Source organism: Durio zibethinus, chromosome 28, assembly GCF_047325235.1.
Source record: "Durio zibethinus cultivar Kanyao isolate XHJ-2024 chromosome 28, ASM4732523v1, whole genome shotgun sequence".
NCBI lineage: Eukaryota > Viridiplantae > Streptophyta > Magnoliopsida > Malvales > Malvaceae > Durio > Durio zibethinus.
This window is the reverse complement of record NC_143189.1, coordinates 13,673,634-13,745,722: the sequence shown is the minus strand read 5'-3', so window position 1 is coordinate 13,745,722 and position 72,089 is coordinate 13,673,634. Positions and strand designations below refer to the sequence as shown.

The window sequence follows — 72,089 nt, the reverse complement described above, 5'->3', positions numbered from 1 at the left end:
GTACAGTTAGGTTGTATTGGGTTTTGCTATCTTTTTTTCATTTGATATGTTTATAGTCATCTGGATTTGATATTTTAATTTTTTTTATGCATGCTTTTGCTGAAGGATCTTTCCATATCTAGTTTCCTTTTACAATAAGATAAGTTGAAACTAGTACTGCAATAGAATCACATGCACCATTGATTGAAATAAAAATTTTAGCTTTTTAATTCTTAATTTTAGTGTAATTTGACTATTATTTTAGTTTGTTCTTTAGCATTTCTTAGCAAAAATACTCCTAAAATTACTATTGTCTTATATGTAGGGGTAATTGAAGAAGATGAAGAATTTTGAACATAAAATGGAGGATTTTGGTGCTAATGGCCTTCATTAGTGTTAATTGGTCACATTGATAATTAAGGAGTTTTTTTTTTAACCTTTCTTGCTTGAATTTTTTTAGCTTTATTTTATTAGATTTTTTTAAGTAAAACTTGTGATAGAAATACTCATTAAGTGTTTAAATTTTTTTATAGAAAAAAACTATAATAAAAAGAATGTGGATATGCATGAAAGATCAAGCTAGTACAAGGTTGATTAAGTTGGGTTGGAGTGTGCCAAATTGGAAGGTCGATATGGCATTTTTAAATGAGATGATTAGCTAAATGAAGTGACCTAATTGAAGCTTATACACATGAAAGAATGAAAATGTAAAGCTGATTAAAAAATCTAAGCACTAGTGTCATGCCCTAAGCGGGCACACCAGTAACCAAGGTGTCATGAGCCAACCTTGTATAGGGCCATGACCGGGGCTTAGGTTGTCATGAGCCACCTATGTATAGGGCCATGGCCGAGTATATCTCTTGTGCTAGAAAAAGTGTCCCTATTTCAAACATTGTAATGGTTAGTGGTAGCATAGCTCTAAAATCTCTAAGGCTCTTTAGGGGGGGTGAGCCGATAGCGTATTGTTGGGCTGTCTCACCGATTGCTATGCGGGCTTAGGCCATCCAGCAAGGGTTGCCCCCTGGCCCTGGTGATGGTGGGAAGTTTTGATGTATGATTCTCGATTATAATAAAATCCACCTCGATTAAATGTCTCGAATGTTGCCTCGATGTGTTTTTCTTTTTCTCGATATGGATGTGCCTTCTTGTGTGTGTGCTTAAGATTGATCTTGATATATTGTGCCTTATTGTGAATGCTTGGGACTAACTATGGTTTATGGTTATTTGTTCAGATATATGAAGGCTGACTTGGATGGAAGCATCCATTCAAGTGCCGCACGATCTATTGCTTGTTGAGAGAAAGCTTAGTCTGTGACACGTGGTATCAGAGCACGATTGAAAAGTGCTAGAAATGGAAAAGATGGCCACAAGTGGTGGACCCAATTACCAATAGAGAATTGAGGAACTTGAGGCCACGGTGGCCACAATGAAAACTCACATTGTGACTAAAGATCGAGTGAGGAAGATCGAGACAGCCCAACGGGAGTTGTCCGATACACTCTACAACGTAAGTGAGGAGGTTAGAGTTGCCTTAAATATTCTCCAAAAAGAGTTTGAAGAGCTCAGAGCACAGGTGAGCATCTTACAAATGGTTGTGGCCAGATCAAGTTCGAGCTCAACGAAAAAGGGAAAAAGGCCCAAGGTGCCGGAGCCTCGATGCTACGAGGGGGCAAGGGATGCTAAGGAGCTTGAAAATTTCTTATTTGACATGGAGCAGTACTTTCAAGCTGTACACACGGATTCAAAAGAAAATAAGGTAGCAATGGCGTCGATGTACCTCACAGGGGATGCCAAGCTATGGTGGCGCTCCAAGTTTATCAATGACGAGTGTCCGATTAAGACTTGGATTGACCTGAAACGAGAACTGAAAAACCAGTTTTTCCTTGAGAATGTGGAGTATATGGCTCGAAGGAGACTTCGAGAATTGGTGCAAACAAGAACAGTGCGAGAGTTTGTAAGGAGCTTTTCTACCTTGATGTTGGATATTCGAGACATGTTTGAAAATGACAAGATGTTTTATTTTCTTGAGGGCCTCAAGCCTTGGGCCAGGACAGAACTACAAAGATAAAAAGTGCAAGACGTGGCCACGGCCATGGCTGCAGTTGAACGTCTCTACGATTATAATGATGGCTCCTCAAAATGGAAAAATCATCCATCAGCTGGCAGTAGCTTCAACTTTGGGAGTGAGGGAAAGATAACTAGGTTAGACCGGCCCTTCAGTGAGGGATCAGACAGGAGGTCTTTTGGTCAAGATAGCACCCAACCCAAGACAAGCAACACAGTAATTTTCAAGCCTAGGCAACTGCTAGCTTGCTTTCTTTGCAAGGGGCCGCATCGGGTGGCCGAATGCCCCCACAGAGGAGCCCTTAATGCCTTAAGGGCCTCGTCTCAAGAGTCCGTAAAAGTGCTAGAGAGCGTTGGAGAAGATGAAGAGGAGCCAGCTAGGATGGGTTCAATAAAGTTCCTCAATGCCTTCCACACCCAACTGAACATAATAAAGAAAGAGCAGGGTAGAGGCCTAATGTATGTGAACTTAATGATCAATGAGAAGGCCATCAAGACCATGGTAGATACGGGTGCAACCAATACCTTCATCACACCCGAAGAAGTAAAAAGGGGTGGTCTTCAGGTTAGCAAGGACTATGGACGAATGAAGGCGGTCAATTCACCAGCCTTTGCTATCAATGGAAGTTCTAAGAGTGTGGCAACCAAAATGAGGCCATGGGAAGGGAAGGTAGACTTTACAGTTTCCCCCATGGATGACTTTGATGTCGTCCTCGGACTGGACTTCATGATGTTGGCTCAGGTGATCCCTATCCCCGCTACTAGCTGCTTGTTATTCTTAGGGGAACACCCATGCGTGGTGCTAGCCAATATCTTACCAAAGAGTGGGAAGAAAATGATTTCAATTTTACAGTTCAAGAAAGGGGTCAAGAGAGGGGAACCCTATTTTATGGCCATACCGATCTACAAAGAAGGTTCAGGAATGGAACCGATACCTGATAGCGTGAAAAAATGTTGGAAGAATTCGAAAAGGTGATGCCAGAGATGTTGCCTAAGGTTCTACCCCCTCAACGAGCAGTAGACCATGAAATTGAGCACCTCCTAGGAGTGAAACCCCCTGCTAGAGCTCCTTACCGCATGGCCTCGCCAGAGTTGGTCGAACTAAGGAAACAACTAGATGAGCTTCTATAAACCGGGTTGATTAGACCATTAAAGGCTTCTTTCGAAGCGTCAGTGCTATTTTAGAAGAAGCATGATGGGAGTTTACGATTATGTGTTGACTACAGGGCCCTGAACAAAGTCACCATGAGAAACAAATATCTCATCCCTCTTATAGCAAATTTGTTTGATCAATTGAGCTGGGCCAAGTACTTTTCCAAATTGGACTTGAGATCTGGCTACCATCAGGTCAGAATCGTCGAGGGAGATGAGCCAAAGACCACTTGTGTAACACTGTATGGTGCATTTGAATTTCTTGTTATGCCCTTTGGACTGACCAATGCTCTTGCCATATTTTGTACATTGATGAATTAGGTGTTCCATGACTACCTAGACAAATTTGTAGTCATCTATTTAGACGACATAGTGGTATACAATGCCACTCTGGAAGAACATTAAGAACACCTGCACCAAGTGCTTCGAAGGTTACAGGACCACCAACTATACGTGAAAAGGGAGAAGTGTGCATTTGCTCAGACCCAAATCCATTTTCTCGGTCACATTGTCGAACGTGGCCACATTCGAATGGACATGGAAAAGGTTACGGCCATCAAGGCGTGGACAACACCGAAGAATGTTAGTGAACTCCGTTCATTTTTGGGACTAGCTAACTATTATAGAAGGTTTGTGAAAGGGTACTCTCGCAAGACCACGGCCCTCACGGAGCTATTGAAGAAGGAGCATAAATGGTGTTGGACGAGTGAGTGCCAAAAGGCCTTTAAGGGATTGAAGAATGCTATTACGAAGGATCCCATCTTAGCTCTCCCTGATATTGAAAGCCTTTTGAAGTTTAGACGGATGCATCTGATTTTGCTATTGGAGGAGTGCTTTTACAACAACATCACCCGATAGCATTTGAAAGTAGGAAGCTAAGCGAAGCTGAGAGGAAATATATGGCTAAAAAAAAAGAGCTCCTAGCAGTAGTTCACTGTTTGAGGGCTTGGCGACATTATTTGTTGGGTTCACACTTTGTCATGAAGACAGAGAATGCGATCGTTAGCCACTTCCTCACTTAACTAAGGCTTACAACAAAACAAGCTAGATGGCAAGAATTTTTAGCGGAGTTCGACTTTTGTTTTGAACACACCGTTGGAAAGACCAATCAAGTGGCCGATGCATTGAGCAGGCGAACAGAGTTAGCGACCCTTAAAACAATTGCCCCAATGGTGACTAGCAGAGCCATGACAGACATTCGTAAGTTGATTGGAGATCATTTAGGAAATGACCCACAAGCCAGTGCCATCCTAAAGCTAGTGGAAGAGGGGAAGTCCAAGTGTTTCTGGTAAGAAAATGGGGTCTTGTGGACCAAGGGGTCTCGATTATTTATGCCAAGAGCAAGAAGTCTGAGACAGATTCTGATGAGGGAATGTCATGACACACCATAGGCTGGACATCCAGGCTAGCAACGCACTTTGGCGTTATTGAAACAGGGATACTATTGGCCTCACATGCGACAAGGTGACAGACTATACAAAGACTTGCCTCATTTGCCAACAAGATAAAGTTAAAAAGAAGAAACCTGCAGGCATGCTTGAACCACTACCGGTACCCGTCAGACCGTGGGAAAGCATCTCTCTTGATTTCATTTCAAGCTTACCCAAGGTTGGTGATCTTGAAGCTATTTTGATGGTGATTGACTGGTTCTCTAAGTACACCACATTCATTTCCGCCCACAAGTATTGTACAGTGGAAGACACAGCTCGATTATTGTTTAAACATGTGATCAAATACTGGGGCCTCCCTCAAAACATTGTCAGCGATAGAGATCCGATATTCACGGGGTCCTTCTGGAGAGAACTTTTCAAGATATTGGGGTCCTAACTCAATATCTCCTTAAGCTACCACCTTCAAACTGACAGTCAAACGAAACAGTTCAATGGATTACTAGAGGAATATTTAAGGTACTTTGTTCAAGCCAATCAGAAGAACTGGCCTTCATTATTGGACGTTGCTTAACTTTGTTTTAATTCTAACAAAAGCTCTTCCACCAACAAGAGCCCATTTGAGGTGGTCACCGGGCAATTACCAAGGCTACCCCACACTTTCATGAAACAATATGGAGGGAAAAATCGGAGAGCTTTCAACCTCGACAAGGAGTGGAAACAAAACACGAAGATTGCACAAGCCTACCTGGAGAAAGCATCGAAGCGAATGAAGAAATGGGCAGACAAAGATCGTAAGGCTCAACAATTCCAAGTTGATGATTTGGTTATCGTTCGGCTAGTCCTTGAACAAATCAGATTCTTGAGAAAGAGAGATCGTAGACTAGTGCACAAATATAAGGGTCTAGTGAAGATCCTTTCCAAGGTGAGAAATTCTTCTTACAAAATCAACCCACCAAAGTGGATGAAAGTGCACCCAATATTTCATGTGAGCAACCTAAAACCTTTCCATACAGATCCTATAGATGCTAGCCGAAGGGAGCTAACTAGAGCTGCCATCACCATGAAGCCACCCTCAGAGCGTCGAGTCGAAGAGATCTTAGCCGACAAGGAAACCAAGATATCTCGAAGATTAGTTCGGGAATACTTAGTGAAGTGGGAGGGATTAGGACTAGAAGAAACCAATTGGGAAAGAGAGCACGACCTCCAGAGATTCAAAAGAAAGATTGAGAATTTCAAGCTAGCAAGTCGACGAGGAAGTCGATAGAATAGGTAGAGGAGGATGTCATGAGCCAACCTTGTATAGGGCCATGACCGGGGCTTAGGTTGTCATGAGCCACCCATGTATAAGGCCATGGCCGGGTAGATCTCTTGTGCTAGGAAAAATATCCCCATTTCAAACATTGTAATGGTTAGTGGTAGCATAGCTCTAAAATCTCTAAGGCTCTTTAGGGGGGGTGAGCCGACAGCGTATTGTTGGGCTATCTCACCTATTACTATGCGGGCCTAGGCCATCCACCAAGGGCTGCCCCCTGGCCCTGGTGATGGTGGGAAGTCCCGATGTATGATTCTTGATTATAATAAAATCCACCTCGATTGAATGTCTCGAATGTTGCCTCGATGTGTTTTTCTTTTTCTCGATGTGGATGTGCCTTCTTGTGTGTGTGCTTGAGATTGATCTCGATGTATTGTGCCTTATTGTGAATGCTTGGGACTAACCATAGTTTATGGTTATTTATTCAGATATCGAACTATTAAAGGCTGACTTGGGTGGAAGCATCCATTCATGTGCCGCACGATCTATTGCTTGTTGAGAGAAAGCTTAGTCCATAACACAAGGCCTGTGCACTAGTGGCCTAGGCTAGAGCACTAAAAACAGAGGCGGGGGTTTGTGCAATATTCATGCCAAAAGCATCAGGACTGCCCGCCCATCAGACCAAGGCCATACCCGCATCATGCCAACACCGTACCTAAGTGGACCTAGGGGAGTGAGACCGATCCAAAATCATCAATAAGCATATAGCATTGGCAGCACACAGCAGTAGATTTGATCAACCCTTAAAATCAAGGGGGATCCTTAGAATCAAGATGTAATCTATATTTTAATGTGTAATCTCTTATTTTTAGAAATTATATAATCTATTGATTTTAGGAGTAGCCATACCAATACTGAGGCATCAACTATAAATAAAGAGTCACCCCACCCTTATTTGTATCATTCAACATTCAATAATCTACAGACCATTCCAACATTCTCTTATTTTCCTAGTTTGCGTATTCTGCATGATTATTTCATAGGTTGACTTAAGCATATGAAGTTTAATCCCATCTAAGACCGTACATATTTTGGCTTCAAACCAGAGCCCATGACACTAGGACCAACCCTGGTGTGGACTTCAAGACTTAGACACATACCAAGGCTGCGGCACTAACAGGTATCATGCAGGCTCAAGAATGCACCTGCAGATAGGACCCTAGGTCCTGCCCCTTTTACTATAAATAAAGGATAGGACTAGCCATGAAGGGTACTCAGTTGTTAGCTTTTAAAAATTCTATTTTTTTCTCTCTCTGCATTTTCTTAGATTTTCTCAGCTTTCAAACAACTATTTTACAATTTCTTTCATTGAAATTTTCTATCAAATTTTAGGTTTCTATATATTTTCTTGTGAACTTCCCAAATCTTGAATAAACTGCTAATTCGTAACTAGTTTTGAGATCAAATCAGCTTATTTCCATTCACTTCTAAAACTGTTTTAAGGAAATGATTAGGTAAGGTTCAATCGGTGTTTGTATTAAAATTCCAACAATTCTTGTTAGATTTTGTTCATAATCATTTTACTGATTCATCATATACATTTCTTCAACATATAGAAATCTAGGCTTATACTTGTAGCAAAGGACGCTAGAGTGAAGCTGAGAGGTGCCAGACGTGAAATCTGGCTTCTGTTTGGTGCAGTTCTGGTTCTCTCGTGGAGCTGTGTTTGTTCCTTCTTCATTTTAGATATATTACTTTATGTCTTAGTTGATAAATTTTGATTGATGCTATTAATTTTTCTGAAAGTCAGTGGCTATTTGGATTAAATAGCTAGGAATACATTCTGTTTAATGTCATGAGTGCATTGTTGGACGTTAAAATGTTGAGCCAAATTTTTGTATAGTTCCTTTGATCTGTGTGTTGATTCTTGTTGAATACTTGTTAATGAAGATGTTTGTTAACTCATCTAAAGATTTCTTGTAGCTAATGTTCATATTTTAATTTTTTTTTATGAAAATGGTGCGATTGGTTCATGCATGCATTGAAACAATTTCTAGTTGGGCTAATTCTCCTGTTATAACATTTATTGCTGTATTTTTCTTTTGCAGTCTAGTTCTTCAATGGTTCTTATAAAAATTTAAGTAGATATATTGTCATATGCTTAGCTTATTAACACTCTGTTTCATATTTTTATCCACTGTTCATGCACATTCGTATTCATGCAACAGTTCACGTGAATTTCACTGGATGTTTAAGTCTTCTTTTCCTTTGCATGTTAAATCTTAGTTACCTTTTTAGCTATTCATTCAAGTTCATTTAACTTTAGGTCATGTTTACATTGAGGAAATTCATATCATGTTTAATGGTTGATGCATGTTTCTTGCAATCTCATGTTTGCATTTTAGATTTCCATAAAACTTGCACTCAATTTATGTAGTTTAGTTTTCATAAATACTTGCATATAATTCTGCATCTAGGAGGTATACATATACAGTCTTTGTATTTGTTCATTAGGTATAAAGCGAGTTTTGGTGCACACACATTCTTGTTGGCAGCGCACGTTGTTCTTGGCATTATTTGTTCTTGTTGGCAGCATATGTTTTTGGTGGTAGTACTTGTTTGTGTTGGCAGCATTGCCATGGTGTGATGTTCATGCTTCATTGTTGATTTCATGCATTATCAATTTTTTTTTAGTTTCTGTCTAACACTTAAGTAATACCTTAGTTCATTTAGATTGAGTTCTAGGGTTTCAAAATCATTTTAGGGTAATTTTCAAAAATTATTTTTTTCTTTTTCTTTTTCTCATTTTAGAACTTTAGGTATTATTTTCAAGTACTTTTATCATTTTTTTTTTTCTTTTTAGTTTTGTAGTTTATTACATGTTTGTGAATTTTTAGAATTGATGATCTAATATTTAGAGGATAACTAGACTATTTGCGGTACAATTTTAATTGGAATTATCTTCGTTAATTATTTCAATTGTATTCTATTTTCTTAGTTTAATTTTTTTTTATGATTAGTTTCTTTAGTTGATTTTCCATACTTAATTGTAAAAAAGTTTTTTATTTTTCTTTTAAAAATTGATTGACTGAACCAACTTTAAATAATGTATGGGGATAAACAGTACTTAATTTAGGAACCTCTATTGCTAATCTTCAAGGGATCAACATTCAGACTCTCTAGTCTCTATTATTACTTGATGGCCTATACGCTGCAAAGTTTTCCCAATCAACCATGCCATCTTTCTGGCACTGGCGACAAGCCTTCACCAATAAAAATATCGCTTTCAGGATAGATGCCTGTATTAAAGGCCTCAAAAATAATGTCATCACCAAATCCACCTACAAGCCATAGCCTAGTATGTCTCTTCAATACAAGTAATGTTAGGTTACAAGTGGTGTGAAGGTGGCCAAATGATTCAATGTATGTGGCAAGGTGGCGAGAACTTTCAAGGTATGTGATCAAAAGAATCAAGATTGTAGCATAGGATAAACCAGTGAATTTATTAATTTATCAATAGTCAGATTCATTGTAAAAGTAAGAAAACTCATTGTAAATATATATTTTTTAAAATTTACGAATAAAATAATAAATTAAATTATTTTATGATTGCCAAAATAAAGTTGTTACGAAAAGTATTTGTATGAAAAGTTGTTACGACAAAAAATCTTAATGCTAAACATTATTAGCAACTATATATGAAAATGTTGCAAAATTTAATAAAGCAATGAAAACAATAGTGTTACGAAAAAGGCTTTTGTAACCAAATTTTATGGTTTCTAAAGTAAAACTAAAATGACATTAATCATTACGAAATATCTTATGTAGCCAAAATAATATTGTTATGAAAAAGATTTTTTTAACCAAAATTTAAGGTTGCTAAAATAAAATTAAAATAATGACATTCAATGGTTACAAAATATGTTATGTAACCAAAGTAATATTGTTACTTAACAATTTTTATAACCAACTTTTATAGTTTTTGAAAAGTATTTTGACAAACGACATTTAATCGTTACGAAATATATTATATAACCACAATCATATAATGACGTAAGAGTTTTTATAACCAAATTTTATAGTTGTTGAAAAAAGTTAAAACAACGGCAAGTAATCGTTACAAAATATTTTATGTAACTAAAATAATATTGTTCTTAGAAGTGTAAATGATACATTAGTACTTATAAATTACTCGAGTTTGACTCGAAAAAACTCAAATTCGGTTCGGTTATTATCGAGTCAAGCTTGAGCTCAAGTAGCTTAACTTATTGATCAAGTCGAGTTCGAACATTCTTATACCCAACTTGAGTAGTTCGCGAGCCTAATCAAACTTTTATATTTTAATATATTTTTATTATTTTAATTAATAAAATATCTCAAACTCAAGCTCAAGCTAGAGTACAATAATTGAGTTTTTGTCAAATATAAAAATCAAACTTATTTTTACATGTTAATCGAGCCTAATTGAGCAAGCTCAAGTTGAGCTTGAGCTAAAAATAAAATTCAATTGAGTTCGAACCAAGTTTCGAGCCTCAAATTTCAAGTCAAACTCGAGCTTAAACTTAATACTGTATTGACTCAAACTCGATCGATTATATCCTTAATTGTTACGTAATAGTTTTTGTAACCAAATTATATGGTTGCTAAAATGAAACTTATACAACCCTATTTGTCATCGTAAAATAATTTTTTAGCAACTACATTTTATCGTTATGTAAAAAATTTGGCAACAAAAATAATATTGTTATGAAAATTTTTTTGCAACCATAATAATAATATTGTGTAAAATATTTTGTAACCAAAATTTATTGTTGCTAAAAAATTTTTGCACAACGACTTTATCATTGTGAATATATGGTTTATATGGTAGTAACTAAAAGTCATTGCAATATATATTTTTATTAACGACACTATAAGGTATTGCATTAACTCTTAAACAATAGGGTTAATAGCAATGACCCTACAATGACAAAAAATAATTTCAAAATAATTTTAACAATGGTAAATAGATATTTAGCAATGATTTTGACCATTGCTAAATATCAATTTTCTTGTAACTTGGAATTTTATACCAAAAATGCAAGGAATAATTTATATCCCATAACACTTCTCGTTGGGTTCCATTGAAGGCTTAAACAACCATATCATTGGGCTTCATGCAAGATATATCGATGGGTAATCTTGTTAATATAGTCATATGCATGACATTAATTGAAGAGCCATTGTCAATTAGGATCTTAGCCATAGTATGACTCTTACATTTAACAATAATATAAAGAGCCTTGGTGCTTCCTCGATCATTTGGAGAAACCCCATCATCACTGAAAGAGATGTAGTTCAAAACCATCAAATTACCAACAAGATGTTCCACTTACTCAACAGATACGTTATGGGACACATATGTCTAATACCTTCAGTAAAGCATTGCAATAGGACTCAAAACTTAGCAAGAGTGACAATAGTAAGATTCTAGCTGGCATTTTATTTAACTATTCTACCATGTTATACTCACCATGCTATATCAACTTCAAAAATTTGCAAGCTTCATTTTCAAAAACTAGCTTTTGGTATTCTTTATCAAGGACTGCCACAGGGTTACTCTAACTTCCTTTTTCCTCTCTAATTTTTGCTTTCTCTTTCTTAGCTTTTTCAAGCATTTTCAGAGTATAACATAACCCACTTTAGGTCATATCTCCTATACCCATTATGTTTATAGTATTTGGATTAACCATGACCTCACAGTCATATTTCCATGAAATTGGCTTGTTGCTCTGGTATGGAAAAGGTCAAAGAATGCTAATAATCACAATTGACCTAGAAATAGGGCTCTTCGACATTGGGATTGGCTTCTCATCATAATATATGGTCACTAGTTTATGTATAAATTTTGCTGGCACATTAATGGTAGACACTTCAGCGTTTGTTAAATTTTCTCTTTCTTCATATAATTCTATTTGACCCGTGCTTATTAACCTTTACACCTTATTGTAAAATTGATCAAAATTTTAAATAGAATGTTTCAAAACATCTTTGTGATAATTGAAATTATCAACCAAGTCAATCATCATATGATAATTATAAGGCTCTACTGGTCAAAGCATACCAGCTTTAACCAAACTTCAAACACTCTTACCATCAAAGTTTTTACCTCATCTTTCTCTTAACATAGCATGCCTAACTGTTAATCAAAGTATTTATTACTACTCTAATATCATTTAGTAGAGGATTTCTAATAACATTTGGAGTTCCTTGCATATTGGTATCAAAGTTTAATAATCGACTTTGATTAACCCTTACACCTTGTGCTTCAAAGCAATATAATTTTTTATAAAATGGCTTGCATTCTTGTCATGATAATTACAATGTGCACTGGGATCATACCATTTGAGATATGTAGGTTTCAATGGTTCAATATGAATAAGGGTTAGAAAATTATTTTTAACAAGCTTAGGAAACAAGTCGATGTTTGTCATGGGTATAGGGTCAAAAAAGGTTTTCTCTTAAGTTTTTGTAGGTGCTTTTGGGCCACTTCCTTGGTTGGTTTCCATTCTGGTCTAGAAATAGACATTGTAAAGTAGTTGTACATACAGGTGGGCTTTTGAAATGATAGTTGAAAAGGGGATGAATAAGGTAATTATTGTACTGGCTAATAAAAGTGAGGGATAAATGTCACATTGTTTATGAAAGAGTAACGAGTTTCGTAAATCGATACAGGGTATGGGGCAAACCTTTGATTTGTTGCCTTACATAGTTCACTACTTGGACTTTACTTTCTTTCTTTATAGCTACTCCACCTTTTTTTTTTCAATCGTCTCTCTTGCCATTCTTGATGGCATTCTCAATGATCTTACTTAAAATTGCCATATCTGCTAAGTTTTTGCATTCCCTATCATTCTTTCATAATATAGAGCTATTACGGTATTGACAATGATTTTTTTCTCTATGAGGGGTGGTTATACTTATGTAGTCATATCTTTCCACCTCTCTAAAGCTCTCGATTACTTTTTTTTTTCATGCTCTACAAAGACAAACTATATAAGGCTAGATCTATGATATGTCAATATTTAGAAATGAATACCTTTGTAAGCTCTTTTCAAAAATAGATAGGTATACATCCTATCTAGTTGAACATACCATCTAGCTATAGAATTCGTAAGACTATCTTAAAACATATGCATCAGCAGCTTTCATCATGAGTATGTATAGATATTTAATTTTGTCCAAGCAAAATCCAACCAACTTGAAGCTCTTAAAATCAGACCCTATTCAAATATGACATTCCCTTAATTTGAACAAGTTGTTAAATTCAAAATTGGGACTAATTTGATAGAAATCCCCATGGTCAAACTTGGTTAAATAAAGTCAAACTTGATCAAAATGAGTTAAAATTAGACAAATCATATTAAACTTGGCTCAATTTTTCAAAATTCAGAACCAAAAGAGACTAATATGGTTTAAAAATGATATTTTGGAATTTAACGCACTGCAAACTCTTATTGTACTTCCATAAGGGTAAAATTTATCAAAATACCTTTAAGAGATATTTTTATAAATTGATCTTCTCAAAGTTAGATTTTTGTAAAAACTTTTAGATCATAATTTTATAACATTTCACGAGTTTTGATGCATTAAAAACTCTATTTGTACCTTAAAAGATGTGAAACTCCTAAAATGCACTTTAGGGGTATTTCTATAATTTGACCTTCTCAATGTTGGATTTTCATAAAAAGCTTTAAATCAATATTTAAAATTATTTTATAATTTTTAATGTATTGAAAACCTTAATCGCACCTTTGAAGGTGCAAAATTACCAAACTACCTTTTAGGGGTATTTTTATAATTTGACCTTCTTGTCATAATATATAGATCCATGAACCTATCGCTGGACATAGATTAGAGGAGTCACCACCAATATTTTTTGTTTAAGTGTGATCGACCACTTGATTGAATTTGTCCTATTTAAAGAAGAGCCCTAAGATTGACTTAAACATCTTTAAATAGTAAATTTAACCTATGAAAATAGAGTTTAGGTTTGAGAGTATAGTTACGCGTAAAAAAAGTTATAGCACCCCCACAGTGCCCATCAAAAAATGGTACTAATTTGATTTCAAATTATCTAAGCCTTAAAAACGTTTATGCTTTTACCAAAATATTAAATATTAAAAATTAGTCTTAAAATTGTCCTAATAATTTGATAGCAATTTAAGATAATTCTCTCATCTCAGGAGTATTCATAGGGACTAGTGTCTCACTCTGAAGAGGCTCCATCATCAGATTTATTAAGGTTTCTTTTATTCTAAAAAAATCAATAAATTCTCCTAATAATTTGATAAGACTTACTTTGGAGCAGATCTCTCAATAATTTGGTGAGATTTTATTGTAAAAAGATTTATAAAAATTTATTCTTTGAGAAAATTCATTAAGTCTCCCAATAGTTTAGTAAGACTTAATTTGAAGTAGTCATCTAATAATTTAGAGGATAGAAATTATTTTTTTACTATTTTTTTATTTTTTATTGAAAATGAATTTATGAAATTTTCTAATAGTTTGATGGATTCCATAAACTTATTTGAAAATATTTTTTCCTTTTCTCTTTTTTCTTTTCTGGTCTTTTATCCTTTATTCCCTTTTTTTATTTATCTAAAAATATTTTTTATATTTTTTTTGAAACTTGTTTATTTTAAAAAATAAAACAACAAAAAGAATTTTACAAAATAATAAAATTTAAAAATAAAATCAATAAATTAAAAATTGAAAACAAAATAAAATAAACTAAAAAATCAAAAAATAAAAAAAATAAAATGGAAAGAAAATCTGTGATCAGGTCGGGTCAGAGCATGGGTCGACACACGGGTCAGAGCACGAGTTGGTGCGTGGGTCTTATGTTGTCAAAATGCAATTGTTTTGGGTCATTATATAAGCCACTCCTTCGCATTTTGGCCTTAGAAGCCCCTGTTCTCTCTTTTTCTTTCTACAACTAAATCCTTTAACCTCTCTCTAGAATTCCTCAAGAACTGAAAATCCCACTAGTTTCCAGAAAAGTCACCAAAAAATTCAACCAAAAACTAGGAAACCCATCGATTTTTGAAAAACTAACCGGAATATGGTCAAAAAATTCAACTTCCCAACGGAAAGTTCATCGAAAAATTTATGTTCTTCCGAAAAACCCAGATTTTTTCAAAAATCCCAGAAATCCCAAATTTTTTTTAGATTCCCCAAATTTTACCTAGATCTCCTCTGAAAAACTCCAAGAAATCTAAGCCTAATCCTAGAAACTTAAATCTAAACCCATAAACTTTTTTATCAAACTTCAGCAATCAAAATCCCAAAATTCTAGAACCCACAAATCCCAGTAACCAAAACCCATACCCAGAATCTTTCCAAAGCTTTTCTTCCACTTCTAGTGATTGTGTCTGTTCCTTTTGATTCTTAGTTCAATTTATAAGCATCTTTAGGAGGATTTTTAAGAAGTGGACAAAATCAATCCAAGCTTGAATCCTGGGGTTGGATTATGCCCTAACCCGATTTTAAGTCTAGGTTCTTTTCTAGATTAAATCCAAAATCTTGTGATTTGGTTCTGCATTAAAACTATTGACCATGCAAGATTGAATTCCATTGATTTAGTCGATTCAAAATTTTAGTTTCTTTGATCAATCATTGGTTATGAAAGAAAGAAAGAAAATGAAAATAATAATATAATAATAAACTGATAGACTATATTATAATAATATACAATATACTATAATAATAATAATAATAATATCATGTAATGTGGTGTAATATAATATATTATCCTACTATATATTATACTATAAACTATAATAATATAGTATGCTAAAAATCTACAATTGACCTCTAAACACAAATAGGTGTCTACAACTATCCCTCTTTGCACGTTCCTATTAGACAGGGATGGTGCAAAGACCTAAACACCCACTATGTTCAAAGAGTCAAAGCAACAAATTGAAAGACAGGGACTGAGCTGCAAGTCAAGAAAATAATCAAAATTAAAAGTTAGGAAGATTGTCTGGACAGAACCGAGATCGAGAAGTCAGAAAGATGATTTGAATTAAGCCGAAATCGAATGACTAGGTTAAAACTGTGAGTTAAAATGATAAAGTGACTAGGATCGAGTCAAGGTAAAAAATGGCTAACGAGATGAAACTATGAGTCAAGAAATGATTAGGACTAAGTCGAGATCAAATGATCGAGATGAAATAATAAGTCGAAAAGATAAAGCGACCAGGACTAAATCGAGGTCGAAGATGGTTGATCAGGACAGAATCACGAGTCAAAAAATGGTCTGGATTGAAACAAGATTGAATGGCAATAACAAAACTATGAGTCAAAAAGATAAAGTGATCAAGATCGAGTTAAGGTTAAAAATAGTTGATTGAGACAAACCACAAGTCAGGAAATGATCTAGACTGAGCTGAGATTGAATGACTGAAACAAAATCATGAATCAAAAAGATAAAGCGACTAGGACCAAGTCAAGGTCAGAGATGTTTGATCGAGACAAAACCGCAAGTAAAAAAAATGATCTGGATTGAGTTGAGATCGAATGACCGAAATGAAACTGCAAGTGAAAAAGACAAAGGGACCAAGATTGAGTTGAGAACAAAATTGGCTGATTGAAACGAAATCGTGATAAAAAAATGATATAAACTAAGCCAAGATCGAATGACTGAGACGAAACTGTGAGTAAAAAAGATAAAGCAACCAAGACCAAGTCAAGGTCGAAGATTGCTAACGGGATAGAACTACGAGTCAAGAAATAATCTGGACTAAGCCGAGATCGAATGACCAAGACGAAATTACGAGTCGAAGATGGCTGATTGAGATAGAACCGTGAGTTAGGAAATGATCTAGACTAAGCTGAAATCGAATGAATGATAAATGATGATGCAATGATGCAAATACATGTCCTATTTAGGATGTAAATATAAACACAATGTATATAATGCTGATGTCATGAAATTTCAATTACGATGACAAGGTTCTCAAAACTCCACTAGTTTTTCTTAGTACTAATAGTCTTAGAGCAAATTTTGTCAACTAATCCAAACCATTCTTCTCATCTGATCACAACTCATAGGTCATGTCAACCAATCTATCACTGAATTCATTACTAGGTCACTTTGTTTGCCCCATTTTCAACCATTTTCTTAGGCTTTTTTTTCATCTTGGATTTCTTTCAAAAGAATGGAAAAATCATTTATGCTCAATGTCATTCATTCATTTGCTATCATTCAAATTAGTGACAAACATGATACATTTCCTTGGTTCATTCAAGGAATGTTCATGGGTTTTTATTATTGAAAGAATAAAAGGTATGGTCAAGAACAAACTCAAAGGGTGAACAGAGGCAAATACTGTGATTATTCAAATAAGACATTAACATCCAAAATAACTATTGTTCAAAAAATTTTGACTCAAACTCATAATTCTCTTTCAAAAACACATCTCTTCAATCTTTGAGCCAATCATCATTCTCATTCCTAAGATCTTCACATGAAGTTATTTTTTTAATTTTCATCTTTACTTAAACTGCCCTTTCGGGTTTTCAATTTAAGTTTTTTTTTCCTCATTTTCTTTGTTTCTTTCTTTTTTTTACTTTTTTTTAAATTTTTGTTCTTTTTTTCTTTTTCAATTTTTGTAATTCCCACTCTTTTTTTTGTTTTTTTTTTTGCACACATTTTTTATTAATCCTTAGATCCATCAGTGGCACTTCGATCAAAGTTTTAAACAATCCAATGGCAAACCTACCCTAATTCAATTCATAATTCTCTAAATCGAATATTCATGTTTGTTAAAAATATACTTTTAAGGGAAGTAACGTAGACTAGGGTAAAGGTTGCCAAAGAAATAGATAAAATAGGCCCAAATTGTATTTGTTAGGTAATAAAACCAAGGATCATTTCTTCATATGGAGCACATTGGCCCTACTAATTTCTCCTTCATCTCTTTTTTTTTTATTTTTTTTGGTCATTTTTCATGAAAATTTGAACACAAAAGCACTTTGCCCTTGAAATTACAAACTTCTCGACCTTGTCCCCTAGCGTGGAGGTGATCCTTGGTTAAGGTTCTTCAAAAGAATTTTCAATAGGCTCAAATGAGGTAGCAAAGGATAATTTTATTTTTTAAAAGGATAAAAAAAGTATGACTATTTCTCATTTTAAGCATGAATACTCTTAATGGGGAACATTTATTGATTAAGAATAGATTTGTGAATGAATACTTGCAAAGATCATGTGTTGCATCACTTTCAAAACCCTTCACTTTCCTTTTATTTAGTCACCTCAGTAATCTCTATCTATCAATCCAATCATCATGAATGATGTTTTTAAAATCAAATATTGAATTATCATCATGATTGTCTAAACATTCATTACTTAAAATCAAAGAATGGATATGGAAAAAAAGGTATAAAAAAGTAAAAGTAAATAATGGGGATTCATACAAAAGAAGAATATCATGAAAATGCATTAAGTATGCTACTTTATTAAAATGATGAAATATAAGATGAAATTCAAGTACATAAAAGAAGATCCATATTCTCAAGAAGTCCAAGATGATAAGCGATTCCAATCAACCTCCTAAAATTATGCCATAGATGATTAGGCGACGAGTCGCCATTGATATTGAATGTCATGTTTCCATCAATATCAAAATTTATTAACCTTTCCTTGATTAGCATCTACACCATGTGTTTTAGACGGATATAATTTTTGGTGGAATGGCCTACCACCTCAAAATAGTAGTCGTAGTGAGAAATGGAGTCATACCATTTGGGAAAAGAATGTTGAAATTATTTTGTAAGAATGAGAGCAATCAAATAGTTCTTGTAAAGCTCTTGATACAAATTTATGTCGCTCATAGGAATAAGGTTAAATATAGGCTTTTCTCAATTTTGTGATTCTTACACACCATTGGTTAGGGTAGTTGGACGAATAGAGGACCTAGCTATGGATAGATAAGAAAGTTATAGAGTTGATTAGTAAATTATAGCAGAAGCATGACTTGTAAAAGAATGATATGAAGGATAGATTGGCTGAGAGTAGTTTCTATATTGTTGCCTATCAAAATTCACAGCTTTAGTCTTGCTTTCATTTTTTTTGGGCATCTTTTTAGCAGTAAAAGACTTTTCTTATTCCAATTTGTCACTCTTGATTGCATTTTCGATGATCTCACTTGAAATCATCATTTCAGCAAAATTTTTAATCGTATTTCCTATCATCATCTCATAGTATGATGATTTAAAAGTGCTTACAAATAGCACTATCATCTTTTTCTCTATTAAAGGGGTTGTACTTGAGCAGTGACATCTCGTCACCTTTGGGCATACTTTTTGAAAAATTTGAATGCTTTTCTCTTTATCCCTTGTAATGAAAGATGATCAAAAGCTATATCTATGATGTGATGATATTGGTTAATAAAGGATCGAGTTAGATCCTTTCATGACTTAATGCAAGTCCTATTCAACTGGACAAACCATCTTGTAGTAAACTCAATTAAGCTATCTTAAAACACATGCATGAGCAGCTATCATTGTTGGCATGAGCTACCATCTTATGACAATACATTGTGATATGCATAATAGGGCACTTGGTATTATCATACTTGTCAAATTTTGGTATTTTTAAATTTTAGAGGAATCACAATATCTGAAACCAAATAAGGTTGGTAACATTCATGGATTCGTAGAAATCAATGCCCTCTACAGCCTGCAATCTTTCCTCAATCATGCTCATAGCTTGATCAATCTTAGAGTCTTTCGAGGACACATCTGTCTGTAACTTCACTTTTTCTTTGGCTTTATCCATTTTTGGAATTTGGATGGGCTCATCTATCTTTTCAGTGAAAATAGGATTGGTATAACTCTGAACATTCTCTTGATTGTAATTTGGAAATGTGGTTTATTGTTGCTGATAGCTTGGAATGGTTTAGGCCTAATGCGAAATAAAACTTGAAGGATACAAAAGTTCAGTATCTTCATGTGAGATGTCTTCTTCTACTACTTTCCTTTTGTTTTTCTTTTCTAAAGCTTCGAGTATCTTGCTTAGCTTCCTCTTAATTACTTCCTAAACTTTTTCTAACCTCTCAAATCGGTCTGTATTGTCTTGCTCTATCTTCTTAGCTCTGGCTTGAATGTAGTATTGGTATTGAGCTCACCTTGAACCTTAATCTCCCATAATGTGCAACTTTAAAATAATGTCTATGAAACTCTCAAATTATACATGATAATGAGTACTAACACAAAATGCATGAATGTAATAAGAAAAATTTACCATATAGCAATTGTTATCAAAGAAAAGCTTTATTAAAAGTCACTTTTATTACATCCATGACAAGTCTAGAACTACTAAGAAAAAAAACACATGACTCATCGATATTATCTTTGAACATCACTAAAAAAATCTATCAATTTTTTGCTGTGTGCTCTCACTGGTGGCACCATTGCTTTCCACTTTTCAATCATGTCTACTATGTCTTTTGGCTTTGTAAATAGCCATAATGATTTGGTCAAGCATTCACTTGCTCACATTCATCAGTCATGGTCTTCATTTGCACTTTGATTCCCATCACTACTCCATTTAGCATTTAGATATGTTTTTAGGCTTCAAAGAACATTGCATCCCTTTCTTATAGCTATCTATTTTCTTATAAAAGTTAGGTCATTTCTTGATTAATGGATGACCGTGTTGTATTAAGGTCAATGCACAGATTCTTTCATCCATCCTTTTCTTACTTCAGTGTTTGGATTTCCATTTTTGGTCTTTTGTTTACAAGCTTCAACTCTTTAGACTCTCTTTTTAGGCTAGCAGAAGATTTGCCTAAGGCTTTTCATGGATGTAACTAAGATTTTCTTTGTTAAAAATATTTTGTGGCAAATATTCCTTATATGAATACATGCTAAAAGAAAAGGGTTAGTAAAAAATATAAATATAGAGGTCAACATACAAGGTTAGTAAAAATATACACAGAAATAATAAGCTCACAAATAAACATCCAATCATGGATCCTATTTAAGATTTCTTAACATAGGGGAAGGCATGGTTTTTCCTATGGTTAGGCTCTTAAAATTAACTATATGTGATTTAGATAAAATTAATGATATAGTTAATTTTCATTATCCATTATAGACTAGTAATGCGCCCTGATTCTCGCCCATTTAGGCTTCAAGCAGAAAGAGTTCAATTTGAGTGAGTTTCGCAGGCCCATGCGGAGATAAAAAATCTCATGAAAGCATAGGTACTTCACTTTTTCCTAAAGGTAAAGCTCGGGTGGAGAGCTTTATGTTATGCACATGCAAATGAATAATAGATATATATGGTAACTAAAACAAATATGAGCAATGAAAAGAAAAAAAATAAGAAAAAAAAATAAATTTCAAGTTCATTAAGCCAGGCTTGGATAATAAGGAATCATTTACTGGCTTGACTCTCGATGTTCCTAAGGGAGTCACCAAAATGTCATAACATATAGATCCGTGGACTTACCGTTAAATATGGACTAATGAGTCACCATTAATCTTTTTTGTTTAAGTGTGATTGACCACCTAATTGAATCTATCTTATTTAAATAGGAGCCCTAAGATTGACTTAGGTATCTTTAAATAGTAGATTCTGATCTACGAAACTAGAGTTAAGGTTTTGAAGTACGATTACCATGGGAAAGGCTATAACACCCCTATAGCACCTATCAAAAGATGGTACCAGTTTAATTCTAAATTATCCAATCCTTAGAAATGTTTATGATTTACCAAAATATTAAATATTAAAAATTAGTCTTAAAATTATCCCAATAGTTTAGTAGCAATTTAAGATTATTATCTCACATCAGGAGTATTCATAGGGACTAGTGTCTCACTTTGAAAAAGCTCTATCATCATATTTATTAAGGTTTTTTGTATTTGAAAAATATCAATAAAGTCTCCCAATAGTTTAGTAGGACTTACTTTAAAACAAATCTCCTAATAGTTTGATGAGATTTTATTGTAAAAAGATTTATAAAAATTTATTCTTTGAAAAAATTCATTAAGTCTCCTAATAGTTGGTAAAACTTAATTTGAAACAATCCTCAAATAGTTTAAAGGATATAAATTATTTTTTTACTATTTTTTTATTTTTTATTGAATATGAATTTATGAAATTTTTCAATAGTTTGATGGATTTCATAAACCTATGTGAAAATTTTTTTCCTTTTTTCTTTTTTCTTTTTGATCTTTTATCCTTTTTTCCCTTTTTTTATTTATCTGAAAAGATTTTTTTATATATTTTTTTTAACTTGTTTATTTTCAAAAATAAAAACAACAAAAATAATTTTTAAAAAATAATAAAATTTAAAAATAAAATCAATAAAATAAAAACTGAAAATAAAATAAAATAAACTAAAAAATAAAAAGGAAAAAAGGAAAACTTGCGATCGGGTCGGGTCAAAACGTGGGTCGGGGGCAGGTCAACGGGTCAGCGCACGATCTTGGGCTACCAAAATGCTATTGTTTTGGGTCACTATATAAGCCACTCCTCTGTATTTTGGCCTCAAAAACTCTTGCTCTCTTTCTCTTTACAATCAAATCCTCTGACCTCTCTCTAGAATTCCCTAAGAACCTCACTGGAAACTTTAACTGAAAACTAGAAATCTCATTGGTTTTTGAAAAGTTATCAAAAAATTCAAGCAAAAATTGAAAAATCTATCGATTTTTGAAAAATTGACTGAAATATGGCCAGAAAATTCAACCTCCTATCGAAAAGTTCATTGAAAAATTAATGTTCTTCTTAAAAACCCAAAGTTTTTCAAAAAATCCCAGAAATCCCAAATTTTACCCAGATCTCCTCCGAAAACTCCCAAAAACCTAAACCTAATCCCATAAACTTAAATCTAAACCCATAAACTTCCCATCAAATTCTAGCAATCAAAATCCCAAAATTCCAAAACCCAAGAATCCCAATAGCCAAAACCCACACCTAGAATCTTTCCAAAGCTTTTCTTCCCCTTCCAATGATCATGTCTATTCCTTTGATTCTCGGTTCAATTTATAAGCATCTTTAGGAGGATTTTTAGGAAATGGATAGAATCAATCTAGGCTTGAATCTTAGGATTGGATTTTGCCCTAACCCAATTTTAGGTCTGGGTTTTTTTCTAAATTAAATCCAAAATCTTGTGTTATGCACATGCAAGTGAATGACAGATATAATAATCATATATTTAGGCAAATATAAATACTAAATAATATGGCAGACAAATAAACAATAATAAAGTAGATATAAACAATGAAAAGAAGTAATTTCAAATTTGTTAGACAAGGCCTAGATAATAAGAAATCTTTTACTGGCTTGACTCTCTAAAATATTCCCAGCGAAATCGCCAAACTGTCTTAACGTATAGATCCGTGGACCTATCGCTAGACTTGGAATAAGAGGAATCACCACCAATCTTTTTTTGGTTAGGTGTGATTGGTCACCTGATTGAAGCTAATTTGTAAAACAAAGGTTAAGTTCGGAAGTCGATTACGCATGAGAAAGGTTGTAACACCCCAAAAATACCTATCTGAGGGATGGCACCTGTTTGATTTCAAATTATCCAAGCCTTGCTCATTTTTATGATTTACCAGATTATTTGTGAATTTTATTAGAACAGTAAGCCTTTTCAAATTTTTGTTCATTTATTTATTATTTTGAAAACATTATTTTCAAGAATTCTTTTTTTTTTTGAAATTTTTTTTTTGAAACATATTTCTCAAAGAAAAGATATTAGTGCCAAAAGTATTTTTGTTTTTGTTTTTTTTTTTGGTTCGTTTGTTTAAAAAAAAAAAACAAAAAAAAATGGATTAGAAATAAAATAAAATCAAAAAAGAAAATGAAAATGGAAAAAAGAAAAACTAGAATCGGGTCGAATTAGGACTTGGGTCAGCACGCAAGTCTTCGGGTCGACATGCGGATCCTAGCTTACCAAAACGGTATCATTCCAGGCAACTATATAAGCTAATTCTAATGCTTTTACTTTAGACTTCCTTTTGCACTCTCTCTCTAGATCGAGAAGCTCTGCCTTCTCTTTAGAAATTTTCACTGGAAACTTCAACCAGGATCGAGAAATCTATTGATTTCTGAAAAAGTTATCGAAAAATTCAACCAAAAACTGGAAAACCATCAGTTTCAGGGAAGTTGATCAGAATGTGATAAAAAAATTCAACTGGTCATCAAAAACTTCATAAAAAAATTCATATTTTGCCGAAAAATTCAACCAAACCCAGAAAAATCCAAAAAAGTTTGAAAAAATTCCAAAAAAATCAAGAAAAAATCCCAGATAATTCTAAAGCCTTCCCTAAACCTTTTACAACTTTAGAATCACCCTAAATCCTACCAAAATCCCGAATCAAACCAAAACTCCCAATTTTCGAATCCTAGAAACTTTTACTGTCAGATTGTTTTTCAGAACTTCCCCAATAATTTTCTTCCTTTTTTCTATGTATCTCTCATGTGTTCTTGCTCTGTAAAATAGGTCTAATTTATAGGCAGCCTAGGATCAATTCAAGAAATTGATAGAATCAATCCCATGCTTGATTTTTGGGATTGCATTCTGTCCAAACAATATTTTAGGTCTAAAATTTCAGCAACATTAATTTGATTATGTGTTGACCCAAAAATATGGTGATCCTGATTTTCGTTCACGTGCAGATTGAATAGAAAAAGAAACAAAAAAATAAAAAAATAAAAAAAAAATAATAATAATGATGATGATGATAATGATAATAATAATAATAATAATAATAATAATAATAACAACAACAACAATAACAGAATCTAATTGGACCAAAATGAGCTATAATGGGCCTAGTTGGGCTTGACCAAAATGGGCCTAATTGGGCTCAGACCAAAATGGGTGTATAATTGGGCTTGGACCAAAATGGGCCCAGACTGAAATAGGTGTCTACACTCCTCAATGGACTCACCTAGATATCATAATGTATCAATTCGAAGACTCGACCACTAGATATAAAAATCAAAAGTCACCATCAATATTTTTTGTTTTGTTATGACTAATCACCAATATTATCTTTTAGTTTGCGAAATCATGATTGGGTTCAAGAGAACAGTTACATATGAGAAAAGTTATAACACTCTCATAACGTCTGTCTAAAGACGATACCAATTGATTATGTGTTATCCATTAAGCCTAGCAAAATTTCTTTAAAATATTTTCAAAGGAATTTAATTAGAAATTATTCTTAAATTACTCTAATATTTTAGCAAAAATTTAAGAATATTTTCTTACCTTAAAAATATTTAAAATATCTATTATCACTCTTAAAAAGATTATGTTGTCCAATTCAAAAACATTTTTTATTAGAATCTTTGATATTGTAAAATTTTTCAAATACCTTAATATTTTAGCAACATTTAGAAAATAGTACCTCACCTAAAAATTTACGTAAAAATTTCTATAGCAACTTTCTAACAATTCCATCATTTAATGATTCAAAACAAAAAATTTTTATTTTTTAGTATTAGGAAAAATTGATATTTCAAGTTTTTCTTAAATTTTTTCAAAAATCATGCTAAAGAAAATTTGATATTTCAACTTTTTCCTTAATATTTTATTTTATTTTTTATTTCCAATAATTAAGGAAAAGCTTATACCTTTTCCTTAAATATTTTCAAATTTTTCTTTGGAGGAAAATTTAATATTTTAACTTTTTCCTTAGCAATTTTAAAAACAAATTTTTCATTTTTTTATTTTTATTTTATTTTAAAAGTATTTAAAAAATGATGTTTTAACTTTTTCTTAAATCTATTTTTACATTTATTTTAAATATATTTCAAACAAAAAAATATTTTATTTTTCATACAAATTTTTCCTAAATATTTTTCACAATTATTTTGTTTTCAATATCAAAGTTCACATAAACATAAAATAAAAAATCACAAAAATAAAAATAAAATATATTAAAAATTAAGTAAAAATAACAAAAATATCAAAAAAATAAAAAAATAAAAAATACCTCCAATCATTGTTGGTCAAACATGGCTTGGCTATATCTGTGGCTCAAATGCATGGTTTGAGGAAGAAACTGGCTCAAACTACTTGACTTGGCTTAGCTTAATTAGTTTAAAGGTTTGGGAAATAGGTCAAGCCACATGGATCTTAAGTTGGGTGGTAAGTTGATGTGCGGATCCTCTATTGTAGAAACTACATTGTTTAGCTAAGCTTTAAATAACCCAAATCAATTATTTTCTATTTTTTCTTTTTTTATTCTTTCTCTTTTTTACTCAAATTCTTTTTCTCTTTAAGGGCCGACTAAAATCTTAACTTTAACCTAAAAATCAATGATGGTTCGTCACACTAGCTGCTTTTTGCCTTCCATCAGTTACCCAAAAAACCTAGATTTTGGCTTAAACCTAAATTCCATCATTCAATCAGTCATTGAAAAATTGAAACTTTTGAGATTTCATCTGTTGAAAATTTTAATTGATCGTTAAAAAATTCAAGCTTTCCAAATTCTGACGACTCCAAAAATTTTTCAAAAGATTTCTCAAAAATAATTCCTAAATGATCTCATCTTTCTAAACCCAATTTCCCAACTAATTTGTCCAAAAAAAAAATTTCCGAATGACTTAGATCAATGTTTTTGTTTTTGGTTTCTTTTAAGAAATTTTTTTTTCTGCTAGCTTCCTTCCCTTCAGGGATATGTTGATTTTTTATTATTTTTTGTTTAAGAGGCTATTTGATAGTAGTGAGGAATCGAAAGTACAAACAAAAAGAGTAATAATTATTTTGTTAAGTTCTCTTCATGAAAAAATTTTTTTTTTTAGATATCGGATTTATAGGACTAAGTAGAATTTCAAATCTAAAAAAATCTAGGATTGAAAAAGACTTTGGTTGGTCATTGAAGAATTTTAGGTATCGTGATTTCTTCTGCAAAATTACGTGGATGTTAAGTTGGCAGGTGATGCATTAACTACATTGAGGATTTTTGGGAAAAGAAAAAAAAAAGAAAAAAGATAATAATAAAAATAATTAAATTCTAGTTAAATTAAGCCTTTAAAGGATGGATTGAATTTGTATTTTTAACCCAAGATCAATTTTCAAATTCAATTAACATATTTGGATAAGCCCAAGTAAAATCAAAAATTAACTAAAATTTATTTTACGTTAACACTTAATTTTTTCAAATAAAATGAGTGTTTTAAGTTTACTGAATAAATTTTAAAAATGACATTGAGGTTGTGTCTTGTTAATTTAGGTTAAATGAGTTTGTTCATTATATGTACACAAATATGTTCATGAACATATCAAACATGTTCAAGAATAATTCAAAACATATTGTGTTTGTCATTATAGTATTAATCTCACTATTACAATAATTAATCTCTTCATTATGTTGTTTTCAATCTAACTTAAACCAATCTCATTACTTATGCAAATAGATCATGACTCACTGACGCCGACGTAAGAAGAACCAAATTCTACTAGTTTAGTCAAAGAGAGACCAAACAAAATTTGGAAAATTTGTCAACCATGACAAAGTAAACCATTTAAACGACCAGCAAATGGAGCGATCACACCCTAAGCGCGAACATACAACACAAATTTGAGGAGACAAATTGCCCAACGGGCCATTCTCCTAGTTATACAACTAATTCATATTCTTAGTTGCTGAAATGGGAGAAAAAAATGGCCTGATTTAAGCCTATTCTAACAACCAACAAACATAGGAGCAACTATAGATTCTAAACTAAAATGCTGAACATTGAATTAGAGATCAATGACCCAAAGGGAAGCATTCCTAATGTGCACAGAACTCTTCTTATCCTAGTTGAAAGAGGAGAACAAACGGCCATCTAGAAGCCAGAAGAAAAAAAGAAATGGCAAATCCTTTCCTCCAGGTTTCCTAATCAAAAGCAACCTTCACTTTCTACTACTTGTTCCAACTCTTGGCTTGCCTTTAACTTCAGATTCCTGTATTCCAAAAGACATTACCAGTTACATTCATGAATGAAAATTTCTTATTACGGCGTTTCCAATAAAAGCTTAATGAATACAATGATAAGTATGAAATCATGCATGTCAATCTACCTGTGGCAAGTGCAGGAAAATGTAGGTCTTTGCCATTGAAGGGTTGTGATTTTCTGCACCCTTACTCCAGTCATCACAAACCTATAGCAAATTCAATGTGAGAATCACAATACGAATTTTTTCCAGTTCAAAGAGAAAATCAGCATTGATATGAAGTGAATACCGAGTACGCAAATATTGACCCATCATTGTTGAAAGTACTGCAAGGTATGGGTTGACTGCACCTTGACATGGCCTGAAAATCAGAAAAAGATATATAACTAAACCAGAAAATAACACAGATGATCTTGCTACTGGAGCTAGAATTGTCAAGTCCAGAACACTTCCAATTTATTTTAAAAAATGACAAACAATTTAATGGTTATACTCTTATCATTTGACAAAATTGATCTCAGAAAAGATAAAAATTGTTGAAGGGTTTCTTGAATTTTCAATGCCAAATGCACAATGGTGCCAATGTCAGTGACATGCTGGTAGCAGCTGCCACAGCCAGCAATATCAACCTCCAGGCTTCAATGATCCGTACCACCTTTCTAATAGATCCACTTTCACCAATCTAACTCTGTTGAGGAATTCTATTCTCTGTTTGGTTTTCCAAAACCAGCAATTTTTACAAATTTTAGATCTTATTCATACAAGTAGAAGATAAGGAAGGCTAATTGCCCAAAAAAAAGAAGCAACAGTTTTGTCTCATAAATGATCTTATTGTTTTTTACATTGAACAACGGATTCTAAGAATACCTTTAGTCTCTGTTTGCTATCCTTGTCCCAAAAATTAAAAGCACCATCAGACCCTGCAGTGGCAAAAGTATGATGTATCTGAAACAACAAACAGCTGCATGAGATCATGTGCCATAGAAGATTTACCTCCCTAAAAAGGTTAAAAAATAATATCTACCCAGCATAGATGCTGTGAAACAAATATCGAAGAACTCAATATGAAGATGAATAGGCAACAAAGGAACTTACAGGATGGAAGTTTAAGGAGTTGACTGAATATATCTCATTGCCATCCCTGTGGCATTTGAAGGTAAAGTTTTTACTCTGTTGTCCATCATCAAGGTGGTGTACGCCAACCCTTCCCTCAATTGAACCAACCTGTAAAGTAAAAATGGCACCGCCAATAATTGCAATGACGCCAATTCATTACAGCTTGCACAAAAAAAAAAAAACATATATATATATATATGCAAATAGATAGAAAACCAGACAGGTAACTCTGGCCGATTCAAGTTAGAGTCAGTAATAACATTCAAGTATCAACCAAAAAAAAAAAACAAAGAATTCAAAACAGATAAAAGTAAAAAGACCTCAAAAATTGCAGGCTACACGTTCAACAAAAAGAAAGAAAAAGAGAAAAGGGAGAAATTGACCATCCCAAAGAACAAAACAATCTAAAAAAGAAAAAATGAGGCAGAAATAGGGGGAAACAACTCATATTATGACACAGAAATACATAAACAGAAGCACTAGGAAAAGAGGCTTCTAGAGTACGTAATAGACAGAATAAAGTGATGCATCTCAACGTTGTTTCTCCATTTGGCCAAAATGTTGGGCCAATATGTAAAAGGATATTTAAAAAAAAAAAAGAAAGAAAGGTCACATTGTCAAAAATTGCAGCTGAAAGAAGGAAATGCCCATACCAAGAAACCTTGCTGGTCAGGGAAGGCAGCAACACATCTTGTCTGATACTTCAGGGGTGAGATGACTCTCTTGTATTCAGTCTGTTCTAGCAATTTTATTAGTCAGGAACATGTGAGAGAAAAGAGTAAGCCAACAATTAACAGAAATAATTCCTCAATTAATCAGTTAGCAATTGTACTAAGTCATTATGTCCAAGCATTCATATACAGTAGAAAACAGCATTAGTATAGACTACTTACACTAGGATAAGAAGTAAAAAAAAAGACAATGAGTGCATCTTCAACTCAATTATTTCTAATTCATAGAGCGCTTCCACCACTTTTATAAACAATAATATTCCATACTACCATATTTAATGCTAGTTATGCAAAACATAACATCAAAACTAAAGCAAGATGAGAATGGTGGGTCAATCTTACAAGATAGAGGGGGTTGGGGAGCCTTAATTAGCTGAAAGCGAAAGACAGCGAGATTTGAAAATAGTGAAGAAGCTTAATCTATAACTCAAGTTATAAGAAAACATTACCTGAGGATTTTGCAAGTTAAAAACTATTAGATTTCTCTCTGCAGTGCCAACAACCATCAATGGATATTTCACTGTGAATGCATAGCAGCGATCAGAAAGTTGTTGAGTATGCACTGGATTTGACTGCCTCGTATCCCAATACCTAAATATAAAGGTGAAAAACCAGTAGTTGACTAAAAACCACAGGAATGTAATAGTCTCAAATTGCCAAAATTGATAGATAAAGTAAAAGAGAAATTGCAAGTGAATGACCAAACTATAACACAAGAAATGTGTAAGAATGTGCATGTAAACAAATAATAGACGAGATAATTATGTTGTAAATAAAAGTCCAACTTTAGCATTAAAAAGGATGCTTAAAAATATACATGAATGTTAATCTGAGTTTGCATTTATATTGTTTGTATGTGGAGAGAGTTCCTCCCTAAAGTTACAGATTATTTCATAGCCCCTCTCCCACATGTGCCCACAATATCAGAGCTCAATTTATCATACTATAATAGTACAAATATCCAGCATGCAAGCCACAACACCTCCTACACCAAGTGAAAAGATAGTGTTATCCAATTAAAAAGTATCTTGTGACTACCACACGATCATACTTCTTGTGAATTGAACATGGAACTTTCTAGAACTGCAGGCACTAGACCACTTAGCAGGAAGGTGAGGATCTCCTCACATGAAATGCAGAACTCACAACATGATTCTAATTACTAGGACCCAATATCAAAAAAACATGACTTCAGCTTTCTCAATGTTACAAAATTGAGGAAATATGAGAATATTACTTTAATGTCTTGTCCCAGCTTCCTGTGACTAACAGGTTCATTTCTGAGATCCAAGCAACCTCTTTAATAGGGGCATCATGCATGGCAACCGTTATTGGTTGACCACCAGATAATAAAGGCCACATCTTGACCTGCTTGTCACAGCCTCCGGAAAAGACAGTTGTTCCATCATCCTTCCAAGTTGAGCACAAAACCTTTTACAAGGGGAAGAAGAAAACAACATTAGTTTACCGCAACTACAAATTGAAGAGTAGAATAATATGTCTATAAATAAAATGAATGCTGACTTATTACCGGCTGATCATGATTAATTGATGCCTTTGGCGTACTAGCAACAACTGTACCATTCCTCGATATTTCCCAACATCTTACCTGCAAAATCATTCAAAAGGAAACCACAAACTTCAGCGAACCTAACAAAATGCAAAGGAAGCAACAGGGAAAGAAACTTCAATTCTTAAATTTCAATAATTCATTTTCTTACCAGAACTTAAGAACTTAAAGAACAAAATTGAGATAAAACATAAATCAATAAATGAAAAAAAAGCAAATTAAGCAGACCTGATTATCCCATGAAGTGGCAATTAAGAAATTGGCCTTGGGACTGAAACTAAGGCTCGAAACAGAATCACTGGGCGGTTGCGCAACCTACAATTAAAAATTGCACATAAAATCCCCTAAACCAAAAGTTCAACCAAGCTCAAATTTTTTGCAATTATAGTAACATCTTTAATCACTAAAATTGGTCCCTGCCTATATTTTTCTCAAAATAATTCCAAAAAAGGAGGAAAGCATCAGTGTATGGCAGTATCACTAGTCTAAATATTCCAATATTAATTTAACCAAACACATCTTGGTATAAGCCTTAGTGTGAGGCTAAGAATAAAAGTCTTATTTTTATTTTCCTTTCCTCAATAACATCAAACAATTAATACAAATAATAATTAAAAAAATCAGTAACAAGAAAAAATTCTACGTAAAATAAAAAGACATATAAAACAGCTCAATAGTAAAAGCATCAGCAAAATTTAGTTCAAAAAAATCATAATACAAAAAATAAAAATAAAACGAAAAAAGTGAATCTTATTAAGTATTTTATACAAATTAAAAAGTGAATACCTCAAATGATTTATTAGGGTTATGATTAGCAGCGGCAGCACCGAAAGTAGACATAACGAAACTCCAAAATTAAACGCCCACAGCCGTGGTCTGTTATAGAGCGGTGGACTCTTAGTTCAAGATGAACTCCTGACAATCTCAAAATATAAAAAATAATTGATAGAAAAAAAACCTAAAAGATTGAGATTATAGAGTTTCGCATCGCATTGTAAATAAAAAAAATGATTGAGTAAAATAATAAAAAAATAAAACAGGGAGAAAAGAAAAAGTGCCTTTTGCTTTTGAAAGGAGAGCGAAAACTTAATGGAGGAGGGAAAAAAAGTAGTCGGAAGAAGGTTTTGTATAGGCGAGAGAGACTGAGAGCGTTGGTTGTGCTGGGAAGAGGTGTAGGTTAAAGGAAAGGACTAGGCCCAAAAGTATTAACTTGGCGGCCCAGTCCGGCCCGGCCCTAAGTTGTAAAATTGAAAGCAACCTGACTGACATGGCGGAAAAATAAATTTATAGAATCAGAATTCAGAACCCCTCAATGCTTCACTGTCTAAACAGTAAATACCAAAACCCACCCCATGAAAACTTTCCCTCCCATTCCTCTCTCACTCCTTTCAATTCAACCATTTTCCCTCTTGTTTTTACTTCTCCAGCTTGTCATTGAAGTGATCGAACCCCGAAGGATTTAAAACTGCCACTGAAGCCAACCCCCACTCTCTAATCATGGCTTCCGCTTCTTTGTTCCCGACTTCAGGTAATTCCCACACTCTTTCTTTATTTTTTTAAAAATGTATTTGGGATGTAAACTTGGAATTATTCCAATCAATATCTACACTTTAGCATGAATCAATTGTTGAGGGGTTTTAGTTAACTATTCTGCTTGGATTCGATAAAAAGTTTTTCTTTCTTTTTCGTTTCGTGCTTTAGCGTTCAAAGTTTCGTTTTATTTGGTGTTCTTGAGTTCAATTTGCCATTAAGTTTCTTGGTCTTGTCTGTTTGATCCCCAGTTTTTGTTTGTTAAGAAGTTCTCTATAAGTTTTAACTATAGATCTACAAAGGTTGAAGGTTTTTATTTTTTATTTTTGGAGAAATTGGAGAGATGAAAATGTGGATGGGCATCAGCGTGTTCATATCTTTACGTTTGAACCGAATTTTGTTCCCCAATAGAGTCTCATTCAGGTTCTGCAAGGATTAGTATTTATGGTGATTTAAATATAATTGTTTGCTTAGGCTAGTTGGTCAACATGGGTGCTTTTTTTTCTTTTAAATTTTGTTCTTTGCATGTTTGAAATAATTGGAGATGCGAGTTACTTTACGTGAAATTACTCAATGTCCAAATTTCAGTTGCAGGGACTTGGAGTGAAATTCGTGGTACAGCAAGTGATATTTCTAGAAGTGGGAGGGGCCTTGATGTGGAACATTGTGATTTACAGATTACATCACTATACAAGAAGAGAAGGATATCTGCAACTACTGATTTTTTCTTGCATGGCGTTTCGAGAAAATTTGAGGAATCTTTATCTACTTTGCATTCCCCTGATTATTATGTGGAACCTTGCTTGAAAGATATGGCAACATTGGAACTCTTGGATCCTGGTTACTGCAGCAGAGTTCCGGATTTTGTGGTTGGAAGATTTGGTTATGGGCATGTAAAATTCTTTGGGAAAACTGATGTTAGATAGTTGGATTTAAATCACATTGTGAAGTTTGATAGGCATACGGTAACTGTATATGAAGATGAAAGTAATAAGCCCATGGTTGGTCAAGGCCTTAAAAGGACTGCCGAAGTAACTTTGAGACTTCAAATTAAAAGTTTAGACTTGGAAAAGCAGGAGGTAGATGGCATTGTTAAGAAATTAAGAGAGAGTATGAGGAAGCAAGGGGCACAATTCATTGCATTTGACCTTGCAAATGGTAAATGGAAATTCTTGGTTGACCATTTCAGCAGATTTGGATTGAGTGAAGATGAGGAGGAAGATATTATAATGGATGATGCAATATGGGTTTTCCAAGATCCTGGGGAAATGAATGGTGAAGGGAATTCTGAGATTGATGGAGATATGCTAATGGATGCTAATGGACCGGTGCTTTCTCATTCTCTGCCTTCACATCTTGGGTTGGACCCAGTGAAGATGAAAGAAATGAGAATGTTGATGTTTGCCGTTGAGGAAGAAAAGGAGCTTAAGGATTTTAGAGGGGCAGTTTCTAATCAGAGACAACCCTTTGTCTAAGAATTATAAGACTCCTTTGCATAACTCTGATCAGAGGCTGATCCATAGGTCTAGCCCTGCAGTTGTGTGGAAAACCCCAGTTGCTTTGCCTGAGTATATTTCTGGCGCTTTTGATTCAAAATCATCTGGATCAATTCTGATGACAGAAGAAAATAAGGGCATGCCTCTAAAGACGATAAAAAAGGAAGGCTTCAAGCTGGACCTCAAACAAGAGACACCAGTCACTGGAAGCCATTCTGGCAACATAGTTGATGCAGCATTGTTCATGGGTAGGTCATTTCGTGTAGGTTGGGGCCCAAATGAAATTCTTGTCCACTCAGGTGCACCTGTAGGTAGTAATGATGCCAGGATAGTATTATCTTCTGTAATCAATATAGAGAAAGTGGCAATTGATAAAGTAGTTAGAGATGAAAATAACAAAGTAAAGAAAGAACTTGTTGACTTTGCTTTTGATGCTCCATCGAATCTTCACAAAGCTCTAAATTATGAAGAAAAAGAAGTGTAAGTTGGATTCTTTCAGTAGAAGCTTCTAAAGGTTGTCTCCAATCACATGGAGCTTTCAGAGATTTGTAGGAGTTATAAAGACATTATTGAGAGGCAGTTGGAGGTTCCTGGTCTATCTTCTTCTGCTTGCTTGGTTTTGATACATCAAGTAATGGTTTGGGAATTGATAGAAGTTCTTTTTTCGGGAAAGGAAAATACTGGTTAACTGAAATCTATGGGTGCTGATAGCGAGGAAGATGTGATGCAGGATATCAAGGAAGGTCCTCCAGAAGTTGACCTGGAATCACTTCCTCTTTTATTAGGAGGGCAGAGTTTAGTTGTTGGCTGCAAGAAAGCGTTTGTCACCATGAACAAGAGGAAGTAAGCTCTGTAAATGATTCAGGTTACTTGGAACACGTATTCTTTCTCTTGACCAGGTGACAACTGGATGCAGCTGTGGAGCTGGCTGCTTGTAAAGGAGATGTGAGACTGGCTTGTTTACTAAGCCAGGCTGGTGGATCAACAGTTAATCGTTCTGATGTTGCACAGCAGCTTGATATTTGGAGAATTAATGGACTGAACTTCAATTTCATTGAGAAGGACAGGATTCAGCTTTATGAGTTGCTTGCTGGTAACATTCATGGTGCTTTGCATCGTATTAAGATTGAGTGGAAGAGATTCTTAGGATTGTTAATGTGGTATCACCTACCTCCAGATACTGCGTTGTCTGTGTGTTCCAAACTTATCAGCACTTTCTTGATGAGGAAAAAGCTCCATTTCCTGTTCCAATTTACATTGATGAAGGACCAGTAGAAGAGAATGCAAATTGGAATAGAGTGGAAAGATTTGATCTTTCTTACTATCTTCTGTTTCTGCATGCCAGTGAAGAGAGTCAATTATGCTCTCTGAAGACGATGCTTAGCATCTTCTCTTCAACACATGATCCACTTGACTACCATATGATCTGGCATCAGCAGGCTATCTTGGAAGCTGTTGGTGTTATCCATTCTAATGATCTTCAATCTCTTGATGTGGGACTTGTATCCTAGTTGCTTTGCCAGGGGCAGTGTCATTGGGCTATCTATGTAGCCCTGCACATGCCCTACTGTGATGATTATCCTTACCTTCAAGCTATTCTTATCCGGGAAATTTTGTTCCAACATTGTGAATCTTGGAGTTCGCAAGAATCACAATGCCAATTTATTCAGGACTTGGGTGTTCCATTGCAATGGTTGCAAGAAGCTAAGGTATGATGTTTGTTTTCTATATGTATTTGTTTTAACTTTGTTTATCTGAAGCCTTTGTTTTTAACTTCTTGTTGGTCTGAACAAAGTGGTATTCTATGTTAACATTCAACGCTTTGCTGGTATATTAGATGCTCTATGTGGGTTATATCCATCATTAATTTTAGATTCTTTGTGTAGTGGCAGAATATCAGCACCCTGGTTGGGTGGAATCTTTAATCTCATCTTTTCTTTCTTTTTTTTTTTTTTTTTTTGGAGATGAACTCTTATTAAAATTACTATCAATCTTGATTTATCCTGCTGTATGCTCATCTCTCTATCTCTGTGCATGTGTGGATGTACAGTGAGAAAGCGAGAATGAGAGAGAGAGCTCTGAAAACTTCTTTGGAACTTGAGTGTCGTTTCTCGTTGTGAAAATTTTCCCCTTATAATGCAGGCAGTTTATTTCAATTACCATGGTGATTTGCTAAAGGCTCTTGAGCACTTTCTGGGATGTTTAAATTGGCAAAAAGCTCTTTCTATTTTCATAACTTCAGTAGCTCATGAATTGTTGTTGTCTGGTAAGATCTTATTGTAGATTAAGTAATTCATATGTGCCTTCTGAGTTTTATTATTCTGTTATATCATTTTTATGCCCTGTTGATGTGACTTTAAACCAAATTCAAGGCCCATCCCTTCCCCCCTTTTCTCTTCTTCAGTAAAAATGTAACATGACATCATAGAATCACCTCCAAATCTTTTTTCTCAATACAAGTTACCTCTTCACACCAAAAAATATTCCTTTAGTCTACAACATGTATAAAAAGGAAGTTAGATATTACTAAAAAAATGTATATTTGAAAGGGAAAAGTGCATATTTTTGAAAAACTTGAGAATTATAATCGAGCTATACAATTCATTCTATGAATTATCTCTTCATATCTATGTATTTTAGACCATACGTTCCATTTCCATGCATGGATGAATCTTATCACATGGGAGGTGGATGGCTCCCTCAATTTGCACTATTTCGAGACTTAGAGTCATGTAGATTTTTTTTTTTTTTGGCCAAAGAGTCATGTAGATTATAGATGCGGATTTCATCTACTTTTTTCAATCAAACTTAGTTATTTAAATTTGTCTCAAAAACCAATCTATGCTTGATTTTTTTTTTCCTAGGATATTCATACTGGTTTAAAGAATATAAATGCACAATTTGGGTCATTGAAGAACTGATTAGTGTCAATTCTTAATCACATTCAGCATTGTTGGCCCAAGTCTTTTATTTTTTTCTCAATGCAGCCTATCACTCAGAGATATGGAGGATTGCAACGCCCACGGAGGACCACAAGTCAGAAATTGAAAATTGGGACTTGGGAGCTGGAATTTATATTTCATTCTATACTAAGAAGTTCCTTGCAGGAGGATAACAATTCAATGGGTGAACTGGTAAGAAACTCATGCATATTATCAAGGGCATAAAATCTAGATCTGAATATAGGCTAAAGCTTGTTGGACGCCTCATTTATTAATCAATCATATCATTCCTGTTAATTATCAGTTGTGAATTACAGCTGTCCAGTTTATGGGATTGTGTTGAGTGCAATTCTTCACTTCAGTCATGTTATTCCTATTAGACTATCTCTTGTAAACTATGGCTTCATCATAATGGGGTGGCCACTTCAAGTGAAGTGCAGCATGACTGATATGCATGACTTTGCGTTCTAATTACTGCCCTACTAATAAGCATGGGTCTGCCTAGTTAAAGCCTTGGTTCTAAAGGCATTAGTTCATTTACCTATGCTATGTTTGGATAAACATTAATAAAGGAAAGGAAAAGAAAAGAAATGAAAGGTTTTTAAAGGAAAGGAAGGTATACATTTATCTCTTGTTTGAATAGCTAAAATTAATGAAGGAAAGTAAAGGAAAGAATCCTAACGACCATTGTTTGGTTAAGGAGTGGAAAGGAAAGGAAAGGAAAGGAAAGGAAATTATTCATTATAATACTTTTCCAATTATACCTTGAAATATTCCATTTACTATGTGAATAATTTAAGTAAAAATGAAAAAAATTCAATAAAAGAGATTAATTTTTATTAATCTATAAAATAATAAAGGGTTTCAACCCTCTTTCCTTTCCTTTATTTTAATTTAAAATGAAAGCCAAACAAGGAAAAAGTTTCTTGTTTCTCTTGCTTTCCTTTCCTTTCCCTCATCTCCCCTCAATCAAAACATAGTTTTAAGGACTGCTACTGCATTGTGTGTTTTGGGGCAGTGAATTGTGAATTATGGCCGCTGGTCATGCATACTCTTTTTCTTTGATACTTTTAAATGAATTTTTTTTTAAAAGCTACATTGTTGTTGGAACCATGTTGCCTTCTAGAATGTTACTTATATTAAACATAAATGACACTTGAAAAGCTTTAAGCTTGTGAGCTGAAAGAAAATGTTCCTATCTATTTTATTTGTGATTAAATCATGAGTTAATTTTCAACGTTTGAAATGGACTTGGATAGTATTATGCTATTTTTCTTGTGGACATTATTTTTTCTCCATCTTCCTATTAGATTTGCAATAGATACAGCAATTGCAGTCTCAAGCCGATGAACCAAAATTGTGAAATATCCTCAAACTCAATTTGATGTATTTCTTTTTAGAAGTGAATGCTGATGACTATGTTGGTGCGATTCTCAGGATTCCCTTGACGGCAAAAATGCAGCTTGTAGAGATTTTCTTGGTTGCTTGAATGAGTCGTTGGCAGTTTGTTGTGGCAGGTTTCCTATTGATGTGAGGTATTTATGTTCATTTCTCTTCTTATGTGTAACTGTAGAATCTATGCTTCTGATGGCATTAAGTTTGATTGTATCAGCCAACATCAAAACACAAGAGACAAGAACTAAACCAAATAAAGTATATACTAACAAGCTCAAGGAAACCATTTCAGCCATTTTTAATCTTCCTGTAATTAAAAGAAGTACAAATGTAGAGACTCAGTTCTTTTATAGATGCACAATTATGAAAGGTCTTAACTAGCTTAGCTGATAAGGTGGCTAAAGTCTACTGTGTGGTGTCTGAACTATCCGTCTGGGCTGGCTAATTCATATAAATACCTTCCCTTTCATTACATTTGAATATATCTTGGAAATACAATGACATCTCCTGTTAGCTAGCTTATGTCTGCATACCTAGGTTTCATAAATTTTCTTACTCATCTCCTGTAGTTTTATTCACATGGTTCCAGTAGAAAATTGACAGCCAATTCATGACAACAAACCTCTTCTCGTTCTTTGCCTTTCACATTTTTTCCATCGACAGTAGATGAAATTTGTTAAGTACCTAATAGCGGAAGGAGGAAGTTGTTAAGCTTATAATGTTATTCCGTTTATACTCATGTGATTATCTGCTCATATCCCAACTCATGATCTGTTATGGATTATGTTGGGTAACAAATCTTTACTCATCGATGTTTCTAATTTTTCATATTTTGAATGAGTTTTGATGTAAATCAGATAGAAGTTATTTCTTATCAACTTGAGAACAGCTCTATGTCCTATGTTGTCATTCAAGCTACAGCTGTCTAATAGGGAACCAGGTTTTATACACTAATAATTTAACCACGATTTGGAAAAGAGAGGAAGTCATATTATATACAAATTCAAGATTGATGACATGAGGAAGCTGAACATAGTAACTTACAACCAAGGACCAACTGCTTAGTTGGATTATTTGGCGTTGATAGGTGCTTATGTGCCTGCATATATCAAATGACTAGCTGGGATGTTGTGTTGTGCCACCTTGGTGTTTTTCATTTAGTGTTGAAATGATTTAGACTGTTATCCAACATTCTAACTTGGTGATCTATTCTCCCAAATTCCCTTTTTAATATATATATATATATATATATATATATATATATATTACTTTTTTCTCATTTGCTTTTTTTTTTTTTAAAGCAATTTGCAAGTCATTGCTACAATAAACATTTTTTATTAAAATACTGTTTATTTTAATTTTTTATTTACTTAACTATAAACATAGTATGTGTCATGGATTCTAGTGAGATAATTCACCATCTATTGACATACTACAGTGCTTTTCCGATTTTGGCACTATTGTCAAATTATTTTATCAGATTAAAATAAGAAACTGCTTTGGTGAACTATCTATTCATAGCAATATTACATTGCTGGATCTATTTATTTATAGCAAACTTAGGACCCCTTTAATTTGTATGTGGAACCTGTAGCAGAAGAGTTCATTATGGATTTGACCTAATAATTTTGTCATTTGTGAGACTTCGTAATTTTTATGAAATTATAAACTCGCATTTTAGTGTTCAAACCTTGACCCAATCTTTCAGTTTCAAGGATCTGAAAATTTATAAATGTAGACAAATATGAATTTTTGGTGAAATTTGACTAAGCTTGTAACTATAAAAATTTGGGATGCATTTAGCTTTTAAGATTGTGGGGACTGTTATAAGAATTTCTATGGTGCAGTTAGTTGCTTTTATGTCCAATTTGTTGAAGTTGGCTACTTTCTGGTATGATATTTCATTCATGATATAAATTCTGTGTAATTAACAATCTGCGAATATAGCAATAGACAATAGGAAACTTTCTTAGGGAAATGTCTGTAGAGTAATACATTTTCATTTAAATCACTTCCACAATAGTAGTTTTGGTTTTCTAGAAGTTCTAGTTTCCATAAAAAGGGTTGTGGCTTTAACATGTAGCATCCCACTTTTGGAGCACATATGCTCGCTACTTTAGTTAGTTACATCCTTTTTCATAGGAAGTCGCCACCAATCTTTTTTTAGGATGTAATTGGTGACCCAACAATTTTATCTTTTTAATAAGACAGTAAAATGGGTTTAAAGCTTTATTAAGAAGATAATTTTAGTATACAAAAATAGAATGGGTTTGAGAGTCGATTACATGTAGAGAAAGATTAGCACTCCTACAACGCTCACAGAATTGGTACTAATTAATTATGTGCTATTTGTAATTTTAGATAAAAAATAATTTTCTATATGAAATTTAATTATAATTTCTTTTCTTTGTAAAAAATAAAATTAGTTTTTTAAAAAAATTTATTTAAGAATGTTATGAAAATTTTCAAATTAAAACAATACCTTCAAAGTTTTTAATATAAAAGCAGAATTCGAAAATAATTTTTTTATTTAAGATTTATCATAACATTCTTTTAAAAATAAAATAACATTTTTTTGTAAATACTAATTATCGATGACTTTTTCACATCTAGACAGAGTACGAATAATTATATTTTTCAAAATGTTATTTTAATTTTATTTATTCAAAACTAAAAAATTTAAGAAAATTGTTTATGTGGTAAAAAATATAATATAATTAATATTTGACATTCATAACCAAAGCAAACATATATATATATATATGTTTATCATAAAGGAAAACATTAATTTAAAATGAGACATGCAAAATAATGATTGAATATGAATTAAAGAATTGGATTTTCAAGTGTAAAGAAACCATTCGGGTTCTCTAACATCTAGGTAAAGTTTGGGTACGAATTTTATATTTAATCTCGTCCTATCATATTTGTAATTAAAGCAAGTATTTATATAGATGCATTATGAATGGAGACATTAAAAAAATGACGCATATGCCAATAAAAATTAAAAGTGAAATGAAGAATTGAGTTTTTAAATATAAAAAAACAACTCAAACTTTCCAATACTTAGACAGAGTTTGGGTGTAAGTTTTATATTTAAAATATCGTCTTATTATTTATTACTACTATTGTATTTCTATAATCAAGATTTTAACAAAATGAATTTATTTTTTTTAGTCTTGGAAATGTATTAAAATCTTTGATGAAATAAAATTTTCTAAATATCCTAATATTTAGGTGGCATTCAGGAACAAATTACTTCACTAAAGGTTTTCATGCAAATCTTTATAAATTTAAAACGAGTTTAAGATTTTAGGTAAGTTCAGGTCTAAATTTTATGAACTTATGAGTCTCTTTAAAAGTCTCTAACATCTAGATAGACTTTCGGAGCAAGCTCATTTTATAATTTCTATAATGAATTTAAATTCTATACATGGCTAATTATATTCATTTTTTTAAAATCATTACTATTAGTAAAAAAATAAATAAATAAAAATGCAAATAGCAATCAAAATACATAAAATGCATTTAAAGAATATAAACAAATCACTTTAAAAGCTATTATATGTACAAAAAGATTAGACATTCAAAGTCTTAGCATAATATTGTTATGCTAAAATAACTATGCAAAATGATGCTTTAAAAATATTCATGTACCCTAATTAAAAATTGTTATGTCATTATCAAGTTTAACAATATTTTTTACTACTATTATCATATTTTCTAAAACAATATGGTAACTATAATGCCAAAGAAAGATTAATCTAATCTTACAACTATCATGCTAAAATGTGTGTGAACATTCTTTCTACTTGAAGATAGCTAATCAACAAGATAATGGTGAGATCATGTAATATATTTAACACTTTGATTACATCTATCAATGATTCACATACTAAATGAAGTGACAAAAATATACAAAGAAACCATGCAAACAGTGCACTAATGAATAGCTTATAATACATGTGATACTTCCTTCTTTTAAGGTTTTGAAAGAGTTACAATTAGATGAAATAGATTGGGTTCGAGATCATTTCAAATAATTGAATCTCATTTTAAAAAAAAAGACTCTCAAGATGTACCAAAAAAGAATTATGCGAGCATACAATAAGAAGATACAACCTCGGTGCTTTCGTGAAGGTAAATTGGTATTGAAAAGGATTTTGCTAATTCAATATGATAGTAGTGAAAAATGGACACCTAATTAAGAGAGTTCATACGTGGTAAAGAAAGCATTTTTTGGTGGAGCTTTAATTCTTACAAAAATGGATGGTGATAAATTATCATATCCTATGAATTCTAACATTGTTAAGAAATATTTTGCCTAAAAAAACAAAAATAAAAAAACAACAAAAAAAAAGAAAAAAGAAAGGAGATGATTTAGATCGAAAATCCATAAGGGTAGTTTGAATTGGAAATGGGATTGTTTAAGCTGAAAATTTGAAAAGGTCGCTTGAACGACAGTGGGGTTAGGAGAAAAATCCTTCAAAGAATGATAGAATACCACACAACTAGATAAATTGGTGCTAGAATTAAGGAAGAGGACTTTTAGGCGTGAGATTCCATTAGTTGCAAATATGGGACAATGACTAGTTGTATGATATCAAACATAGCAAAATCGTAAATGTAATGAATTTTTAGAAAAAAAATCTAGTTTGAGTAGGTCAAGGTTGTTCAGGTGCTCATTATTTAAAGAAATGATATTTGATTTTCAAAATACCTTTGAATTACCCATCATTTGTGCTTTGAAAGCTCATCTTCCCTTTTCTAAAATCAAAATAAATACCTTTATGGTTAACTAAATCCTATGTTCAAATTTTGAGCATAAAATTATTGCATTTGTCGTTTGAAATTAGAATAATGATTGATAATGTTCATGATAGACCAACATGTTGCCAAGAAACAAAATAAAAATGGGGGGAGAAAATGTGTAAGGATAACAAAAGATAATAATACAGGGTCCAAAAAAATATGAAATGAAAATTGATTGATTGCCCAAAAACAAGAAAAAAGGAACAGAAAAACAAAGAAGAAAGATAAAAAAAGAATTCAAAGGTGGTTTCTAAATAGAGAAAAGTCAAATTGATCCACCAAAAGCTACAAATTCCCGAAATAAAAGGAAGGACAAACAATTGAATGACAAACGAGAAATTCAAAAGGTCGTGAATACTAGAAGCAATTGCAAAAGTTTGAAAAGATTGAATCGGTTTCAAAAAAAATAAAGTTAACATGAATCAAAACACATGATATAAATCATTGATTATATCTTCATCTTTTGGATTCATCACAATCATTGCATTCATCGCATACATTTTATGATAAATTATTGTCTTTGTTTAAAAGAGTTTTATTTACCTTTCAAAAGTTATTGTGCCTTTGTTTAAAGGAGTTTTATTTACCTTTCAAAAATTGTAATGCTTTTATTTAGAAGAGTTTTATTTACTTTTCAAAAGTTGTCGTGTCTTTGTTTAGAGGAATTTTATTTATTTTTTAAAAATTATCGTGCCTCTGTTTAGAGAAGTTTTATTTACTTTTCAAAAGTTACTATGCCTTTATTTAAAGGAGTTTTATTTACCTTTTTTAGAATAGTTTTATTTACCTTTCAAAAGTTGTTGTGCTTTTGTTTAGAGAAGTTTTATTTACTTTTTAAAAGTTATTGTGCCTCTATTTAGAGGAGCCTAAAGTTATTAAACCTCTATTTATAGGTGTTTTAAGAAATTTGGGTATGCTTAAAAAAAAAAAACAAAAACAAAAAACAAAGAGGCAAAGGTTTATTTACTTGGAAGCATCATCCGAACAAAATTATCATCTATGTCTTTACATTACTTTTGATCTTCAAAATTATGCAAAAAAAAACAACTTTAAACATTGAATTTTGTCTGAGATATTTTTCAATATGGTTGATGCAGGGCTCATTTGCGAACATGGATTGAGATCGTTTAAGAAGACCATTTACGATACATAAAAAGCTTACAAGTTTGCCTATTCAAAATTCAAAGTCAACTTAGGTTAAATGCGGTCAAATAAAATCAAAATTACACAAAATTTAATCAAAATAGATAATAACCCGAATCAATTCTGAAAATTTATACCTTAATTGAAATCAATATGGTTTAAAATTAAATTTGAGATTCTTTGAAGTACTAAAATTTTCATTGTGCCTCGAAAAAGGAAAAATTACTAAAATACTCTTATAAAGGGTATTTTTGTAAATTGATTTTTTCAAGCTCGAATTTTTGTGAAACATTTCATATTTTAATTTTATAATATTTCATGATTTTTTGTGTTTTAAAATCTAAAAAATGACCATAAAAACATTGATTTTTAAGAAAATAATCATAAATAATAAAATTTTACACTAAGAGTAAAATGATTTTTTTCGTGAGCTTGAGAGACATAAAAATTTCACCTTTGTAGTGTTTACTCTAAGCCATTGGATCCTTTGCTTACTTTTAATCCAAGTGCCAAAAATGGCTCTTTGGAATTAAGAAAAAGATGAATTATGGCTCTTGGATGAGATTTCATCCAAAAGCCCTCATTAAGCAAGATCGAAATCTTGCTTTTTTTTTTAATGGAAGCTATCGAATAAGAAGGGGAAGAAGCTGCTAGAACAGGGGGTTGGCTAAAAAAAAAAAAGCTAAAACTTTCAAAGGTTAGTAGCCCATGAAACGGGTGCATGAGTGTTATTTTTTGTGCTTGTTCTTACTCCATTTTTAAACCTACCATGACCATTATTGCATAGTATTTTTGTTCATTCTTTACATGTTTTGTATTTGTTGTTTGTTAATAAAGTTTCAAGCTTTACTTGCTTTGTTTCTATTTCATTGCTTTTTTGTTTCATTATTTTTTTTATTAGAATTTCATAACCTTTCTTGGTGTTGTCGAACAACTTCTGCCTTTTGCAATGGCAGCAGTTGTTCGACCCTTCATAAAGCTTCTAATTTGGTTTTTTTACTGCAAGGCTTTTGTTTTTCCATCTTTCAATCCTTACATGCTTTTTTTATGAGTAGCCCATGAAAAGAGAGCATGACTGCTATTTTTTATGCTTGTTCTTACTTCATTTTTAAACCTACCATGACCGTTACTGCATAGTGTTCTCGTTCATTCTTTACATGTTTTGTATTTGGTGTTTGTTAATAAAATTTCAAGCTTTATTTGCTTTGTTTTTGTTTCGTTGTTTCAGCTAGAATTTCATTTTTGGTGTTGTTGAACAACTTCTGTTTCTTCCTATTGTAATAGCTGTTTGATTTTTACCACAAAACTCCTCCACCTTTGTGTTTTCATCTCGCATGAATAGTTGACTTCTAGTTAGCCTAAGGTTAAAACAAATAAAAGACATGAAAAGCTATTAAGAATAAGCAAACCATGATGCTTGGATGCGCATGAGCAGTCATAATTTAAAAGCTTTTTTCTTATAAATCTTGAAAGCTTCCACCTTTGCAACCATTGAAGTTCAGCTAATTTTTGGATTTTTGTCTCTATATGTGGCTCAAGCTTGCTGGTAGAATTAAGAAACTTATAGCTAAAAGTATAGAAGCTATGAGGTTAGTTTTTGAAAGCTAGAAAAGACAAGTATCACGTGCACTATAAGTCGTTCATTAATGTGCTGTTTGCATGGTTTCCTTATATATTTTTGTCACTTCATTTAGTATGTGAATCATTGATAGATATAATCAAAGTGTTAAATATATTACATGGTCCCACCATTATCTTGTTGATTAGCTATCTTGATGTATGAAAAATGTTCACATACAGTTCAACATGATGGTTGTAAGATTAGATTAATCTTTCTTTGGCATTATAGTTACCATATTGTTTTAGAAAATATGATAACAGTAGTAAAAAATATTGTTAAATTGGATAATGGCATAATAATTTTTAATCAAGATACAAGAATTTTTTAAAGTATTTTTTTGCATAGTTATTTCAAGATAACATTCATGCGTATTTTTGGATTATGCCAAGGTTTTGAATGTATAATCTTTTTGTGCATGTAATAGCTTTTAAAGTGATTTGTTTATATTCTTTAAATACATTTTATGTATCTTGATAGCTATTTGCATTTTTATTTATTTTATTTTTACTAATAGCAATGAGTTTAAAAAAAAATGAATATAATTAGTGATATATAAAATTTAAATTCATTATAGAAATAGTAAAATGAATTTACTCCAAAAGTCTACTTAAATGTTAAAAATTTTTAAAAAGGCTTATAAGTTCTTAAAATTTAGATTTGAACTTATTTAAAATCTTAAACTCATTTTAAATCTATAAGGATTTGCGTTAAAATTTTGTATAAAGTAATTTGCTTTCGAATATCGCTTAGATGTTGAAGTATTTAGAAAATTTTATTTCATTAAGGATTTTCATGCATTTCCAAAACTAAAAAAATAAATTCATTTTTTTAAAAATCTTAATCATAGATATACAATATTAGTAATAAATAATAAGACAAGATTTTAAATATAAAACTCACACTTAAATTCTGTTTAGGTGTTTGAGAGCCTGGGTAGTTTCTTTATATTTGAAAATCTGATTCTTCAAATCATTTTTAATTTTTATTTGCATATGCGTTATTTTTTTAATCTCTCCATTCATAATGCATCTATATAAATATTTACTTTAACTACGGACATGATTAAATATAAAATTCATACCCAAACTCTGTTTAAATGTTGGAGAGCGGGTAGTTTCTTTATATTTGAAAACTCGATTTTTCAATTCATATTTAATCATTATTTTGCATGTCTCATTTTAAATTAATGTCTTCATTTATGATATACATATATATATATATATGTTTGCTTTGGTTATGGATGTCAAATATTAATTATATTATATTTCATTTTTTAATTACATAAAAGTTTTCTTAAATTTTTTAGTTTTGAATAAATAAAATTAAAATAACATTTTAAAATATATAATTATTGATATTCTGTCTAGATATTAAAGTCATCAATAATTATCATTTATAAAAAATATTATTTTATTTTTAAAAAAATGTTATGATAAATCTTAAATGAAAATAATATCTTCAAATTCTGCTTTATGTCAGAGATTTTGAAGATATTGTTTTAATTTGAAGATTTTCATAATATTTTTAAATAAATATTTTTTTTAAAGCTAATTTTATTTCTTACAAGGAAAGGAAATTATAATTAAATTTCATACAAAAAATCATTTTTTATCCAAAATTATAAATAATGTATAATTAATTGGTATCAATTTTATGAGTATTGTAGGGATGTTAATCTTTTTTCACACGTAATCAACTTTCGAACTCATTCTATTTTCGTAAATCAAAATTGTCTTTCCAATGAAACTTTAAATCTATTTTATTGTTTTTTTAAAAAGATAAAATTGTTGGGTGGTCAATTATACCTTAAAAAAAAATTAATTGTGACTTTTCGTTTTTTCACAATTATTTAAATTCTTAAGTTTAATGATCGAGTCTTTGAGGACCAATATGCTAAGACACCTAACACGTAATGTTCATTCCCAACTTGGGAATCATTTATTGGATCATCACGAAAAAGCTTTCTAAATACAAAGAAAAGAGAGAATAAGAAAAGGAAGAAAGGGAAGGGGGGCTACAAGTTTTGGGCTTGTGACCTTTCTTTTTGTGGTTTTTTTTATCCTTCACATTTTCTTAGCGGTCTCCGGTTTGTAGTGGTTGATATTTTTTTATGAAACTATGGTGCAGGATGGCTTATTCAAAGATGGCGAAAGAGATTTGTGATTTGCTGCTTTCTGATATTAATGAAGGCCCAAAGCATGATGCCCAATTAAGATGCTTTGATATCGTTTTCTTCAACATTCCTATACCCGAAGACCTGCATTCAAATTATTTGCAGGATGTAGTTACATTTTTTACTTGCCATCTTTCAGGAGTGGCAATTTAGTTTGTCTAGCTTTTTTATGTTGGAATGTGGTTATGGCTTTCCTGCACGTTGTAAAAGTTGAGCAGATCATGGTAAACTTCATCTTTGTAATTGTTTTAAGTGTGTTCCACCAAATGAATAGAAATAAATCCAGCTAGAGCAGTAACCTAGCGGAATGTCGGATGAAAGGGAAAGCATCACCCAACAAATCGGATTTATAATTTAAGGGTTAATGTTACTGATAATGTAAAATATTTAATTTGATACTTAAATTTAAAAAATTCTTAATATAGTATTTGAATTATAAATTTATTAATTAGTATAATACTTACTTTTAATGCTATTAATTTTAAATAATGATATGTGATGGACAATTTTTTTTTAAGGGTTACATTAGTTAATAGATTAATAGTTATTATGTTAGAGATTCTTAAATTGTTTGTAACATATTAAATACTTCATTAAAAAATTATATGTATTATATTGAATATTTTATTATAGTTCAAAGATTGTGATATTATTTTTAATTTAAAAAGGGTTAAATACAAAAATAATTTTTATATTATACACCTTCTGCCAGTTTGGTATATATAATAACCACATACTAAATTTTATATCCTATAACTTTTGTGATTGTATGAAAGGCAAAAAGAAAAAGAATTATGTTACATTATAGTTTTGAATCTTTTTAAGCAACTCATCTTTATCAAAAACAATTTTGTTTCATCTACTTTAACCTCATAATTTCTTATTATTTGCATTTATGTTTTTTGTGATCTACCTCTTACAACAACAAATTAAGTTTTATATTAGGGTTGTCTATATGAAAATAAAATCATGTTCAAGAAATAAAATTTACAATTAGTACCTAAATTTTTCTTCCATCATACATTTTGATATTTTGGTTAGTTAAGTTGCTAGCATCTCATTAACACCTTTTAAAACTATGAAATATGTCAAAAACGTCCGGTTATCACCACAACATCATTTTCACATCAACATTATTAAAAAAATCCAAAATTCTAACAAATTTTTTTAAAAAATTTAAAAAATCCAAAAAAAAATTAGTAGTTAAAAACCTCAAAAAATTAAAATTAAAAACTAAATAATTTTGAAAAAATAAAAAATTCAAACAATTTCCAAAATTCCAAAAAAAATAAAAAATCTTGAAATTTTGAAAAAATTCAATAAATTTTTAAAGTTCCAAATATTCAAAAAAAAGAAAAAATCTGAAAAAAAATTAATATTCAAAAAATTCTAAGTCAAATTCCTAAAACTACAAAATATTTTAAAATTTTAAAAATAGTAAAAATTAAAAAAAAAAACAAAATCATAAAAATATATATATGACATTTTAAAATTCCTAAAATGTAAAAAAAAAATTCTCAAATTTGTAACAAAAATTATTATAGATTTTTAATAAACAAGAAAACAAATCCTAAAATTTCCAAAAATGAATAATCATAAAAACTCCTAAAATTTCTAAAAATTTTAAAATTTTTAGAAGAGATTCCAAAAAAGGAAAAAAAAACTGAAAATTCTTAAAAAATCTTAAAAGTAATATTTTGAAAAAGAAAAATTCAAGAAAAATCTTAAAAAATATCCCAAGAATTTTTCTTAAAATCTAAAAAAATCCCAAAAAATTTAAAAAATGGGAAAATAATTTTAATTGGAAAAATTTCCAAAAAAAAAAACAAATATGAGAATTTAAAATATAAAAATTAAAAATATTTTAAAAAATTGAAAAAAAAAAAAGCAAAGGGCTAAACTTTAATTTTCATTTTTATATATTGATATTTTCATATTTTCTTATTCAAATTTTGAATTTCTGAAAATTTTTCAATTTTTTACTTTTTTTGTTGAAATTTTTAGGGCATTTTTTTATTTTTCAATTTTTTAAATATTTTAAATATTTTTTAAATACTGCATATTGTTTTTCAATTTTTTCCCTTTTTTTTGTTTTTTAAAAATTTTATGATTCGTTTTTTTTCCTAAACGTTTAAATTTTTTTAAAATTTCCATATTTTTAACTTTTTTGGAATTGTTAAAAACTTTTCCTATTTTTTTTGAATTTTTTTAAAAATTATTTTAGTTTAAAGATTTTGCTTTTAATTTTTTTTTAATTTTTTCACATTTTTGCCTTTTCAATTTTTTTGGAATTTTATTAAATTTTTTTCATTTTTTTAAATTCTTTGTAATTTTAAACATTTTTAGGATATTTATAATTTTTCAGATTTGTTTAAATTTTTTAATTTTTTAGAAAATTGTTTTGTTTTTTCATTTTATTTTTAGATTTTTTTTTGTTTTTAAATTTATTAGTATTTTTTGAAATTTTTAAAATTTTTTCTTTTAAAGTTAACATGGTAATGATGATGTAACGATGATTTGACTTTCATTTCATGTGTCATGATTTTATTAGATATTGATGTATAGATAAGGTAAAAAAACCTGAAATCGACGAATTTCGATTCGATCCGACCTTTTAAGATCGATTTTTTTTTTAAATCGAGTATCGGGTTGGGTCGGGGTCGGGTTTTAGGCAAACCCGACCCTACCCGACCCAATATATATATAAAAATAAATTTTTTAGTTATTTATTTAATTTTATAATTATATATATTTTTTTTATATATATTTAATTTTATATTTATATTAATATTAAAAAAAATATTTTATTAATTTCGGATCGGATCGAATATGATTTTATATAATGTTGGATCAGATCGTGTTCGGATATAAAAATAATAAAAAATTATCGGGTCAGGTTCGAGGCAAGTAAAAACCCATCCCGACCTGACCCGTTGCCATCCCTATTGATGTCAAGTAATATATAGCTTGACTAACAAATTTGGTTCAAAATATCAAAATTTGTGATAGAATGAAAGTTTAGATACTTAATTGTTTAATTTTATTTTATCAAACTAACAAAAAATGTAATACAAAAATAATTTTTGTATTTAACCTTTTAAAAAAATTGCTAACAAATGGATGAGTCAGGTGGTTTCAAAGGTACTGCGTAAATTGTTTCTTTTTTTTAATAATTTTAACCTCATGTATTAAGCTTAAGATTTAAAAGACTATTAATGAATGTTTCAATAGTTTTTGATGACATTCTACCATAGAAAAAGAAATTATTAAATATATTGTCAATATAGCTTTTTAATTTCACAAGTGATAGGCCTAAAGAAATTGTCGTTTCGATTAATTTGGTTGTAAAAATCGCAAAATTGATTGAATTGACTTAATCTTAGACTAAAACTTAACTGATCGAAATATAAGATAAAATCGAGAAAACCAAACCGACTTAATCCAATCTATTTCGTTCAGTTTCATTGGTTTAGCCGGTTCTAAACTTTCCCGGAAGTTCCTTTCCCTATCACGTTATCTTCACTAAAACAATCCAATATCTCATACTCGCTAAAACCCATCTTTTGAAATAAAATCAAAGTCCATTTAGACTTATCCCTTTCTTTCTTATAACTCTAGTGCTTGAAGTAAAGCCAAACACACCAACAACAAACACTAAAGCAACTAAAACAAAAATGGATCTAAGCAGCAAAACATAACCTCTATGCTTAGCTTCATCCCTCCCAACACACAAACCAGGATTGCCTAAAAAGCTATTAATTAATCCAGGATTTTTCAATATGCAATGTCCCACTAAACTTATTGTCACTAAGCAAATTAAGCATTTTAAAAAAAGGGAGAAATGCCTAAAAATAATTTAAAATCCCAAAGTAATAAAAAAGGGAAAATGGCTGAAAATAATTAGAAATCCCAAAAATGAAAGGATCTTACCTTAATGATGAACAATTGACTTGAGTTGCAAAAAAAAGTTCAAAGTGATTATTGTTTGCTGGAGATGAAACAAAAAGCAAATGAAGATTAATATTCTTTTTGTCGACGGTGAGAGGTGAAAGGATAGAGTAGAAATAAAGGTGAGATCTAGTATAGGTGGTTGTCGTTGGTCATTGATTGAGACGTATGGTGTCTAGATCGACTGGCGCAATGGCGAGCGTGAGGGTTTGAGGGAGATAAAGCACGAGGGGAGGGTTGAAGACCGAAAGAGAAAAAGTCAAAGAAAAATTATATAATTAAAAAATGCAATTAATTAAAATATTAATATTAATATTTTTTAGATATTTCAGTTGGTTCGGTTCTTGAATATTAACATCGAAAATTCTATAAAAAATTAAACTTTTTTATTCTAAAAGATAAATTTTATTTTTAAAAATTTTTTACATATTAAAATAATTACCACACGTGAAAAATCACGTGTGCGCCTAAGCAAATTGAGATGATTTTTATTAGTGATGTGACCATTAATAATGATAGGTGCTATTATTTAATTGGATGTTAATTGTATCATTTATCTTTTAAGCACTGAATTAATAAATAAAAAAAATTTCTCTCCATCACATTTGTTTGTTTACTTTTTTTTTTTTACGTCTCAAAATTATGTTCATTTTTTTTACACTTACATATTTTATTTTTCATATTTTAAAATTATTTTCATGAATTTTTTACTTTTTGTAATTAAAAATTATGAAATTTCAAATTTATAAGAAAATAAATTTTATATTATATAGATCAAAGTCAAAAAATTTTCTTTAAACTTTATAAAAATTAATGAAAGATTAATATTATAGAATAGAAAGAGTAATATAAATATTATATTATGCAAGTAAATATATCATATTAAAAAATATTTAAATATGAAATTAAAATTCTATATTATAATAAAATTAAAAATTAAAAATATAATTAAAAAATTATTATAACTATAATTTTAAAAAATTTAATAAAAATTTATATTAATTTATTTTTATTAAAATTAATATTTAAATTTAATTGCTAATATAATAAATTTAATCACGTTATGCTAAAGATGCGATGAAATATAAAGAGACACTAACTCAATCCCATAATTTGAATTAGTACTTAAAAAGGAGTCAAAAGTAAGAACCTGGAAAGAAAACGAAGAAAACGACAGTCGTCACTCGTCAGCCAAAAGGTAAACGCAAAAGGTAACAAATGACAACAACCTCAAAAGTAATTTCCTTTGAAAAAAATTAGTAATTAAGGCCGTCTTAGTATTAGATTTCATTTCATTTAACAGAGTAGCTTCAAATCCTTAGAAAAACAAACCAAATCAACCAATCAAAACTCTATTTTTTTTAAAAGAACATTATTCAAAAATAATTACTGGTAAATAAATATTTTATTGCTAGGTCTATAAATAGGATGGAAGAGGTGGACCAAAAAACCTAATAATAATAAAGGCAAATTGGCGGTAGCCACATTATTAAACTTTTTGTTTTTGATTTTGATTTTGTTTTTGTTTTTGTTTTTTTTTTTTTTTTTTTTTGTTGAGTGAAGAAGCTTCGATTGGTTTTGTTTATGATGCGTCGTTCTGCATCCAAGAAAACGGGTCAACCGAATTCAACCAATCCGATCAATTATTCTCCTTCCGATCTCTTTCGCACCGGTACTTCCCTCATTTTCTTTTTTTTTTCCGAAATTTGTTAGAATCGGCTTTTGCTTTTTTTTTTTTTTCTGAATTTGAATTGCTCTTTGTTTTTGTTGTTTCAGAATTTAGATGTTTGTTAGATTGTTAAAGTTATTTTTTTTTATTGTTTTAATTCTTTGTTTGATTTTTTTCTTTTAAAGTGATCATATTTTGCATAATTCGTGTTCATAATTCAAGATTGTGTATTTTTGGTGGATTTAGTGGATAACGATAAGCCATCAAGAAAAGTTAAGCGGGTAAAAGGATTGAGGTTTTGTTGTGAAATTAATTATAGGAAAAATGTGAAAAGAATTGGAAAATGAAGGAGAAAAATCTTTAGATACAATACGGGAAGAAGAAATCTCTTGTTTGAACTTTGAAGAGAACACAACCTGTTAATTTTAAGGCTAAGTAGTAGCTTGAATGCATTTTTAAGATAGTTAACTCTTAACATATTCGAAAATCGTGGTTTAGTTAGAGAAGTTGAAAATTTTAAGCAAAATCCTTGAGCATAATTGAGAAGAAATTCTGTCTTATTATGACGCTCCTCGTTTCGGGTCAACATAGTGGAAAATCTTCCTCTAATACCACATTTTATAGTGCTATTTGTTTATTGTCTCTAATGACAATTGACACAGGACAGTTTTGGTTTCAGATCGTCCTACAACATAGGCCCTGGTCTAGGTTCAAGTAGAGCTAAACAATTAAAAGTTTTGGTTGAAAAAATACCGATAGGTTCCTTTTGTATGGAAAATAGAAGTGATATTGCCACTATGAGAACCTGAGAAAGTAAGAGTGGTGATAAATTTACTTGGAGGGAAACTGAGAAATCAGAATTGGTTAAAAAGAGCTAAAATAAGTCTAGAAGAAGATCATATCAAATTTCAATTTATGGCTAGCAGATTTTCTGATTAAGGAGCAGAGGATTAGGATTAGTGGTTCTTCATAGGAGTAGGAGCAATTTTGTTTCAACCAAAACAAGGAATAAAGGCAGACCTATACACATGTGGAATTCCTACATCAAATGGGATTGGAACCAAAATATGGTTAAAAAAATATGTATTCAAAAATTTCAAAGAACAAGAAAAAATAGAAAACTCAATCATAAGGGTTCGTTTTAGAACTATATGAACTTTTGTGTTCCAAAATCTGATCTGTTAGCCAAGCATACGCTCCAACCCAGGATGCCAATCATGAAAACCCTAATAATTGGTCCTCAAGGTGCTATTAACCATAGTTTAACTTGGTGTCTCACCAACATGGAATTTACGTAAGCCTACCTTGAAAGACGACATAAAGCTTTTAGTCCTTGCATGAAAGTTGATGCCTCATTCTAGAGTATGTAGTTAGAATGCTTTGACATTATTCTTCATGTTTATTGAATAATCTGTTCTAAGGTTGTGAACTAATGGGTTGACACTTTGAGTTTTATATTTCTCAGCTTCAAGTAAGGCATCTTCAAAAGAGATGGAAAGGATTGACAACCTATTTTATTCTTATGCCAATAGGTCTTCTGGTATGATTGTGTAAGTGCTTAGTGGAATATGCAGTTCAATTTGTGATATTGTAATTTTGTGACTTTGTAATTTTGGTATTTACCTTGAGTAAGGGCCAATAGGTCTTCTGGTGTTTACCTTTGTAATTTTGTAGAATTTCATTGGTACCATATGGATTTTGATAATTACTGATATGTTGCATCTGACCATTTTTCAGATAGTTTTGCATCATAAAATGCTGTAACTATCAGCCAATACTCTCATACTTACAGATCTCATCTTGTTAATTTTTTTTGTAAAACTTTTAGTGATCAAACCATAAGAAATTTTGCTCATTTATCTTTCATATAGATTTTAGGGATCCTAGCCCAGTTTGAATATGTGGACTTTTACAAGTATAGTTCAATCTGAATGATATAATTAAGATGAGTTGGGCCACTTCTCTGATGATATCAGGAAGGAAAGGTTGAGCTCATGGTGAATGAAAGTGCAGATGTAGTCTGAAGTTTCAATCTTTTATATCTAATAAATGATATGCCGATTGAGTCTATCCCTTCTATCCCAAAATAAGTTCTTGATTGGACTTTATGTGCACATAAGTGACAGTTTATATGTTTCTTAAATTTCCCACTTTGATTTTCAATGTAACTGATATCAAGTATAAATTTCGAAATTATTTTTGGGAAAGGTTTAAAATTCTTGACAGTTTCAATATTAAGGAAAGATGGTTTCACCATAAACAAGTAAGCTTTAGATTATATCAACTATACTTTCATTTAAGCTGTGATTATAGGATTTATTTTCTCTACGAAATGTTGTAATGAAGGGTAACTTTTTTCTATGTGGTATACAGTGCTGGTTTTCTGCTTAGAAAAACTTAAGAGTGTAATTTTTGCTTGTATCAGTTTCTAGAATGATTGGATGATTAGCTACTACAAAAGCTAACAATTCTAGCTAACTGGTTTTTTGCACTAGCTAAGTCCCCATGTTCCTTGGTTCAATAGTGAGTGCTGAATATGGGTATGTTTCCAACAAGGATATGTTCCATTTTTTCTAAGTTTTCCCTTGGAAGGTTGGAACTCTGTACTTATGCCCATTAGGAAACTGAAGAGTTAGAGCAACATAGATTTGAAGTACCCAGATAATAATGGAATAAGTTCAAGGGGTGGGTCTTGCTCTAAAATGTAGTTAACTTTACTCTCTAAATCCTTAATACTGTGGAAAGACTCTCATTGCAAAGCTAAAATAAGGATGCTGAAAATTGAATTACGATTTTTATATTTTATAAAGTGATGGGCATTAAAAATGAGCATAATCATTATAGAAACTAATGTACTTCTTGACTATTTTGAAATGCATTTAATAGTATGATACATTATTTGAACAGCCCAGAAGGGATTGAAACTCTATGTTCCGATATGGAAGTCGATCACACAGATGTTAGGATCTTGATGCTTGCTTGGTAAGTGTAATATAAACTCGTCCGATCACTCATTTTTAACTTTTATCCTAAGCTTTGTGTTGAAACTACATGTGGATGTGTCAGGAAAATGAAAGCAGAAAAACAAGGATACTTTACCCTGGTAAGAATTTTTGTTGTACCATCTCCATTTACTTTTATAATTTTAACTGTTAATGTTATCTATTATATTTTCGTTGAACAAAATTGCTATTAGGTTCCATGCCCTCCAATCCTATTTCTTCTTTGTCTAGGCACAGTCATATAGAATAATCAATAGTTTCCAATCTTTCCTTTTAGGTTGGCTTTAGCATGTGGGCTGTTTGAGGATGTCTAGATTTCTGTTTTTATCTATTGTTTCGTTAATTGTCATTCTTTTGGTCTTAAGTTGAACTAATTTTGATCAGTTTCCAATCTCTGTGATTAAGTCACGATATTTGAGAGTTGTGAAAATACATTAAGCTTTTGCTAAAAGAAAATAATTTTTGTAGATGGTAGTTTCTTTTTTCTTTTTTGTGTGTGTTATGCAGACAGGAGTTTCTTCTTCTTAATACAGCTATGATCCCCATTGAGAGTATCATAATAGCATGGATATAGGTTGGCTGATGCACTATACTGTGTAACTACCAGGGTTTCAAATAGCGTGACATTGCAGTGTAGCGGCTGCTATTTAGCGGCAGCGGCACCCTCTGCCGCCCTATTCTCCCATGATGGGGTTGTGAACAGCGTTCACACTCATAGCAGAGCTTTGTGGCCACAAATAGCGGCATAACGGCCAATAGCGGTTGTATCGGGATGTTACAGCCGCTTTCCATATTTTCCAAATCAAATCACACATTAAACAAAACCAAACCAGAGAAGAAAACGCACCCTAACTTCAAACAATTAAGTCAAAATCCAACAAATTTAAGCCTCAATCAAAGTAAAAAATGAAATTAATTCATGGTAAAAAACAAATACCCATTTTTTGAAATTTGAGTTGTGGATGGTTTGAAGAAAGAGCTCTCATCTAGCCTCCACACCTGTTGACTTTAGGCTGTGCTCTGTGTTGTCTTCTCCAATTTTGACTCTTGAGAGGGATAGATAAATGAGGCATGGCAGATTAAAATCTCTTGAAGGAGAGGCAGTGAGGATCTGAGCAAGACAAGAGGGTGGTTGGTTGTGTTTGGTGACTCTGTTGCAAGATGGGGAAGAAAAGTAGAGACAGAGGAGGAACAAGAAATAGATGAAAATGGGATGGGGATTTGGAAGGCTGAAGACCATGCTCTACTATTGGCAAGAAGAGAAGAAAATGGGTTTGGAATTTACTGAGAATTTGGTTTACAAATTGAAGGCTGATACCGATGTCACGTGGTTTTAAAGACTAAAATTGATATTATTTTTGGGTTTAGGTGAAATGATTGGAGAGAAAAGTAAATATGGAGGGGAAATGAATATTTGGGAAATTTGAAGAGGGATATTAGCTTTTACTTAGTTAATTTAATTTTTATAATTTAATACATGTACAATCATTTAATTCAAAAGAATTAATTTTATTATATAATTTTGATATTATTAAGGCTATGTTTTTTTGTAAGTTTGGTTATGGTTATGTTGCTAATTATTACATTATTTTTGTTAATTAATTATTTAAAATGTTGCACTTGTGTATTTGATTTAATGGTAAAATACAAGTACCTATGTTCAAAGAATTATATTTTAATCCCTTACCCTGATAATCATATCTTATGAAAGAAAATTTAATGTTCATCATCGTTCTTCCTAATAAGATTAAATATGCATAATAACATTCAAGTCCATAAATTCAATAATATATTAATGAATATGTTAGATATACTTATTAATTTATGATTTGTAACTAAAAATTTTATTTTAACATATAAATGAAAGAATTAAAATGTCATAAATTACTTTAAATATCATAAATAAATGTTATTATGACTATAATAATTTTTTAGTTCATTTATGATAAATTGTGTAAAATAGAAAAAAATTCACGAGCATAATGAGCGCAACTAATGCTATTTTATCCGTTAGATCCGCAGCTGCAATAAATGTGACATGACCAAAAATGTGGCCGTGACCACAATTTACTGGTTCCTTAAATCCCAAGCTCTCTCTTATTATATATTTGTATATATATTTGTATATCTTTGTACATGTTTGTAGTTAAATTATCAGTTGAAAATAACATTTGAATCTTATCTTTATAGGAGGAATGGCGAAGAGGATTAAAAGCACTAAGAGCTGACACTGTAAGTAAATTAAGGAAGGCACTCCCAGAGCTAGAGAAAGAGGTAGAAAGTTCTGAACTGCTTGATATCTGAAAGCATATTTCATATTCAATAGATTTGTTTCATATGAATGATAATTGTGGTGGAAAAGTCTGTAATAGTGCTGATATTCTCTTTTCATATCGTATAGGTCAGGAGACCATCAAACTTTGTGGATTTCTATTCCTATTCATTCCGCTATTGCCTGACAGGTATTGTGATAATATTGTGGCATTTAGTTTGGATGTCTAAACACCTCTATCTTTTTTCCTGATTGAGCTCCTGCTTACTTTCTCTAATTTACTTCTGCAGAGGAGAAACAAAAGAGTATAGATATAGAGAGCATATGTCAATTGCTGGATCTTGTTTTAGGGTCCCAATTCCATGCACAGGTTGACTATTTTATTGAGTATTTGAAGGTGGGTTGCAACAATTATTTCATTTTATCTCAGAGATTGCAGATATTTATGCTTTATGTTCTTAATTTCCTGGATGTTATTGTTTGTACATGCACATCTTCATCTGTTATTATGGGAAATGAGTTTCTTTCAGTTTTTAGCTGTTAGGATTCTGTAGTATATATGTTAAAAATTCTATGTAGTCTATTTTCAGATTGAGGCACATTGCTATAGTAATGGGCTTTTCAAAATATCTGGTAGAAATAGGGTTACTCTCCTGACTTAAATGTTTAATCTTTTAACTCAAAAGGTTTTATAAATGAATATAACAACTTGATGGGCTAGATTACAGAGCGAAGTTGCCCATTTCTAATTTTGTGTAATATTTCTAAACTACCGTTCTATCCAAATCTCAAACAAGAGGAAGAGAAAAATATGCCTCACTATGCTTGTGTTGTTAATGCAGATTCAGAGTGATTATAAGGTCATAAACATGGATCAATGGATGGGCTTTTTCCGATTCTGCAATGAGGTGCATCAAAGTTTATCCTTGCTATGGAATTTTCTATTGTGCTCCCCAAGTTTAGATACACCATTATAAAAAATTACAGTCAGTTGTTAGATCTTTGCATTTCACAAGTATGCTCACACAGACAGGCACTTAATGAAAATTAAAAAATTCTGAAGTGACTTACAGAATTGTACTTATATCTTTCAAATAACATAGTTCGTGGTCAAGGGGTAGCCGAGAATTTGATGCCATTCTCACTGCTTCCATAGGTGAAGATATAATAGTAATTGGTAGCGTGTGGTAGAATCCCCATGGCATATTTGTAGACTAAGATTAGAGGGAAGACTGAAGGAGTGCCCTCACTTCCTGCATGTTGTGGTTGTTATTGGCTTCTTTATTGTGAGACTTTTATTGGTCTCTTTTCTTTTTTTTTTTCTATAATTTTGTGCAATTATTTTTCATTGATAAAAGTACGTATATTTTTGGGCTGGAAGTGATTTCTAATCTTGGCTTACTTTTTTCTTTAGTAGTTAAAATTTCATGTTCTTGCAAATATGGAATGAAAAGTTGACGACACAGAGAGGGACTTTGTTTGGCATAAAAATGAGGACAATATAAATAATAGGAAAACAGAAGGTGAGGCTCTGCCTCCACCACCATCGTAACTGTTGATCTTTGCAGTTCTATACAACAAATTATGGGTCATTGCAAAGTACAATTCAATTGTCAATTTGGACATTACAGTGATTATTTATTTATTTATTTATATATATATATATCATCAGAACAGATAAGGACAAGAAATGAAAAGGATATAATCTTGTAGTTCTAATGAAAAATTCTCGTGCATCTTGTACACTTTATTGCTACTTGAATCTTGCACATTATTTGGCATAATAACCTAATTATCAGCCATTGGTCTTGTTTGCATTCCACCTTATGTTGATAATTCATCAAGCACTTACCTGTTTCCCTTCTTTGATATTTTAACAGATAAGTTTCCCAGACCATAGTAATTATAATCCAGACCTCGCTTGGCCGTTGATCCTGGACAACTTTGTAGAGTGGATGCAGGCGAAGCAGAGCTAAAGTCTTATTTGGTTTGTCAACTTGATTCTCAGCTGTAAACTCCATATGTATCAAAGCAGGTGCTTTTTAAAGTTTAACCCCTCCATTTCTTTGTTCCCTTTTTCTAGAGCCTTAAGTGATTTTATTATTACTTTTTTAAGGCATCAGTAAGTCAATTTGAAAGATTGTCCCAGTGTGACATTCTTTAATCAAAATTATTGTGAATAATCTGTTGTCAGGAATATTCGAATTGCGGTACCATGCTTCTCCAGCTGCCTTTTATATCTTTTTTCTTCAAAATATAGATGTCTTCTCCGAAGCTTACCTCCAAAATTACTTCTTGTTACAAATATGCTGGAGATGGTCTCAATATATTGAATTGTATTTCTGTTGTAGCGCCCATCATTAATCCTTCTAACTTTGCCCAACTGGATTTCTTATAGTAATTTGTTTGGATCTTCAAAGTAGTTGGATTGGAATGTTTTATTATGAACAAAACTGTTTATCAGATTACAGAGGTGTTAGGTTTGTCTGGGTTTTCTTCGGATTTGTCTCGTTTATATAAATTCAGCCATGTTTTCGAAGAAGGTATTTTGTCTTGCATAGAATATCTTGGCCGAAATAGCACCAATTTAGTACATGGTAAAATCTTCCTGCAACTGGTTCCTGTGTCTCCCCAGTCTGTTGTGACAGGTATGGGCTTCATTGTAGGCATGCCTGAGCAAATGATGTGAATTGTGAAGCACCTGCAACCATTGAGGATGGTCCTTAGATGGATGGATTGTAGCAACATTTCTCGTTATCATGTCATCCACTCGTTAGCTATGTCAAAACCATCCTCATTTTCTAAGGTATATCATGATCACTGCTATTGATGTGCCTATGTCGGACAGTGGATAGCAATCTCCAATGGTTGTGATCCCTTTTCTGATTCAGCTCTGCCAATATTTTTGCATGAAAAATGCCTGAGAAGCAGTTGTCTCGCATGCTTATTCCTTGATAAGATTTATGCTTGATAGTTACATATCATGCCTGTGAAAAGGACCTCAGATCTGTCATGGATAATTGAAGTTTAGGTAACCATTTGGCAGGGGGATCCACTTTTTGAGGTAAATTGAAAATTAAGAAAATTTGAAGAAAAATTAGTAAATCTGTTATTTTTTTTAATACAATTACAAGTGGACGGGGAAAAAAATCTTGAATCTGCCTTTGCCCTTTGGCGCATATAATTTGGTATGCTTTGCTTGTGACCGTATGTCTGCTTGCATGTATCCATTTCCTTTTACGCAGGAATGGTCATGTCCGTAGATCTAAACTTTCATGTTCTACTTGTGCTGCAAAGTTTGATATTGATGTGCTTCATGACGTTTAAATGAAAAGAAAGAGTGGACATCTCTTTTGGAGCATTTGGGTGGTTGGAATTTTTTAAGGCTGCATTTTCTTCCTAGACAACTAACAGTCAAGCAGAAATCATAGTGCGAAAAAAGTAACTCATTAGATCCTACGCATGTTTCGGCTGTTTGTGAGGAGGCTCTACATATGCTATAAAGTTAATGTTTTCCCTTACAAAAAAAGCTTAACCAGAGACTAATGGCCAATTGGAGGAATCTTTCTTTTTTGGAATTGAATTTAGCCCTAATTGTAGCTGTTTGCTGGTATTAGTTTTGCCAACATTTGTTTGATCTTTGGTTTCGAAGAGTAATGCTACAGTAGCACTGAAGTAAAACAGTTATCCATCAATTATGGAAGCGTGCAATGGTAGATTACTGTTTTCTGGATTTTCTTTTATTATTATTATTATTATTTACTTACTGTAAAATTCATTTGGTATCTAAAAATGATGAAAAGACTACTTTTAATAAGAATTTGCATTTTTTATTTTAATCCAATAAGGTCCCGAAGGCCAAAGCCAATAGCTTAATGTGATCTTAATACCAGAGGTTAATGTTAGGGCACTAGCACAGAATATGAGGTGTGGGGCTCAAATTGGTATTTGATGAGCTTCCATTGGCTCTTCCTTGGGAAATTTGTAATTGAACTTCATTAATAAAATTTTTCTAGCTTAAAAATAAAAAATGTGATCTTAGCTCATACTTGAAGAAATGAGCAAATTATGTGCCAACTTCATGATTGGCACTTTAGAAAGATGATCCCAACCTTTAATGATGCTCCACTAGCCATCCACTGACTTTTTTTCAAAAGAAAAACAAAGAGTTTTATCATAGAATCATAATTTATGTATCTATATATGTTTATTTTGTATTTAGCACATAATAAAATATAAAAATTAATATATCATAATTTATATTGATATATTAAAAATAAATTATTTTTTTATTTTTAACAAATTCATATATAATTTTTTAAAAACTTGAAATTGTATTATTTTTATATATTTTTTTTATTATTTTTATATCATATTACAATATAATATTTTAACATATTAAATTTATTTACAGACAAAAATGGACCAGTCTGACTAAGCACCCACACCTAAGCAATAAAAATCACTGCATTCTTGATGGTCAATGATTCCAAAGTAGAATATGGGTCTTGGGATGCTATACATTCGAGAGAACTAAAGTTTGGTAACATATGCTTTGGGAAAAAGTTAAACGACCAAGAATAGCCATAAAAAATGCAAAAAACAATAAAGAAATGAAAAGTGCTTTGTCATCAATGAGTCAAAATGTTGCTTTCAGTTTTGAGCAGGATCTAAGTTCAACGTATATGGAATAATGGCTAAGTGTTTAATTTGGTATTAAATGTTTGGGTCGTTGCTCAATTTAAAATTAAATATTTTAATTTATATAAATAAAAATCAAATGTTATTAATTTTTTTACAATATAAGATTTTTTTAATGGAAATTAGAATATGCATGATGTATGTCGTTAAGTTTAACAACCATTACAAATAAATATGATATGAAATTAAGTTGCTCACATGAAATGACAAATGGAAAGGCTGTGTTGATCTCACTATTTGTTTAAGCTTTCAAATCAATCGCTTGACCTTCAAAGATCACTTTCTTTATCTCATCTGATGGCTACCATTAATAAAAATAAATCAATCAATCAAAAAACTAATATACCAACAAAAAAAAAATTTGATGAGAGTGGGTGGAATGAGCTACGGAGGTGGTAGAATCAAGGTAATTAGTCTCAGACCAAATGAGAAGACTTGTTGTGAAAATGAGTTGTTTTTCTAACTGAAGTGCTCATCTCCATTTTGTTTGGATTTTCTCTAATTTCACTATCAAAACTATCCAAAAAAAAAAAAATGCTTCCTATTCAAATAAAATGAAAAAGGAAAGCATCTGATTCCTAGTTGTACTCTTTGTTTACAACAACAAAAAAGGTAATGTTTTGCAACGACAAAGAAATTGTAACAACAAAGAAGGTAGTGTTTTGTAACAACAAAAAAAAAACAATGTTTTTAGAGCTTTGAATAGTGAAAAGAAAATGGGATCTTAGAGAAAGAGAAACATGCAAATGATGATTCAAAGCAAATTTACTCTAGGTTTGAGTTTTTTGGTTTTTTAGTTTAGGTTTTTTGGTTTTTTTTTTAATTATCAACGATTTTCTTAAAAATGACCTACAATTAGTTATTTAGGTCTTTAAACTCCACAAAATTCATCTCATATTCATTTTGTTTATGAGTTTCTTAATTTTGTAGTGCAAATAGAAGCAGGTCTTTTGATTTTACAGTGTAAAGAAAGATGGTTTTTGGTTTAAGCAATTAGTTTTTTGGATTTTCAAGTTTCAGCAATTAGTTCTTTTGATTTTGTAGTGCAAAGATGAGCAACCTAAATAACACGTCCAAGACATCTGTTTTGCCAACCTCATCCACTTAGAAGCCACGCAGTACTTATCACTTCCTTTGTTGCTCGTTTTTCGTGGGGGCTTAATGTTTTTTGGGTTTAGATTTTCATTGCTGAATTGATTTTTTACTATTTGAAAAACAAGCTAGATTCTATGATAATTGTGTTGAATTTTGAACTTTGAGATTGAAAATTATAGACATAAGCTTGAATATTATAAGATTTTTAAGTGTATTTAGAATTTTTAGTGCAAATAATAGAAAGAGGATAAAAATTTTAGTTCAAATGAAGAGGTTTGAAGATATTAACTGGATCTAAATAAAAAAAAAGCCACATCATCATTATACTAGACTTCTCACGCTATATAACGGTGTATGTCTTTCACATCACAGTTCCTATTAAAAAAAATCATATATTGCAACAAATTGATAATGTTTAATCTTTATTTGTACAAATTAAAATGTTTAGTCTTGAATTGAGCAACAACCTAAACATTTAATCCCAAATTTAGTATTTAGCCCCGAATAATTTTAAAAAAAGCTTAATATAAGCATGAGCATTGTAGGTAATAATTGAACACAATGTCGATCAAAAGTGAATAAAATATAAATCACATTTCGTAAGAGTTGAAATGAGAGAATTCAACAATGTATACATTTCATCTTGCAACAAATGGAAACCCCAATTGCCCTATTTAGGACTATGATTTTCCTTGAAAGAAAAACTTATATTTTTAAAAAGGTACATTACTCATAGACTTCTAATGGAAATTACTTTGCTTTTGTTACTCTTAATTTTTTTTTTATTTATAATTTTTACATATTAAAAAAATTTAAGAAAAGAGAATTGAAATCTCGAATCTTATCCTTTTTAAAAGGAAAAAATTTGGAGTGCATGTTAGAAACTATCTTAGCTCATGTTAGTAGGTTTCTCTTAAGCAAAGGATTTTTTTTATCTTTCTTGACAGTTTTCTTGATATATTCTTATTAGATTCTTGGTAAATTTATCATTTTCTCTAGACTTTCATAAGATTTTGTCTATTCGTTTGTTTATTGTACTATTGGGAGATTGGTTGGAAAAAAAAAAGGATTAATTGAGATGAGTCAAAAGCAACAAACCTTAAAATTGTGATCTCTATTGATCGATGGAGCAGAGCATAAGGGATCTAGCATGAAAAGAGCAAGTAGTTAAAATATTATGAAGATTAATGATGTTGGGACAAAAATGCTAGGACAAAGTATTATGGATTGGAGACATTTATTTTAGACACCTTATTTTATCCGGGATCTAAACCAGTTGGTTCTGAGTCCACTCCAAGTTCAATTATCCAATTTTTTACATTTTTTTCATGTTTTTATTTTTACTTTTATTTTATTTATCTATATATATATATCTTGTTTATCTTATTTATTGTTTTTAATCTTTTCTTTATCTGATTTTAAATTTTTACTGTGGTATATCTTTAATTTCATTTTCATTTATCTTTGACAATATTCATTAATATTTTTTTATATTCCTCTCATTTTTATCTTGTTCTTTCAAAAAAAAAAAAGAGATAATTAAAAAAAACCAAAGGGCCGAGGATAAATTGATAGGAACTGGTAATAATCAGTGATGGAATTGGGGAGAGGAATGAGATAACTAACAATTTATGTTTTTAAAATTAAAATTGAATAAAAGACTTTTTTTAGATAAATTCTATTGGTAATAGAATTGTTTCTAAAAGAGTCAATTCTTGATTAAATTTAGAACATTGATCACATTTGAACTCTTCCCTATAAAAAGACATGCAATCAACAATGAAAATATAGCAACAACAACAAATACACAACAACAATTAGAGTAATACAAAAATTTGAGAGAAAAAATAAATGAAGAAGTTTCTGACAGAATATGTTTTTGGAAATTTTGGGAAGTTTTGAGTTTTGATATTGCTATTTAAGTGTTCAAGAAGTTAGAAAATCCAAATTGGTGTTTTTTGGCCTTTTTCTAGGATTTTTTTGAAAAATTTTTGGAAAATCTAGTTTTTGGTTGAATTTTTCAGTTATATTCAAATTTTTTGGTCAAGTTCCGGCATGATTCCAAAAACTAGTGACAATACCCAGAATCCAGCATACCTTTGGTGGCCATTTGCTAGTGCTCGATGATTAACCCAAAAATCGATGACCTTTGCCAATGACGTTGAAGATTTTAGTGGTTAGAATCTATAAAATGAAAAGAAAGAAGAAAGAGTATTATGGGAGAGAGAAAGAAGAAAAAGAAAAGAAAAGAAGTATGAGGAAAAAGAAAAATTTTAAACTTTTATTTGTGGGGAAAATGACACCATTTTTTAGAAAACAAAACCCCTTGGGATCTGCATGTTCTTTTGACTAGACCAAAGTCCGGGTGTGATCCAACTTGAGTTATTCTGAATACCTTTTGGTTGTTGAATTTAACCAAGCCAATCAGCTAAGCCATTTTTTTGTGTTTGCAACTGAGTTTTTTTAACCGCTAAGTTGAGCCGCATTTTTGGTATTTTTTTTCATTTCTTTATAGTTGCTTTTCTTTATTTGTTTATTTATGTATTTGTTTATCTATGAATATTTTCAAAAAATATAATAAAAATATTTTTAGACAAATAAATCTTACCAATATATTTAAAGGTTCAAATTTTTAAAATGAATTGTTTAATAAAATAAAGCCTTACCAATATATTTGAGGGCTTGTAATCTTATTTTTCAAAATAAGGTTTTACTAGCATATTGGAAAACCTTAAGAATTTTTTAACAAATATTAAATTTCTAAAACACATGAACAAAAAGTTTTCATAAATCCTTATTAATATATTGGAGAGCTTGTGGTTTTTCAAAAAATAAGGTTTTACAAATATATTGGAAAACCTTATGATTTCTAAAAAAATTGAGTTTCAAAAAAATAATTTTCATAAAATCTTACTGATATATTGGAGGATAATCTTTGATAGAAAGTTTTACCAACATATTGGAAGATATTTTTGAAAATAAATTGTTTTATGAAAATTGGATTTTGAATATTTGATGATGAAATTATAAAGAGTGTTGCAAATAGCAATTTCTATGTAAATTCTATGTGAGAAATCTTTTCTAGATTTTAGTAACATATTGGAGAATTTAGATGAGAATTTTCGATATCAAGATTCTAAGTTCCATTTTGTCATGAATAAAAGTTTTTTCTTTAAAAAAATTAAATGAATTTGGTGACGGAACCTCTTCAAATGTGACAAATAATCTCATTAAATATTCTTGAGGTGAGAAAATATTCTTAAATTATTACCAATAATTAGAGTAATTTAAGGATAATTTCGATAACTAATGACTTGATAAGGTTTTAAGGCTTTTTGAATAATACGAAATTAAATTAATACCATCCTTTTGGTGGGCATTGTGAGGATGTTATAACCTTTTTCATGCGTAATTGTACTCTCAAACCTAGTATTGGTTTCATAGATTAAAATCTACCTTTTAAAGATATTTGAGTCGAGCTCAAAATTTCTATTTTAAAATGGGATAGATTTAGTTAGGTGGTCAATCACACCTTGATAAAAAAAAATTGGTGGCAATCCTTAAGTCAAATCTAGCGATAAATCCATAGATCTATACCTTATAACTTATATTTTTGCCACCTTTGGATCAAATGTTAAAGTACTTTCCTCTTATTATTAGTGAAGGAAGATTGACAAAGAAGCCACCAATTAATGTGTGTGAGGAAGGGATATTGCAATGGCAGAACTCTTTGGTTGTGCAATTTATAAGGAGAATACCAAATTTTAACCAGTTTTAGAAACTGATTAATATGTTGTAGGGAAAGAATGGGGAGATGGAAATTAAGCTAGTAAGACAAAATAGAATTTATTTATTATTCAATTCCTAAACTTTGAAGCTTGGGATTAGGTGCTCGAGCAGAGACCATGGCATATTTAGAATAAGTCATTGATAATAAAGAAGTGGGAACTAAGTATGAGGCTATTAGAATTTGACATGGAGAAGCTTTCAGTATGGATTCATTTGGTTAGTGTTCCGCTTGGATTATACTTAAAGAGGGTGTTGAACTATATGGCTAGTGCATTAAGGACACCACTATACATAGATACTATCATTGCTAAGCTAGAAAGATTGGCCTATGTTAAAATCTATGTTAAAGTGAAGGCAAGAATGGAGATCTGGAAGTATGCAGATGTGGTATTAACGGACATATATATTGGTATAGTTTTGGTGGAGATCCCATGGATGCCTTAAAAATGCTCTCATTATAGCATTTTTGGACATTTGGATAAATTTTGTCCAAACAAGCTAGTGGTGAATACAACAAAAAGTGGGGTGGCTAAGAGGTCTAAAGATAAACCTAGTGCTATAGAAAATGAAAGATTAGAGGAGGAAGAGGTTGAAGAGTAATCAAATGTAAGTAACAATGGGAGAAAAAAAATAAAGGAATACTAGTTGAAAAAACCCCTAAAATTGCCAAAGCTGGATCAATAATTAGATTTGCTATATTGGATATTGTTAAGGAGTTTGACATAGAGGGGAATGAGATAAAGAATGGTGAAGCAATGGAGGAAAAGTCACCAAAAAAGACTTGAGTTGTTGCTGATAGTGTAGCAGACTTAATAGAGGTGTTAAAAAAAAAAAAAGGCCAATAAACAAAGGGAAAAAGCACGTAAAGGTAGGAACTTCTACCTTATGAGGTCAACCTACTAGTTCTTTGCAATGAAAATACTAGTTTGGAATACAAAAGGATTCAATTATCCTCTAAAAAGAAAGGAAGAGTAGATAGAATAAGAAGATTGAATGTTGATTTAGTTTGTTTAATAAAAACTAGAGTCAAGCAATAAAGGATGCATGCCATAATTGATAATAAATTTGAAGGCTGGGGCATGTTTCAATACTATACAGAAGCATATATTGGGAGGGTATGGATATTATAGAGGTTACCCTTGCAAATTGATATGTTGGAGCTTATAGATCAGCGTATTACCTACAATGCTCTATTAGATTCCCATAAGTTTTTTTCCTATACCATGGATATGAAATGAATGATGGTGTTAAAAGAAAACGCTTAAGATTGCACTTAAAATTAGTAAGTGATGTAGTATCAAGTAATTCTTGGATCCTAATAGAAAACTTCAATGTAATTACTCACCTTGCATAAAGCTCAGATTTTACTACTCTAAGATTATTAATTCAAAGATAAAAGAGTTTAAGATTGTATGACATAATTGGCATTGATAAATCATATAGTAAATGGTCCAGTTTTTATGTGGTCAAATCATTAGTTGAAAGGTTATATGGCAAAAAGATGGATAAGGTAATGATAAATGACTCGTGGCTCATTAAGTTTGCTCAATCATATGTAGAATTCCTAGCCCCTGATGTGTTTGATCTTTATGCTATGTTTATAAATCTTAAACTAGAATGTCATTCACCTACCAAACTGTTTAAGTTTTTTAATTTTTGGACTAAAAACTAAATGTTCATGTAAACAGTTGAGAGCTCTTAAAAATTGCTTGTATTAGGCAATCTACTGTCTAAATTGCATAAAAATTTTGAAAATTGAGTTAAGGAAGTTAAATGTTTTTAACTATGGGAATATGCAGAGAAGTGAAGGAAAAAAATGAAGAAAGAGATGAAAAAAGTGCATGTTGATATATTGTCTAAGCCTCATAGTGTTGAGAGTATCTAAAAGGAAAAAAAGGCTAGCCCTAAAGCTAATGCAATTAATGGAATAAAAGGAGAGTTATTATAAGTAAAAATCTAAAGTGCGGTTGATACAAGAAAAAGATCAAAGCACCAAAATTTTTCATAGTATGGTGGCTACTAAGTAAAAAAAGAGCACAATATGAGTTCTTATAAACAAAGATGGCAGTAGATTGGAAACGTTTTTTTAAATTTCTAATGAAGCAATAACACATTTTTAACAGATAATTAGAAGATCGGATCAGGATGTAATAGGTTGCTCATAAGGACTTTTAGCTGAGGTACTACAAGTTTCATTATAACCTAAAGACAAACAGTCTTTCATCATGCCAATAATGAGGGACAAGGTTAAAGCCACTATGTTCTCACTTAAAGGTGAAAAGGCACCTGGCCCTAATAAATACAATACTCATTTCTTTAAACAAACCTAGCCTATAATTGGGAAGAAGTAATAGATGCCATAATGCATTTTTTCTGCATTGGAAAAATGCTTCTAACTTTTAACTCAACAATTATAACACAAATCCAAGCACCATAAAAAGATTACAGACCAATATCATGTTGTTCAATAATCTATAAGTGCGTTGAAAAGATCCTAGAAAATAGATTGAAAAAGCTACTTCTTAATATCATTAGTGGAAGTTTAAGTGTTTTCATTAAAGGCAGAAGCATAATAAACAATGTGCTCATAGCACAAGAGATGGTTAAGGGTTATGGTAGGTCTACATTATCTCTTCGATATGCTATCAAAATTGATCTACAAAAGGCATTTGACATAATAGATTGGGAGTCTATAAATGATATTTTGGTAGCCAGTGGATTACCTTTAAAATATATAAGGTGGATCAAGGGTTGCCTCACCACTTTTATGTTTTTAATATCCATTAATGGAGGTCTAATTGGTTGTTTCAAAGGAGTCAAGGGAGTGTGACAAAGATATCCACGTTTTCTTTACTTTTTTGCAATAGCCATTAATGTGTTATCAAGGTTGTTGGATGCTATTACAAGATATGGAGTGTTTGCTTATCACCCTAAATGCAAAAAAATTAGCTTGACACACTTATGTTTTGCTAATGATTTATTGATTTTTGCTAAAAGAAACAATGACCTTATAATGAGGATCAAAGAGATGCTACAAGTCTTTTACACATACTCTAGAGTATAGTTCAACTATAAGAAAATTGAGTTGTTCTCTTTAGGAATCAATAAAGAGAAGGTACAAAAAATACAACAAATGACTAGGTTCGAGATAAGTGCATTGCTAGTGGGTATTTGGGAGTGCCATTGGTTACAAGAAAACTTATTGAGAGGGATTGTGCTCAATTGTTGGGAAGGATTAGAGTAAGGATAATAAGGTGGGCTACCAAACATTTATCCCATGCAAAAAGGCTACA

General features: G+C 31.4%; 2 protein-coding genes and 1 pseudogene across 7 annotated transcripts; 2 read left to right on the top strand and 1 right to left on the bottom strand.

Moving 5' to 3' along the window:
• Nucleotides 1–27,291: 27,291 nt before the first annotated feature.
• Nucleotides 27,292–32,388, bottom strand: LOC111281204 (protein RAE1-like). 2 transcript variants are annotated; one of them, XM_022868858.2, is made up of 12 exons: nt 32,267–32,388; nt 31,995–32,123; nt 31,437–31,523; nt 31,170–31,247; nt 30,876–31,069; nt 30,088–30,229; nt 29,561–29,641; nt 28,887–29,015; nt 28,659–28,736; nt 28,081–28,152; nt 27,918–27,998; nt 27,292–27,800 (listed from the first exon to the last, which is right to left on the bottom strand). In XM_022868858.2, the coding sequence occupies exons 2-12, from the start codon at nt 32,046–32,048 to the stop codon at nt 27,750–27,752; spliced, it is 1,047 nt and encodes a 348-aa protein (XP_022724593.1). In that variant the 5' UTR covers nt 32,049–32,123; nt 32,267–32,388; the 3' UTR covers nt 27,292–27,749. The 2 variants fall into 2 exon arrangements, with proteins under 2 accessions (XP_022724593.1, XP_022724594.1); XM_022868859.2 differs by having other exon boundaries at nt 31,995–32,084; nt 32,267–32,361.
• A 185-nt stretch (nt 32,389–32,573) lies between these two features.
• LOC111280642 (nuclear pore complex protein NUP96-like) lies at nt 32,574–48,473 on the top strand (annotated as a pseudogene). The gene is made up of 6 exons (XR_016335061.1): nt 32,574–32,736; nt 33,327–35,943; nt 36,377–36,500; nt 37,222–37,368; nt 38,614–38,711; nt 48,275–48,473. The product of XR_016335061.1 is annotated as a nuclear pore complex protein NUP96-like (transcript).
• A 4,974-nt stretch (nt 48,474–53,447) lies between these two features.
• Nucleotides 53,448–61,698, top strand: LOC111280821 (uncharacterized). Of its 4 annotated transcripts, none has more exons than XM_089757026.1 (11): nt 53,448–53,466; nt 53,832–53,940; nt 55,403–55,487; nt 56,845–56,919; nt 57,004–57,040; nt 59,130–59,213; nt 59,341–59,401; nt 59,502–59,608; nt 60,054–60,119; nt 61,092–61,246; nt 61,406–61,698. In XM_089757026.1, exons 2-10 carry the CDS (start codon nt 53,853–53,855, stop codon nt 61,185–61,187), a joined length of 699 nt encoding a protein of 232 aa, XP_089613152.1. In that variant the 5' UTR covers nt 53,448–53,466; nt 53,832–53,852; the 3' UTR covers nt 61,188–61,246; nt 61,406–61,698. The 4 variants fall into 4 exon arrangements, with proteins under 4 accessions (XP_089613152.1, XP_089613151.1, XP_089613153.1 ...); XM_089757025.1 differs by having other exon boundaries at nt 53,461–53,479; XM_089757027.1 differs by lacking the exon at nt 53,448–53,466 and adding an exon at nt 53,642–53,660.
• Nucleotides 61,699–72,089: the final 10,391 nt, after the last annotated feature.

What these genes read in the sequence shown, in the direction of transcription:
- LOC111281204 (XM_022868858.2), bottom strand. Translation starts at nt 32,048, where the DNA reads ATGTCTACTTTCGGTGCTGCCGCTGCTAATCATAACCCTAATAAATCA. An exon ending in ACTCCTTAAACTTCCATCCT is followed by an intron (nt 28,737 to 28,886) that starts GTAAGTTCCTTT and finishes TTGTTGTTTCAG; the next exon opens with ATACATCATACTTTTGCCAC. An exon ending in ATAGCAAACAGAGACTAAAG is followed by an intron (nt 28,153 to 28,658) that starts GTATTCTTAGAA and finishes TCTGATTTTCAG; the next exon opens with GCCATGTCAAGGTGCAGTCA.
- LOC111280821 (XM_089757026.1), top strand. Translation starts at nt 53,853, where the DNA reads ATGATGCGTCGTTCTGCATCCAAGAAAACGGGTCAACCGAATTCAACC. An exon ending in TTCCGATCTCTTTCGCACCG is followed by an intron (nt 53,941 to 55,402) that starts GTACTTCCCTCA and finishes TATATTTCTCAG; the next exon opens with CTTCAAGTAAGGCATCTTCA. An exon ending in AGGATCTTGATGCTTGCTTG is followed by an intron (nt 56,920 to 57,003) that starts GTAAGTGTAATA and finishes TGGATGTGTCAG; the next exon opens with GAAAATGAAAGCAGAAAAAC.